The sequence below is a fragment of the Panicum virgatum genome, chromosome 3K (assembly GCF_016808335.1).
Source record: "Panicum virgatum strain AP13 chromosome 3K, P.virgatum_v5, whole genome shotgun sequence".
NCBI classification, from domain to species: Eukaryota; Viridiplantae; Streptophyta; class Magnoliopsida; order Poales; family Poaceae; genus Panicum; species Panicum virgatum.
The window spans coordinates 10,093,246-10,146,358 of NC_053138.1; the positions used below are offsets into that span (position 1 = coordinate 10,093,246).

Consider the following 53,113-nt stretch of genomic DNA (forward strand, 5'->3'; position numbering starts at 1 on the left):
CCTACATCAAATAATGTTTGTGATTACAAATTGTGCTATACACTGCTCCTGAATGCTAGAGTATATCATTCTCTACATAAATACTCTGTCTTTAATCGATATCAGCTTGAATGCTTCATTAATCATTACAGCAAGTCACACACACACACACACACACATGTAATTATCTTCATTAATGGAGATAATGATAAAATTTATTGTTTTCTCCCTGTTGCAGATCTGATTCATGTCCTATCCTCTGTTCCAAGGGACCTTAACTTCATTGACCACACCAGTAACATTGGATCAAAAGAGTATGGGCCATCTGACCTTGAAAATAATATTAGCTATTAACAGCATTGTTACTGATAAAAGGCTATGTTGTTGTTGTTGTTGTTGTTGTATTAGCAGCATTGTTACTGATAAAAAATTCCTATGCAGACCTGAGAAAGTGGAACAAATTATAGTCGATGCTGGAATTTACTTGTCAGGAAGGACCAACTTCTTTCGAGGAACACAGAAACGACCAGCTCCTGTGGCTTTTAAGTTCTTCACAGGTATTTCTTGCTCTCTGCCTTTGGTTTATTTCCCTTGCTCTGAATAATTTCCTCACCATACATCTCCTTAATAGGTTCTCCATGGGTCATATTAAACCGTCAGTTTATAGAGTACTGCATTCTTGCTTGGGAGAATCTCCCTCGGATTCTTCTCATGTACTTCAATAACATAATACAACCCCAGGAAGGATATTTCCACTCAGTCATCTGCAACTCTCTGGAGTTCCGCAATTTCACTGTGAACAACGACTTGAGGTTTATTCCGCGGGAGGATCCAGCTCAGAAAGAGCCCCCTTTTCTGAGTCGAGAACATTACGGTCAGATGGTGGATAGTGGGGCGCCTTTTGCAAGGCCGTTTCGGGAGAATGATCCTCTGCTGGACCAGATTGATGGCAACATACTCAAGCGTTGGAGCCATGGACCAGTTCCTGGTGCTTGGTGCTCAGGGAGGAAGAGGTGGTTCAGTGATCCTTGTTCCCAGTGGGGCGACGTGAACATTGTGAGACCAGGCCCCCAAGTTGTGAAGTTGCACCAATACGTAAATCGGACTTTAGAAGAAGCAAAGTCTAGCAGCAACACATGCAGGCAGTAGCAACATTGACCCAGTGGCCTCATATCCCATGGTTGAAAGCTTTTGAGGTATTCCATTTATTCACCACAGGCTCTTCACTCTGCTGAATAAATAGCCGCCACCTGCCTGAATGGAAACAAGCATTCCTGGCACCTTGATAGTAACACACAGCCGTGGAGGACTGCTCTTTCCTGATCCTTTTTTTTTTTTTTTGCGTGTGTGTGGCAACTATCACAGTCACGGATCAGGAGTTCTAATATGTGGAATCCCCATATTCTGCACCTATGACACTGAAGGTAGATAGCTTAGAGCCGTTGAAAAGCAGTGGCTTATATTACTACTATAGTTTATATGCTGTAGTCATTTGTTGAACGGCTTGTGGTATATAGTGTTAGCAGATGAAGATGAGACCCTTTTGCTCTCAAGTTGTCAGGACCGGAGACAATGTAGAACAAGGAATCTTGTTTGTCAGGACCGGAGACAATGTAGAACAAGGAATCTTGTTAGTCTTACTGGATTACTGTTGTGCTTTGGGCTTACATATGCCTAGTCTTGTACCTAGAACAATTGTCCCATTTTTTCCTTTTTGAAGTATCTCTTTTCGTTGTCATTGTGCAAACACTATCTTTTTCCTTTTTAGAAATTTGCTATCTGCACTATACGGACTCTGTGCTAGATGGCCAATAGAACTCTGTGCTTGCTTCATGTTGATTCTGAGCTGGAACACTGATGGTCTACAAACTACTCACGGCACGGCTCAATTGTAGAGTCAGTTTGGTATGCAGAGGCTACGGAGAAATTTAACACCTAAATTTGTATGAAAGATCCTGCTCCATTGGAATTGAAAATTAATTCCGATGTGGACTTTCTATGCTTAAATGTCGATTATAAGAGCATCTCCAAGAGCTTCTTCAAATCATACTAGCTAAATTCCTATTTAGCTAATCATTTAACTAACTATTTAGCTTTTCAAAGGGTGAGAAACAGACTACTAAAATTTTTCTCTTCATATCCAACTCTCCTCTCTCCTCTCCTTTCTCCAACTCATTGGCGCGTAGGCTCTATACCAACATCAACTCCCCTCCTCGTGCTCCCCGTGGGGCGCCGCCGCCGTGGGCAGCCGCCGCCGTGAGCTTCCGCCGTCGAGGGGCCCCGCCGCCGAGCGGCACTCTCCTCTCTCCTCTCCTTTCTCCAACTCATTGGCGCGTAGGCTCTATACCAACATCAACTCCCCTCCTCCTCGTGCTCCCCGTGGGGCGTCGCCGCCGTGGGCAGCCGCCGCCGTGAGCTTCCGCCGTCGAGGGCCCCCGCCGCCGAGGGGCGCTGCCGCTGTGGGCCGCCACCGCGCAAGGCCGCCGTGGGGCGCAGCAGCCGTGGGCTGCCGCCGCCGACGGCCGCCACCGCCGAGGGGCGCTATCGCCGTGGGCCGCCGTCGAGGCGTAGCAGCCGAGGAGCGGCGGAGGGGGCGCGGAGGAAGCTCGGAGCGGTGGGAGGGAGCTCGTCGGCGGCGGCGGAGGGGAGGGGGCTCCGTCAGCGGCTGCGGAGGGGAGGGACGACGCGCCGAAGGGGGCGGGGACGGCGGCCCGCACTCCTGCAGCGGCGAGGGGGCCCGAGCGTAGGGATGGGAGGGTGGGATAGCGAACGGGACGAGACTCCAACAAACAATGAGAGGCAACGCTATTTTTCATCTCCATTTACACTGTGCATGGCGAAATCTGTCTCGAGCAGGCATTTTCCATCGCGAGGAGAGATGTGAGGTAAAAATGGATTCCCTCTCTCCTGCTAGCCAAATCCGTGCTGCAGCGGCGCGTGGCTGGGCGGAGGCGGAGCCAAGCGGCGGAGCACGGAGGCGGCAGCGAGCCGGAGCTGGAAGGAGGAGGATCGGCACGGTGGGGAAAGGGGAGGGAGGAGGGCCGCCGGGATTCGGCCGCCGGCGGCGCCATGGACCATCGTGGCCGACCCGTGCGAGCTGCACGCGCTCCTGCCGGCACGTGCGGACGGAGCAGAGGCCGCGGCCGCCGCGCGCGCAGGGGAGGGAGAAGGAGGCTACCTGTGCTCGCTCGATCCGCTCGCCGCTCGCGGTGGCGCGGAGCTCAGCCGCCCGCCCGCCCGCGGCGACGCGTGGATCCGCGGACGGAGGGCGCTGCGGAGGAAGGTGGCCGGCGGCGAAGGACAGAGGAGGAGGCACGACGAGGAGGCCGAGGCTGGAGGAGGAGGTGGCTGGTGGCGCCGGAGCTCGAGTGGGCGGGCCTCGCCCTCTCCCCGCGAGTTCGCCGGATCCAGGGCGGAGCGGTAGGGCGTGGCCCGGCAACGCGCTGGCCGGCGCGCGGCGGGACGGAGCCGCGGCACGCAGAGGACGTGCCGTGGAGGGGCGAAGCGGCGGCGGCGGCAGCGACGCGGCAATAGGAATGCAATATCTGTTGGAGACAGCACCAAATGCCTTATCTCTTCTACACTATTCACACGAGGCATCCATCTCTTTGCCTCTCAAAATTGCCTAGTCTTCGATCACTTATTTTTCTTTCCTCTCGAAGCGTCTCCAACTCTTGAGAGAGGCGACAACGGGCGTTCGGATCTCCGCCGGCGGGGCCGGTGGTCTCCCTCGCCTCCGATGGCCCTCTAGGCTTCGCGAGGCGGTGGAGACCGCTGCTCTCCCGCCGGTTGGAGATCGTCCTAGTAGGTCTAGGGGTTGTGTCCTAGCAGCGCGGTCGAGGCGGCGGCGGCGGCGGCGGCGCCTTCGTGGAATAAGGTCCTCCCTGGATCGTCCTCGCCACGTTGGTGCTCTACTCCGGCGCCGACGACGAGCCTGTGGAGGTAGGTCTCCCTCTGTGGGAGATTTGTACAGGAGTCGGTCGGCGGCGGCGCGTCGTCCTCGGTGGTGGCGGCTGGAGTCGATCTCGTATTCTCAGGGTGCGGTGGAGGCTACAGGTGCTGCGGATGTCAGGAGGATGGATCGAGCTAGAGCGTCCCGTGGCGGCGGTCGTCGTCACCGGCGAGCTTGGATCCATGGCCGAGGGTGCTCGGGGTGTGTCCCCGACCCATGGACGATCAGCGTTGGCTTCTGCTCGGCCCTGCTGGCGAGTGTCTTCTGCGGTTTGTCAAAGCCTGTGTGCGAGGAGCTCTCTTAGGTCTCGGGGTCGGTGGCTACGTATGGCGCCGGCGTGGTTTCCTTCTTCCGCCTGGAAAGGGTCCAGGGATCTTGTTGTAGTTTTTATTTTTCTAGTGGGCCTTTCTGTTAGTAGGATGGGGCGTTTTCCTTATCTCTAAATACAGGTACGCTTGATTACAAAAAAAATTGCTAGTCTTGTTGGAGTCAATCTGAGAGAGAGGTACTTTTAGCTCCCGAGGTTCCTGGAATACATAGTCAGATACATTAGCTAGGTTGATAGCTAGTCTGTTGGATGCGGTTTTTAGAGATTTTTTTATTTTTTTACCTAACCAAATCCATTTAGCTAACTTGTTGGAGATGCTCTAACTTTGTTCCAGCCGGCTGTGTGTTTGCGCTATTGCACGGCAGTCTAACTTTGCCATCCATTCGATGCACAGTGTTTACGCTCATCAAGAGTGGCCCATGCAAGCAATTTCAAAACATAAAAAGTTTGTATTGTAGTTTTTAAACCATTCATCAAATTTAAAGTCCGATTGCACAACTGTATCTCTTTTGAAGTGACCTTCGAAACAAGACCCCACTTGTACATGTTTCGACGATATTTTTTAAAGTCACATAATTGCTTGATGTGTAATGGAAAAATACCAAAGTAAATTAGTTAAAGTGCTCAATTGATATGCTAAAGTTGTCTATTATTGATCATGCAACAAACAGTCACCTACCCAACAAATTGACAAAGTTGTTTACCCTCATCCACTAATCACACCAAACAATCTATCTTCACGACATGAACATCGATATCCACTTAACTAAACTCAGACATGTGAAGCAACCTTCTGTAAAGTCATAAGTAATTTTTACAAACATCATAAGCAAATTAGAATACAATAGAAAATATTTTCTCTCAGAAAAAAATATTATTAAAACATAGCGGTGTGAGATCTTTATATTGAAGCAAATACAACTGTATAATTAGATTTTAATTTTGATCAATTTTTAAACTACATTCCATTTGTTTTGAGACCATGTGCATGCACATGGCTATCTATTCCATCATTCCAGGTGGAGCTCGGCATCAGTTGCAAAATCCTACAGGATGACAAAGCGGATATCAGCTTGAGCGAAAGTGGGGCGTTATCGTTTCAGAACTTGCGTATTCAGAGGTTGGAGTTGTGTTCTGAGGTAGAGGAAGAGGGAGGCGGGGAGCGCGTGAGGCGTCTGGCGGCGGCTGGTCCCCTCCGAGTCCTGGCCTCATGGGGCGACGATTTCATGAGATCGGCTAATTGTTCGATGAAACGGGCCAAGCGAGAGAAGGCAGCGAAGGAGGCGGCTTCTCAGGGAAGCGATGGCGCCAACAAGAATGAGAGGGTTCCTCCGGTTCGCAGCCGGTGAGTGCGGCGGCGGCGGGGGCGGAGGCGGTGGCGTACGTGGCGGCGGAGGATGCCGACGCCCTCGAGTGCCGTGTGTGCTTCCACCCGCTCAAGCCCCCCATTTTCCAGGTAAACCCTATACCCTACACGCAGTCAGCATTCAGTTTATTCATGGAACCACAAGTCCTGCAACTGCAACCAGCCAACCACTACAGCTAGCCCTATTATGAGGATCGAGCAGCCTGATTTCGACCTATCCATTTTGAACGGGACATTTTTGCCCCTCCAGGGATGCACCCACCAACTGAAACCATAGGACATGAGCTGCAGACTGGTGACATTGTAAATTTAGTATTCTTGGCTCATGGACCTCGTCGTATAATCCAGCAAAGCCAAAGCATCATTTCTATCCCTACAAATTGTATAATGGCAATTTTGTCATTAGTGTACAAAATTACAAGGAGGTTGCTTTATCAGCCCCAATTGATATAAACACACCCACCCTTTTCTGGCTACAGCAGCACAGTCAATTCTTTCGTGAACAGAAAGATGATCTGAAGGTTAATTTTGTTGCAAAAAATGCATTTACTATCCCAATGCAGATTATTTAAAAAAATCCCAATGTAAGCTGGTTAAAAAGAACCCACTTAATATGGCAATCAGAGTAGAAGCACCGCCGGTGGGGGTGGGGGCTTTGAAACAGATTATTTAGTAGGCCCAGCCAATTCTTCCTCAAACAGAAAAATGGTGGGGGTTTATATGTTGACGGAGATAGTAATAATATAATTTTGATGTTTTAGTTTGCCTTCAGCTATTGCATCCTTTTACTTGCTGATGGTATAATCTTATACGCAGTTATCCTTTTTTGTTAGCTGATCCCTTGATAATTGCAGTAGAAATACAATTCAAAGTGATGATTGATGTGATGGCAGAGTCTGTGAACAACTGGGCGGCAGTAGCCATGGCACACGATTTTGACCACTCTGAATTGATCCAAACAATCTTGGCCAGAAGCACTTCATCGGTCAGAAGCAGCCCTCAGAAAGGCTGAACTGCTTGCTCTGGTACGCACGGCGCTTCTACAGTTCTACGAGGCTACGACGATGGCAAGTGTTTGGGCAGCAACCATCAGCAAACGGAGATCAACGTAGAATGCACAGAAGATCTCTCCAACAGTCCAACGGGTGGCCCAATCCCGACGACTGCATCCAGCCTATGGTTCCAGATTTCCTTCTTGCAGAAGAGGGCAACGAGGATGCTATCCAGGTCAAAGTCTGAATTACAATCACCTGCCTGGAGTAGTTTTATTTTTTCCCGTCGATTGATGCAGCTCAATTGTTGGGACATCTTGTATCTCGATTTGTACGGAAGCGCCTGTCATCTAGACACTTTTCCAAGGCCGTTGTACTCCAAATTTAATGTGGCTGAAGTTACAGTTTCTCTAGTCTTTTTTTTATAGAAAAGTCTATATTGCCTCCATGAACTTGTCAACAACTTTTTAAAAAAACCTCTTAACTCCAAAACCGGACATTCTAGGTCATAGGGAAATTATTTTAACTATTGCTTTAGTTGGAATACAAACATTTTGAAATATAAATATTTGAATATGGGTGAAATTTAAATTTCATTGAATATTTAGGGTATCAAAACGTGCTCCAAAATTTACCAAATTTGAAACCTAAGGTATATTTTCAATTTAGTTTATCATGTTAACTTTGTTTCATTGACATTCCATAGCAATATTTTAAGTTTATTTGTAAAGGAAAAAATTGTACCAAATTTGATAATTTTAATAAAATTTTGAAAATTTCTTGCAAGAACGGAGGTTTCTCTTGTTAATGGTGTGAAGTGTGAACAATGATGGGACATTGATTGTCCGAGTTCCGATTAGAATTCGTATTGATTTGTTCGGACTCCGATTATGATTATGATTGACAAACTGAGCATCTCCAAGAGTACCCTATTTCTCTTCCTCATCCTTGTTTTTTTAAAAAAGGTAAAAAATACTCTCCAATAGTTTCCTATCCTAATTATCTATCTCCTAACAATTGGCAAATTGGGTTCTCTTGTGCGTAAAAATATGCACGCCTCCATGGATCCAGTCCATTCTTTTGGTTTTTTTTCATGTTCTAGGATTTAGGGTTTAGTTTCTGTGGCCGCCGCCACCGCCGTTGCCTACCCGCCATGGACTGCGCCTGCCGCCACTTCTTCCCACACCGATTCCAGCCGCTACGGTGCGTCACCGGCATAAGATGTAAAACGGAACCCTCTCGTCGTCCTCTTTCTTTTTTCCCAAATTTTAAGCCCTCTCGTGCACTAAATCACCGGCAATCTGACTTGCAAGAAGCTCCTGTTTGCCAGCCATGAAAGTTTCTCCTAAAATTTGGATTAAAAATAGGAAACTATTGGAGATGGACTCTTTTTTTTTCTTCCCATACCTATTTGGGGAGTTAGCAAATAATAAGTTTTGGAGAGAAAATATTAGTAACTCTTGGAGATGCTCTAGAAAATATTAATTGCTTACTTTAAAAATAGTATATAGATATACATAGATTAATTTGTATATGTATATACAATTGTATATATAATAATTCCTTTTACATGTATATATATAGATTTATTACTATATTTCCTAATATTTCTCTTGGGCTGTAATTGTTTCCTTATTCGAAGGATGGAATATAATAATCCCACGAGATTACCGATGCGGCTAGATTAATTAAACGAAACAAGCAGCAAGCAAGATCTAATCTAAAGGTGCCCGTTGCCATTCTCCTCCGCCCACGGGCATCGACCCGACGATCGACCTAACACACAGGGGTTACTATGAAATTAGTAAAACCTAAACATGCTCAACCCAAAACTAATTAGCTTAGACTGTCTGCTGCTCTTCGTCGCCGTGGTCAAGTTGGCCACGAACGCCGCCCGCACGCGTTGCGCGCGACGTGTGTCCCGTGCCCATGCCGTGCCCATCCCGCCGCGCCCTTATCCCTTCGCCCAGGTGCCTCACTCCCTCCTCTCCTTCCCAGACCACACCGGCCTCTCTTGCTCGTGCCCGAGCTCCACCATCGGCTGCCATGGCCACCGAGATCCACTTGGCGGTGAAATCCCACTTCCGGTCATCATCTTCGACAACCAAAGGCTAGAATCGACTTCCCTCGACTCGCTGAAGCTCATGCTCTCCTCGTTCCATCGCGTTCCACGAGTTTCCGCGCTCGTTCCCGAGCCATGCCGCCGCCGGCATGCTGCTGCTCGCCGCGAGCCACGTGCACGCGCCCCTGCGCTAGGCCGCCGAGCGCCCCCACTCCGCCTGGCCTTGCTGAATCCTTCCATGGCCGCCCCATCGTCCTCCCTCGCTGGAGCGCCACTGCACGCCGCCATCACCGCCGCCGAGGTGCTGCTACCACCGCCGGCGCCTCTCCGGTCGCCCCAACCCCAACCAAGCCAACCTACAGGTAGTCCTCGTCGCCCTCATGCTCCTCCACCCCTCCCTTGCCGCCAGCAAGCCCTCCCAAGGCCGGAATCGCCGTTCCCCTTTCTCCCCTGCTTCAAAATCGCGACCAGGGACCTTGTGCGACAATTGAAACAAGTTCAGGGGCATATCTGCACAACCGTAGACTCATATGAATAGTGATGCGAAGGGTTATTTTGCAATAAATTGGCTGAAAATTTGAAAAATCATAGTAAATCATAGAAAAATCATAAAAATAAAAACTAAAATTTGTTGGATTCCTTGTTCTAAGATCTACAACTTTTCTTACAGGTTGATCTTCAGTTTCTAAATAGTTTTTGCTCTAGTTTAAATATTAGTTTAAGTGGCTGTAAATTTTGAAAATGCATAGTAAATCATGGAAAAATCATAAAATAGAAAATAAAGATGTTTTGGAATCCTTGTGATTAGATCTATGCAATGAATGAATAATATGACATATGTTGGTATAAAAATATTGTCCTAGAATTTTATTCATGCTTGTTAGGGATAAAATCATGTATGTAGTTATGTTGCTCCTTTTTGCTGTGAAAATTTTATGGTAGATTAGTCATGTGATTTATGTGATGTGGTAAAAGTTTCAGATTTATTAGTGCACGTGTGCATGAGTTATTGATTTAACTTGGTTAGTGTTTAATAAATAGTTTATGAGTAATAGGAATATGCATAAATAATTATGCTTGCTGATAAATCATGAAAACTTCATGCTAGGGTTGTTTTCTATTGTTTTATCACTAGTAAATATTTTATATTCGGAACATATACGTTGCTAATCAAAAATAATTTTTATTAGTAGTTAGGCCTGTTCTATTAGAAATAATAGTTTCTTTACATATAAGATCATGATAAATTTATGTAAAATACTTTGTTAAGTATAATTACAGGATATAATCAGTAAGAATTAGTTGGTGCTATTAAATTGTACTCGTGCAATTTATTTTGTTCCTAGCATGTGTAATTTATCTTGTTTTGTGCCATACAAATATGACATTAGGTGTCACACTTAAATACACATCACCTTGGTTCTTTAGGTAGTTACTAATGCTTGGTTCTCTGTAAACGAGTGTCCAATGAGATAAGTTCAGAAGAGAGTAATTATCATGTTAAGTATTACTTTTACCACCTAATAAATTTCACCTATGTTACTGTAGTTTGAGTCTTACATGTTTGTAACTAAAGGTACTTAATGTATATAGATGATGCAATTAACATGTGGTAGACTTCTTATTCTTGTGACGATATCCATGATGCCTTGTTAGCTTTAATCACTAGGGCAAGTAACTTCATAAGGCAAATATCAAGGATGAACTAGTCCTTCAGGTGAGGATGAGTATCAACCTTAGTACGATTTGTACCTTACTTCTTTACGACAACGTACCACACATTACTTTCTGGTCGTCCTTAGAATATGTGCTTATGCCTCTTTTGTGCATGCATGTGCATCTATGCATATCATTTAGGTATGAGGGTAGATCAGTTGAAGGACGATTGGAACATAAAGATGGAGAAAACTCCAAAAGATGGTGTGTTAGTTTCTATCCAAAAGGTGGTGGATTATCTATCATGAAGCTCCAACCTACTAACTTATAGTGATACTTTACTCCCAGGCAAGCCCCGGTGCACATCCTATTATTTGAAATTATGACACATATATATGTATTTATTACTTGTGCATTACGTTTCAGGAGTTGATTGGAACCCTAGTTGCATGATCCCTAGGTTTCCCTGAATTATACTAGCATGTATAGGACGATAGAAATGCTATGCTTAATACTTCTCGATAGAAGTTGAGTGACTTTTTGCACTAGCAAGATATAGGATACTTAGAAGTCGAGTAATTTCCGGTTACTCGCGAGATATAGGTTATATACTTATATACAGTACCTGAGTTGTTGAAATTGACATGGAAATATGAGACCGGGCGGGGAATGATGATGATGTATAGGTATGACAGCAGGACAGGGTTCCTGGGTGTCTTAGCCCCGTCCGAGTCGATTGAGGACCGTACCGTTGTTGGCCCTGCTAATCATGTTTGAATTGTACTAACCGCATACCGGGAGTAGGAGGTAATCGAAACCGGTAAGCCGAGTACTGCTTTGCTTCGAAAGTACAGGAACCCGCACCCAACTCCTAGGGCGAGTCGAGTGGCCGCGGAGAAAGGGGTCGCACATGTTTACTTTTGGTGGTCTCACGTAGGGCTCAGCTGACTATATGTCGTTGGGCTGGTTCCTGTAGTTCGAGATGGGGAGGGGAAAGGTTGGTGCATGGGTCCGACGGGGCTTTTGCGTGCCGTGTTGGTTGGGTCCACCTTGCAAGGTTAAATCGGATCGATTCGCCATCAGTCGCTCTCGGATATTAGCACCTTGATCGCAGCACCGCATCGTAGTAATGAGATGAAATATTAATGTATATGTTGAAGGAAATGTTGAGATTATTAATTGATCTTCTATTATGTTTGTTTTAGAAAGGGTTCTGCAAATGCCTAGAGGATATTAATTTATATAGAATGTGAGCTAAAATATTGAAAGTAAGGATCCACCCTTAGACGCTTTTCTACAAATAATCCACAGCCAGAAAGCCTTGCATGTCTAGATAATGGGCTAAGTATACCCTTAGTCGGGTAAGTCTTGCTGAGTATTAGTATACTCAGGATTTGTTGTTTATCCTGTTTTAGATATAGGAGCTAACCCGGATTTACATCGGTGGGCTCGATGTGACGTCCTCACGTCTCCGTGGTTATCGTTTTATTTCAATTTATTTCAGTTGGTTTCTAATGAAAATCTTCCTTAGGTTAGACTCTCTCTACCGGTATTATCTATTATGTGAACTTTAATTTGTAAAAGTCATTTTGTAAATACCTTAATATTGTTTACTATTTTGTAAAATTGTATCATGCTGGTACCGTCTGCGCTCGCCGTCGCGCGAGACTTCTGGTGTGTTTCGATCGGCCTGTGGGTTGAAAACGGACTGTCAAGTTACACTTAATTAAACTAATGCGCCTGATGCGTTCAAATGATGGTTATTACGCTTAATTAAGCCTTTTAACTTGGCGGTTCTGTCACACTCCTCCTGCCCCAGCCATGGACAGGCACCGATCCGAGACGTCGTCGAGGCTCGTGACGATGAGCGCCCAGGCCACCCACAATTTCGAGGTGACCGATTTCTCGCTGCTCGAGGGCATGGGCGTCGGGAGGTATGTCAACTCGAGGACCTTCACCGCCGGCGGCCGTGACTGGAACATCAGGCTCTACCCCGACGGGTGGAAAGAGGAGGACAAAGCCGCCTATGCGTCTGTCTTCCTGTGTCTCATCGGCGGCGCGAATGGCGCCAGGACGAAGTACGCTCTAGAGTTACTGGAGAAAGACGGCGAGGTTTCCGATCTCCAGTACTCCACCACCATGATATCACATACATTTGGTGAGCCTGATGCTTTCTGGGGTTTTGGCAAGTTCTTAGAGAAATCCAAGCTGAAATCGCCGCTGCGCCCCAAAGGCGACGAGGGCTTCACTATCAGGTGCGTTCTCACCGTCATTGGAGAATCTGAATCTGAGGACGTAGGCACCATTGCCGTTCCGCCATCACACATGCACCGGCACTTCGAGCACATGTTGAAGGATGGGAGAGGCGCGGACGTGGCGTTCGACGTCGATGGCTAGTTGTTCCTGTTGGGATGATGAAGGATGGGAGAGGCGCGGACGTGACGTTCGACGTCGATGGCCAGTTGTTCCTATTGGGATGATGATCTGTGAGCTTAAACAGTAAGCTCATTAAATGAATAAGCAGTAAAATGATAAGGTAAACTAATAAAATAAAAAAAAATCAAAGAACGTGAACGAATGTTCCCGTGCCGTCCTGATCAGGGACAGCAAACCCCAACTATATCGGTATCCCCGGTGTGCAACGGGTATAAATAACGGGGTGAGAACCCTGTTCAGGAGCTGATCACCTGGACGTTGCGAACACCGGGGTAAAAACAAAACCAAGACACACACACACATACACAAAAGAACACACACAGAGGAAAGTGATGGGAGGCCCTAATGACCAAGGTATGTGCATTTCATATCGTTCTTGTGGTTCAATTTGAGCTATAGATCCTAGAACCTCTAACAATGGCATCAAGAGCGTGGCTAGTTTCAAATTCGAACCCTATAAGTGCTCTGTTCATGCTAAAATGTCTTTGCAAGTTCAATTAAGTACACAAATCATGCTTAATCTAAGTGTTCTTGTGCATCCTTTATGTGTTTATGCCTCTGTTGTGAAGTTTTGGCCCAAATCATGCAAGCCGAATCCCTAACCCTGCAAAAACCCTAAAGAAATCATGAATAAACCCTAACACTAGAAGGCGGTGGGGCTTACCTAAGGGCCACGGTGGCCGTCGCCGTCGCCATGGCCATCGCTAACGGCGAGCGCGCGCTTGGGACTTGGTCCCAAGCGGCCTCGCGGGCCCCCTGCACCGGCTGGACTCCCATCGTGCATGACTAGGCGTTGGCCGGATCTGCTGGTGCGCCGCCGCCGCAACCGCCGCCGCCGGCGGACAACGCGCGTGGCCGGCGGGAGCCCTTAGGGCACCGTCGAGCAACGCTCGACGAAGCTGTGCGCGCGCGTTCGCGGCACGCAGTTCCGGCGAGCGGAGCTCGGCGGTGCCGCCTCCTTTCCTCGCGCCAGCGAGCGCTCTGCGCCGCCGCCATCCTCCGCTCGCCCGCCGCCGCCGTGGAGAAGAAAGAGAAGGGGAGGGAGAAAAATAACCTAGGGTTTTGGGGGTGCGGCTGAGCCGCCCTTTTATGCGGCGGGGGAGAGGCGCTGGCCGTCGGATTTGATCCGACGACTGGCGCGCGTCGGCCGCAGCACGGGCCGAACGGACCGGCGGGGGAACCGCTTTCCCGGCCCAGGCCTAGGTTTTTGGGCCTGGAGCCCATGAGGGAGGCGGCACCGGCTAAATAGGCCAGGCCGGAATCGGCCCAGCTCGGAAAGATTAAAATGGGCCGAATTCGATTCTTATTTTCTGAAAATAAGAAGTAGATATTGGGCTGCATAGTAATGGGCCAAAAGAGCTTTTGGGCTAGAATAATACTGAATTTTAAGTTATAAACATTGTTTTATCATTAAGTATTATGATTATAATTGTTATTTCATGTTTAAATTTTAAAGATGTTTTATTTTGTTTTAGCAAATAATGATTAGAATAATAAATAGACTTATTGTGTAATGAAATTTTTCTCATGTTCATTTAATTTTTATAATATTTATATTAGTTTTGTTACTTGAAGTTATCATTTTATGTGTTATTATTTAGTTATTATTTATTTCCACTGTAAATAATTACTCTGATTAAGTGTGACAAATAATTGTCATTCTGACCAAAGCTGATTGACACTTATTTGATCACAAAATTTTATTAATTCAACTAAATTCTGGCCAAAGCTGTTTTGGTTGAATTAATAAAAGAAGTTTATGAAATTTAATGAAGTGTGATTTATATTTATTATTCTGGCCAAAGCTGATTAATAAATACTTATTCACAAAAAAATTATTGCTCTTATTCGTTTCTGGCCAAAGCTATTTTGGATTTGATCAATAAAAGAAGATGCTTACTAAAGTTGTTGATTTTCACTTATGCACCATCTTATGCCTCACAAATTGCTGGTATCATGGGCAATGTTGAACAACTTAATGAAAGCAATTATGCCTCATGGAAGAAAAAGCTGGAGATTACTCTAGCTCTGTTGGATATTGACTTTGCCCTCCATAATGATGCTCCAGTTGAGCCTAAACCAGAAAATAAAAATTATGAAGCTCTTAAGAAGGAATAAGATGAAGCAAAGGCAAAATGGGATATTTCAAATCGAAAATGCCTTATGATCATCAGAAGCTCCATCATTGACACCATAAGGGGTGCAATTTCAGATATCAGACTGCTAGAGAATATCTTGCTAAGATTGAGGAGCAATTCATGGGCTCCTCTAAAGCTTATGCCACCACCCTTATCAAAAGGTTAGTTGGAGAGAGATATGATGCCACTGGAAGTCTGAGGGAGCATATAATGAAGAAATGTCACATGGCTTCAAAGCTTAAGTCAATGGAGATGGAAATCTCAGATGGTTTTCTTGTCTATTTTATCATGTCATCACTACCCCAGGAGTTTTCTCTATTTGTGATCAACTATAATTCTATGAAAATAAAATAGGGTATTGATGAGTTAATTGCCATGTGCGTGCAAGAAGAAGAAAGGCTTAAGGCAGAAAGGATTGATCATGCTAATCAATTCAAGCATTCTGAAAAGAAAAGATATAAGAAATCTAAGAAGGAATACTTGAAGCCTAAGCCTGGTCAATTCAAAGAAAAGGGGCAATCTTCTAAGCAAGGCCAGCAGAATAAGCCTGCAGGTGGCTCCAATGCAGAGGATAAAGGAAAAGATCCCGAAGGGTGTCATTTTTGTGGAAAAAGTGGACACCGCCAAAAGGACTTCATTGGCTTTATGAGATGGCTCAATAAGAAAGGTACTGATGTTATTACTTTTATTGATGAATCTTTGTATATTGATTATGCCACCAATTCTTGGTGGATTGACTCAGGTGCAACAATTCATGTTGCAAACTCTTTACAGGGATTTGCTACGAGGAGGACCCTAAGAAGAGGGGAAAGAAGAATTAGAGTTGCTAATGGAGTTGAAGCTGAAGTCAAGGCCATTGGAGACTTCACTCTTACTCTTCATACTAGCTTTAGACTTCAGCTAAATGACGTTCTTTATGTACCCTCTATGAAAAGAAACTTAGTTTCTATTTCATGTTTGGATGATGGTGGTTATCGTTGTACTTTTGGAGACCATAGATGTATAATTATGTGTGGTAATAAAAATGTTGGTCTCGCCGTTAGACGTGAATAACTTTATAAAATATCCTTATGTGACACCATTTATCATGTTGATTCCTCCTCAAATACAAACATCAGTACTAAACGAAAATATAATAATAATGAGACTTCTTCGAAATTATGGCACTATCGTTTAGGCCATATTTCGAGGGGGAGAATTGAGCATCTCATTGAAGAAAATATCCTCTGTCCTTTGGATTTCTCGGATGCAAATATTGAACATTGCATTGATTGCATCAAAGGAAAATATGCAAAGAAAATCAAGAAAGGTGCAAATTGAAGTACGGGAGTTTTGGAAATAATCCACACTGATATTTGTGGTCCTTTTAATGTAAAAATCAGTGGATGGTTTTGATTCTTTCATCACCTTCACCGATGACTACTCCCGATATGGATATATTTATCTAATCAAAGAAAGATCCGAGGCATTAGATAAATTCAAAATTTTCAAAGCAGAAGTTGAGAATCAACATGATCGAAAAATCAAAATTGTAAGGTCCGATCATGGTGGTGAATACTATGGAAGGCATATACCTTATGGCCAAACTCCTAAACCTTTTGCAAGATTTTTGGAAGAAAATGGCATAAAAGCCCAGTATTCTGTACCGGGCGAACCTCAGCAAAATGGAGTGGCGGAAAGGCGTGATCGCACTCTAATGGATATGGTACGAAGTTTGTTAAGTCACTCCACTTTGCCTGTGAATTTATGGATGGAAGCTCTAAAGACAGCTGCACACATTCTTAATAGAGTTCCCAGCAAATCAGTTCCTAAGACGCCTTTTGAATTATGGACTGGGATGAAACCGACTCTAAATTATTTACATGTGTGGGGCCGCCCTGCTGAAGCTCGAGTTTTCAATCCAAATATGGGAAAGTTAGACCCCAAGACAATCAGTTGTTATTTTATTGGTTATCCTGATAAGTCAAAGGCATATCGGTTTTATTGCCCTAATCAGTTTACTAAGTTTTTGAAACAAGACACGCTGTGTTCTTGGAAGATGAAGTGATCAGGGGGAGCATCACTCCCAGGGAAATTAATTTAGAAGAAAAACGGGAATATGTTCCAATGCCCATGATTCAAGATCCTATTTTCCCTGTGCATGCTGATGTTGTACCTCAAGCCCAAGGGACTGTTGATACAACACCTGTTGAAACTTCTGGAACCACTCCAAGTGTTGCACCTAATGATGAGCCTAATGAGGATATTCAACAGCCTCCAGTTTTAATGGATGAGCAAAATAATGAGCAACCACTCAGAAGGTCACAACGAGAAAAAAGATCAGCTATTCCTAGTGATTATGTCACTTATATGAGTGAAGATATGAATGAGCTAATGTTAGACAGTGATCCCACGTCATTTAAGGAGGCCATGAATAATGAACATTCATCTGAATGGCTCGATGCTATGAAAGGTGAAATGGAATCTATGAGTGCTAGTGAAGTATGGGACTTAGTAGAAATTCCTAAAGGAGCCAAAATTGTAGGCTGCAAATGGGTCTACAAAACTAAACGTGACTCCAAGGATAATATCGAAAGGTTCAAAGCAAGACTCGTGGCAAAAGGTTTTACACAGAGAGAAGGCATTGATTACAATGAAAATTTCTTCCCTGTTTCTTCTAAAGACTCATTCAGAATTGTTATGGCACTTGTGGCTCATTATGATTTGGAGTTGCATCAAATGGATGTTAAAACGCCATAACTAAATGGTGACTTGTATGAGGATGTATACATGGCTCAACCTGAGGGTTTTGTTGTGGAAGGAAATGAACATTTGGGATGTCGATTGAAGAAATCAATTTCTGGTCTGAAACAAGCGTCAAGACAGTGGTACCTAAAATTTGATCAAATTATCAGGAAATTTGATTTTGAAGAAAATAAAAGGGATAACTGCATTTATATTAAGTTCAAGGGGAGTAAATTCATCTTTTTGATCTTATATGTGGATGATATACTCTTGGCCAGCAGTGATAAGAATCTATTGCTGGAAACAAAGAGATTTCTTGCCTCGAAGTTTGAGATGAAAGATATCGGTGAAGCCGCCTATGTTCTGGGCATAGAAATTCACCGAAATAGATCCAAAGGGATCTTGGGGCTATCTCAGAAGACATATATAGAAAAGGTGCTGAAAAAGTACAATATGCATAAGTGTTCAGCCTCGCCTGCTCCTATAGTTAAGGGCGATAAATTTGGAAAGTTCCAATGCCCAAAGAATGAATATGAAGCTGCGCAGATGAAGTCAATTCCATATGCTTCAGCTGTCGGAAGCATAATGTATGCACAAGTGTGCACTCGCCCTGATTTGGCATTCGTAACCGGGTTGCTTGGCAGATTTCAGTCAAATCCAGAACCAGAACACTGGAAGTTAGCCAAAAAGACCTTTCGCTATTTGCAAGGCACTAAAGATCTCATGCTCACATATAAGAAGTTTGATAACCTTGAAGTCATAAGTTACTCAGACGCTGATTTTGCGGGATGGTTGACACTAAGAAATCCACGTCAGGTTATATCTTCACACTCGCAGGAGGAGTTATATCGTGGAAAAGCTCTAAACAAAGTGTTACTGCATCGTCGACAATGCAGGCTGAGTATGTGGCATGTTATGAGGCTACCGGACAGGCAGTATGGCTGAAGAATTTTATCCCAGGACTTAGAGTGGTTGACAACATTTCAAAGCCACTCACATTATACTGCGATAATCAACCAGCAGTAATCTATTCGAGTAACAACAAGTCAATGAGTGGTGCCAAGCACATTGACATTAAGTACCATGTTGTGAAAGAAAGGATCCAGGATCAGACAATAAGTATCAAGTATATAAACACTAAGTCCATGTTGGCGGATCCACTCACAAAGGGCCTACCACCCAATGTATTCAAAGATCACGTTACCGGTATGGATCTGGTAGATAAGCCCTTAATCCTGGATTAAGTTGGAACCAAATGTGACATCGTCTCCCCATAATCCTAATGTGGACTTTGTCTGAGATCGTTCAGAAACCATAGTCACTTAGTTCAGTAGTACTTAATTGACTATTGTAACTTAGTGTCTTGGTGTACTGTCTGTCAAAGAGTGAGTCCGTAAGTTTGTATAAGTCTAACGTAATAAGTTTATGGAGCTCCTAAGTTAAAAAGTTTGTTTCGAAATAAAGTAGTATGTTATAGTTACTGGGTTCAGTGGTGCATGTTACTAGCCATTGTAATCCTTTTGTCTTGATGTACTATTTTATTAAGAAATAAATTTATAAGTTTAAGCCATACGATCAAGAGGAAGAATGTTGGGATGATGATCTGTGAGCTTAAACAGTAACCTCATTAAATGAATAAACAGTAAAATGATAAGGTAAACTAATAAAATAAAAAATCAAAGAACGGGGACGAATGTTCCCGTGCCGTCCTGATCAGGGACAGCAAACCCCAACTATGTCGGTATCCCCGATGTGCAACGGGTATAAATAACGGGGTGAGAACCCCGTTCAGGAGCTGATCACTGGACGTTGCCAACACCGGGGTAAAAACACAACCAACACACGCACACACATACACAAAAGAACACACACAGAGGAAAGAAGTGATGGGAGGCCCTAATGACCAAAGTATGTGCATTTGATGTCGTTCTTGTGGTTCAATTTGAGCTATAGATCCTAGAACCTCTAACAGTTCCGTGCCCACAGATGCGTGGTCGCCGCGCGATCTCCAGTCTTGGCGGCGGAGCTCTTCGGCCCGATGAAGGAGAAGGATACGGCGGAGCCTATCAAGGTCGGCGACATGGAGCCCTGCGTCTTCGAGGAGCTGCTTCTCTTCATGTACACCGATCGGATCTCCGACGACAAGCGTGGCGCCGACAAGAATGCGGTGATGCAGCACCTGCTGGTCGCCGCGGATCGGTACGGGCTCGGCAGGCTCAGACTGATGTGCGAAGTCGAGCTGTGCCGTGGCATCGACGCGCCAAGGGTCGCCACCACTCTTGCTCTAGCGGAGCAGCACCGCTGCGCGCACCTCAAAGATGCTTGCCTCACGTATGTTGCCTCGCAGGATGTGCTTGGTGCTGTCATGGAAACTGATGGATTCAAGCATCTCGCCGCGAGTTGCCCTTTAGTTTTGGTGGAGATTCTGGACAAGATCGTCAAAGGCAAGAGGCTGTAGTGTTTGTTAAGTTTGTAAGTTCAGCTGAATTGATGATACTGAATTGCCGTTGGGTTTCTCTAGTTGGGCTCTGTCATTGTTCTATCTTCTTTGCCTGAATGGTGAATGCATTCCATGTATCGGCTTATTGTCAGACCATGACATTATCAGTGCGTTACTATCCTGGTAGAATCTCTATTCAACATGTGTGTACAGTGTACTGGTCTAGTGGCACTACAATAATTCTAAACAGTGCACAGTATCCGTACGTTGCTACCGATAATATAAATTTTACCCAGACCTATATGAGACCGTCAATTTTTTGCTCTTTCACTCCGTGCACAAAACGTGCCGTGACCACGTGAGATATTGTTTGTCCGGTTCGGATTGGTATTTTGATTGATTTGTTTGGTTCCGATTAGGATTGCGATTGATTTGTCCAGGATCGCCTGAGATATTGTTTGTCCGGTTTCGATTGAGATTTTGATTGATTTGTTTGGTTCCGATTAGGATTGCGATTGATTTGTCCAGGTTCTGATTAGAATTCCAATTGACTGATCAAGAAATCATTGTTTGCTTAGAAATATGCCTATACGTGCTATGGACAAAGTTGCTATATATATCGGATACGTATAGTTGTCCATACGTTAATCATAGAGATTTATATGATCGAGGACTCATATATGTATGAACTAAGGCTCATATGTCAATAACACAAGACGAATCATATAAAAAGTGTAGATAAAAACTCAACTTACTTTAGCAATATATTGGTATATAGATATACTTCCCCGCTGTCCTTTACTTTTCTCCTTTGATACAAGGACCCTATATATTCTTATTAAAAAAGGACCTATATATTTTCTTTCATGAAGCAAAATGTGCCACTCACAATTTTATGCACCCTGACGGACAATGGAGGACGCTGGGCCCTGGTTGGGCCATAAGCCCGATGAGCTGAGCTGTGGAAGATGTGAGTTAGAGGCTTAGAGCCCTGTGTTATATATTTATAGGCCCAGATCGGCCCGAGAGTACCTAGAATCTCTGCATTTTCTGTTAAAACCTTTTCCGAATAACTGTCCAAAATCTCTATTTCTATTCCTCAATTTTTTTTAGCAACAGAAGCAGGTGCTCTGCCTTTCATTACAGTAGAAAAGCAAGTTGTATGTACAGGGTGCTACAAACATGAGGGAAAAAAACTATAGATAACTAAGTTACAGAAGGGTGTGGGGGTCGTGATTCAAGCGACCAAAGCAATGTAATCTGTACCAGGAACCCAGAATGTTAGCACTTCGTTCTCAAAGGCAAGAGGTTTTGCCACAAAAAGCAAAAAGTCTGAGACTGAGACTGAACCCATAGGACAAGCTCACAAGAACTCTCAACACGCACAAGATAAAGACAAGTATATTTTGGAATAGAATCTTTCTAGCTCATGGAGTGCGAGTGCTTTGATCAATCCCAAAGGCGGACATCAGTGCTACAGTGCCCTGATCTGAATTCACCAAAGGCTCAGAGCATGCTTATTCAGCAACTGAATAACTGATGTCAAGCCGGACAGTGCAGAGTGTTTCTTCACTGATGTGGCCCACGCGGCACCTGGATTGGAGGCGAACATGGCGGCTGCGGCAGCTGCATACGACGGCGCCATCATCGCCACCGCCCGACTTTGTTACTGCCTGCCTGTGGCGTCCACCATCGGCTAGTCCTCGCCGTGCGACCTCGATCTGTTTCCGCAACCAGCGTCCGCGTCTTCAACAGGCCGGGCACAGAGCCGCGTCGCGCCCCTGGCCGCGCGCGCGGCGAGGACTCCGAGAGGGAGAGCCGCGACGGAGGCCAGCGATGGTTGATTGGTCGTCACTCGTCAAACGGCCGCCGACGCCGACGTCCCGACAGAGCACTGTCCGCGCCCGTGTCCTCCACATGACGTCCCGCCGCGCCCGGCCAGCATCCCCGTCGGTCCCCTTCGCCTCCATGCCTGGTCAGATGCAAGATGGAAAGGAAAGGCTCCCGAGTGCCAACGAGGAAGGGCCGAAGGGGGTGGAGGCTAGGGACAGCCTGAGTTCGGCCGGCGGCGCCCCGGCTCGCCGTGGGACGGCAAGATACCAGGCGCTGACGGTGTTTGTCTATTTGAGATGCCGACGGGCGGACGGTATTTCAAATACCGTCCACCCCTGTTTACTAAACGCCGTCCGATTGGACATGTGCGGTCCAGATTGGCGGATTAGAGGACATCCCATCACAAAAGCGTCTGCCCCGCAGGCGCGCGGCCCGGCAGCCGGTGCCCGCGGCGGTGGTCCGGTGGCTCGGCCGCTCGGGAGAAGCGGCAACTTGCTTGCTTCGATTCGCCGGCGACGGCGGCCAGTGGAGGCGCGATCGCTGCAATGCAAGCAACGCCGCCAGCCATACCACGCAACTCTCATGTCCATGCAGCTGCAACTCTGGTCTCCCGCGCACCTGTGCCAGCGCCGTAGCTGCTCCCGCGGCACGCTGCGGCTCGCCGGAGAACCGTCGCGTTCCGGCGATCCACGTCTGCAGTTTCGCGAACTCTGCATCCCTCGCCTCGCCGCATGCGTTGGCCTGGTGAATTGGTTGGTTGGTTCTGCCTCTGAATTTCGCTGGACAGGCCATCAGAGGCCAATCCAATCAACAATCCAGCGATCGCTTAACTGAACATAGCAAAGATCAGTGCTGCACTGAACTGGACCTGCCATATGGTTAGGAATTCTACTTTCCTGTTGACTAACAGACGGCATGAAAAATCAGTTCGGGTATTCATCAGAAAGAAAAATCAGTTCAGAATTCAGACCAATATAATCGTAGCAGGGATGACAGTAATCATGATCCCAGGAATGGTCTGATGCTAGCCTTGGCTTGCCATTGCACCTGCAAAATCAGCTGATTGATGTTCCCTCAAGTATGGACACTTGAAGAAGTCTCGACCGATATCTTGCACAATAAAGCATGAGAAATATAGACTGATGTATGTAACCACACAAGCATGGAGTCTGGAATCTGGATGGGGCGGCGTCCAGGGCACGGCGTGGGCGGCCTCGGTGCAGCCGCACCATGTCTCCAGTCTGCACAAGCGCGCGTCTCGGGTCGCGCCGCTCGCCGACGGCCATGGGACCCAGCCCGCGCATCCAACCCTCCTCTTCAGAGTTCTGAGACGGCAGCAGCCAGCCCACCACGCATGGCTTCCGGCGGCTGCTGATGCCAGCCCACCTAGCTGGCAAAGCAAGCAAGTCTTCAGCCGGCGCCCAGCAGAGCACCACGGCCTTGGGTCGGTGAGCCAGACGAGGCCACGAGGAAGGGAGACTCCTTCCGTACGCCGATCTGGGCCGCACAATATCGATCCAGCGGACGGTAGATACCCAGGGGTGGACGGTATTTCAAATACCGTCCACCCTTGGGGTCCAACGAAACGCCCGCGCGCCTCGACGCCGCGGCTCGCCGGAGCGGCGCAGCACTCTGCAGGTCTCCTTAGCTTCTATCCCTAATCCCCTCCGGTTCCGACTTCCGACACCTCGGAGTCATGGCCGTCTTCGCATCTAGCCAGTGACATGCTAAGGGATCGACGGGGTGGGGGTGCTGGACGGACGCATCTAGCCAGCGGACGCATGGCGCTCGGACCAAGCTGCGGCGACTCGCCGGCGGTCGCCTCCTCCACGTCGCCGAGCCCCGCCGGAGAGAGTCACAGCCGTCTGAACATCTGGGCTGAGCTGGCCGCCGACGCCGGCGTCTCGGCAGAGCATTGCCGGCGCCCTGTGTCTGGCACATGCCTGCTCCATAGCGCCCGTCCAGGCGGTCAGCATCCCCGTCGGCCCCCTCGCCTCCATGGCTGGTCAGATGCAAGATGGAAAGCCGCCCAGGTGCCTACGAGGTAGGGGGTGGAGGCTACGGACAGCCTGAGTTCGGCGGCGCCACGGCTCGCCGTGGGACGGCAGGACCCCAAGCGCGGACGGTATTTGAGATGCCGATCGGGTGGACGGTATTTGAAATACCGTCGACCCCTGGGTGCTTAAAAGCCGTCCGATTGGACATGTGCGGTCTGGATCTGCGGATTAGGGGCCATCTCAAGAGCGTCTTCCCCGCAGGCGCACGCGGCCCGGCAGCCGGTGCCCGCGGCGGTGGTCCGGTGGCTCGGCCGCTCGGGAGAAGCGGAAACTTGCTCACTTCGCCGGCGACGACGGCGTTCAGCGGTGGCGCCATCGCGATCATACGGGTCCGTGATTCCGGGGGCATGCTGCACCAGCTCGGGGTTCCGGCGACGGCGAGGCTCGCTCGTCCCGGTGCCGCGCGCACTGGACGAGCGGATGCCGGGACTGGAGGAGACCGGCAGCTGCGCGCGCTGGAACTGGCGCGCCAACAGCGAAGAACACGTCCAGAACGCGTCCCGGCGGCGGTGCTCCTGCGACTGCGAGGCAGGACGTTGTCGCGGAGGAGACGAATGCGGGCGTCGTCTGGTTGTCTGTTCTTGTCAGGTTCTTGGAAGCCAGCAGCAGCCTCTTGCTGGTTAGTGTGTACAAATTTCATAACGCTAGTGATTTGTTGTAACACTGAATCTAACAATCATGCTGTAGCAGATGAAAATGTTACAGATTCGTTGCTAATAAAGAAAAAGAATCTGAGAACAAAAATTAATCTAGGTTGCACTGAAGACACAAACGAGCCATTATTCTGAAGTGGATGTGATCAATATTGAGAGGACCTTTGAACAGCTAGTTCCTCCACACAACCAGGAAGGATTAAATATTCTTGGATTCTTTGGTTCGATGTATCCTGCCTGGCTTGGTGCTACTACTTGTTTGTATGTATTCGGTGAAATACTTGAACCTCATAAATTGCAAAATCATGTGTGCATTACCTGGGCTACTTGAATCCGTCATATTTGTGATGAGGTTTATTTCATGCTGCTTGCCTTGCTCCTAGTTTATGAAGAATTGGTTAGTAGTATGAAGAACTGCATGCAGCAGCTGTTTCCTGATCTGCACCGTAAGACATTTTTCGTTACAGTAAGACATTTTTCTGTACAAAACTAGATAAACACCGTCTTCTCATTGTGGGAGATGTACTCTGTTGTGCCAAATGTTCAGTGAGTTTGATGTGAGGCTTCTTGTGTCATCTCCGGCATATCTTCATTTCTTGCTGCAACGAAATGACCTGCATGCAGCAACTGATGACCAGCAGGCACACGCATGCCAATTGCCATCCTCTGCTCGGAAACAGATGGAACAGAGGAATCAACTGTGGCTGGCTCCTCGTATTCCTCTGCTCTGGCTCTTCGTCTTCCTCTACTCGTAATGCTTCAGTGAGCTGATTTTGCAGTAGGAACGACATCCTTGTTCGTTAGCTGCGACTGCAACAGTCCTTCCCGATGAGCACACACGAGGCCACGACGAGAGGGTCCTCGAAGATCATCGACCATGAGTAACGGCATCGGCATCGAAGCAGTCACCGCGCACTCACCTCCGACGAGACCGCCCTGTGCGCTCACGCCGCCGGCGTCATGGACAGCCCGACCACCTGCTGGACGACGGCGCCGGCCGTCAGGCCTAAGATGCGCGCTTGGTGGAGCCGCAGGCGGCGTGCCGGAATACGGAGGAGCGGCTAGAATGCCGGCGCCGGGAATCAAGGGACGGCCTGGGTGCTCTGCCGCGCGCTCCGGCGAGCCGCGGCGTTGAAGCGAGCAGCGCCAGCGCGGAATTGGACCCCAAGGGTGGACGGTGTTTCAAATACCGTCCACCCCTTGGTGGTTGCAAGCCGTGCGATCGGGATTCGGCGGCCCAGATTAGGCCGACCGCGGAGAGCGTCTTCCTCGTCAGGCGCGAGCACGACTTGCGGACAACGGAAGCGCTTCGCCCAATTCGCCATCCCGGGGCTCCGGCGAGGCTTGTCCCTGCCCCCGCTGCGGCTGCAACGGTGCCGGCCAACGTCCCGAGCGGTGCTCATGGCGGGTGTTCGGATTCATCCAGGGCTCTAGCCTCCAGACATAAAAGCTGCCAGCAATGAGCTCCGGAATTATTCGGATGGCCAACTCCGGCCATGTCAACTCCTGCCTCAAATGCGATTTACCCGGTTGTCGCTACATCATCTGTCAGACTAGTTCAGCATGCAAACTCGGCATGCAGGTTATGAAAAATCTTCTCCATACTAACGACGGCGCCATCGGCCATCCTCGCCGCCCACCAAAATGGCGGAGACCTCGCGTCCACCATCGTTCTCGCCATGCTCACACGAGCTCTGCTGCAACTTGCTTCTGCGTCTTCAGCAAGGCCGCGTCAGAGCCGCTTGTCGCGTCACGCGCGCGGCGGGGACTCCGAGATGAAGAGCAGGGGGCGCAGTAAGGCCAGCGACAGTGAGGCGGACCGCGGAAGTGACTCTCTCCGGCGTGGCATAGGATCGACGGAAGCCGAGCAGCCGGCCGCCGCCGTCCAAGCGGAGCTTTGTGTGCGCACCGTGCCACCCGTCACGCCCAGCGCAGCCCGTCGGTCTGAGTTCGGCGTCGTGGTGGCTGGGCATGCCGCAGGCTTCCAACGCTGGACGCTGGACGGTATGTCAGATAACGACGGGGTGGACGGTATACCGTCCACCCCAAGGTGCCTACTGGCCGTCCGGTCCATAATGGGGGCATCTCATGAGCGTCTTCTTCGCCCGGCACGCGCGGCGCGGCAGTCAGTGGCCGCGGTGGCTGAGGAGAAGTGGCGAGCCGGCCACTTGCTCACTTGGCCGGCGACGGTGGCCAGCTGTGGCGACTGGCGAGATCACGGACGGATGTGCTCGTCGAGGTGCTGCGTCCGCTTCGGCTTCCGGCGAGGCGGCTCTACTCCCGGCGCCGCGCGCACTGGACGCGCTGCCAGGACCGACCATGGTGATTAGAAGCTGCTCGCGCTTGTTGGAGGGAACACTCGCGGCCTGCCGGAATACCGACAGTGAATCAAGCGTAGATATCGCCGGCATCGGAAGCTATGGACGGCCTGGGTGCTCTTCCGCTCCGGCAAGCCGCGGCGTGAAACCGCGCGGGCGCGGAGTTGGACCCCAGGGCTGGACGGTATTTGAAATACCGTCCACCCCTGTGTGGCTATAGGCTGTGCGATCGGGATTCGGCTGTCCAGATTAGGCGCACCGTAGAGCACGTCTTCCTCGTCAGGCGCAAAGATGGTGACCAGCCGTGGCGCCGCCGCGCCGACATGACCAGACGACGTGGTTGCGGAAGCGCCTCGCCCGCTTAGGCATCTGGGGCTCTGGCGAGGCTTGTCCCGGCGCCGATTGGAGACCTTCTTGCGCTTGAATTCGGTGCGGCAGGCACCAGCCATGACGGTGTCCGGAACGCGCGGTAGGGGCGGGGATCCTGTGAGCCAGCGCCGGCAACCAACCTCCGCGCCACACTGCGGCATCAGCAGCCAGAGCCCGGAGGCCATGGTGGGCTGCCGCACGGCTTGTAAGACGATGAGGATTGGATGGTCTTGGTCATCGCTTCGCTCCCTGTCGCGGCGCACGGCGAGGACTCCGGGAGGAAGAGCAGGCAATGCGACAAAGTAAAGCTAGCGGCGGTGAGGCGGATGCGACTCTCTCCGGCATGGCCGCCGTCTCGGCAGAGCTCTGTGTGTGTGCTCTCCGTATCCACCGCCCGCCGCGCCCAGCACAGCCCGAGTTCGGCGTCGCGACCAGCGCGCAGTGGCCGGCGGCGACCCAAGGGTATAGATGGCCAACCGGGCCGCACGGCACGGCACGGGCCCGGGCACGCCGGAGCACGGCACGGCGAGGCATGGCCCGGCGGGGCATGGCGGCGCGGCTGTGCTGTGCCGCGTAGTGCCGCCGTGCCGGCATCCCGGCCCAGGCACGGCCCGACGCCGGCGCCGGTGTGCCGTGCCGTGCCCTTGGGCACGACAGCACGACGGGCCCGGAGCGGCGCCCGGAGGGGCGGCAGATGGCAGCGGCGGCGGCGGCCGGCGGCGACGACGGCGGACGCGCGGCGGCGGCCGGGGGTGGCGACGGGGACGACGGGCCCGGAGCGGCGGCCGGAGGGGCGGCAGATGGCAGCGGTGGCGGCGGCCGGGGGCGACGACGATGGACGCGCGGCGGCGGCCGGGGGTGGCGACGGGGACGGCGGACACGCATCGGCGGCGACGGCCGCGGGGGACGACGGCGCGGGCGGCGGCAGCGGGGGACGACGGCGCGGGCGGCGGCCGGGGGTGGCGACGGGGACGGCGGACACGCATCGGCGGCGACGGCCGCGGGGGACGACGGCGCGGGCGGCGGCCGCGGGGGACGACGGCGCGGGCGGCGGCCGCGGGCGGCGACGGCGCGGGCGGCGGCCGCGGGGGACGACGGCGCGGGCGGCGGCCGCGGGCGGCGACGGCGCGGGCGGCGGCCGCGGGGGACAACGGCGCGGGCGGCGGCCACGGGCGACAACGGCGCGCCGGGGCGGCGACGACGCTGGCGGCGGCCACGAGCGCCGAGAGGAGCTGCAGACGGCTGCGCGTGAGGGAGATGAGTAGATTAGGGTTTGGGTTTCCAAATTTACATGGGCTGAAGCTGTTAAATGGGCTTTTCCCGTGCTAGGCCTTTAACCGGGCCGTGCCCGTGCTAGTGCCGCGGGCCGAGATTGCGGCCTAGGCACGGCCCGAGGCCTGGCACGGGCACGGCACTGGCCCGGTCGGTCACGGGCCGGACCGGACGGTCCGGCCCGTGCTTTTTTGGGCCGGGCTCGTGCCAGCCCGTCGGGCTCGGCCCAGTTGGCCAACTATACCCAAGGGTGGACCCTGGACGGATACCGACCGGGTTGGACGGTATTTCAAATACCGTCCATCCCTGGGGTGCCTACAGGCCGTCCGATCCGAACTTTGCGGTCCAGATTGGGGCAGCTGGAGTGCGTCTTCCTCGCCAGGCCCGCGCGGCGCGGCAGGCCGGCAAAGCCGGTGACCGAGGTGGCTCTGGAGACTTCGCCGGTGACTGTGTGCGGCGGTGGCGTGATAGTGATCGGACGTGTTCGTCGAGGTGATGCGTCCGCTCCGGCTTCCGGCGAGGCTACTTCGAGCGCGCACCGCGCGCACTGGACGCGCGGCCACGACCGGCCATGGCGATTACATGGCAGAAGCTGCTCGCGCTGGAATTGGCAGTCACCGACCTTGGCGCCGCACCAGCAAAGAGCGCGTCGCGAACGAGACGAGCGCGGGCGTCTGGTCGTCGGTTCTTTTCAGGGCCGGCGCTCCGAAGACGGAGGAGGGGTGGTGACCGCGTTGGGTGTCCGTGGCACACTGCTGCAGCAAGCCAGTAGCAGGCTGATGCCATGGTAGTCCGCCGGTTACGAAGTGGGTTTGGAATTGAATGACCGATTGGTCTCGCTCACTTCCCGTCGGCCATCGAAGAGCATGCGAGCTCGGCATCTTATCAGAAACCTGCAGTTGAAAAGTATCCTGCCTGGCTTGGTGGCTTGGACGCTTGGTGCTACTACCTACCTGCCTGCCTTGAGTGAAATTCCTGAACCTCAGTAGCTCATGAATTGCAAATCACCTCCAAACGTGCAGTTCTCCAACCCGAAATACCTGCAAATCAATTTGAAGTGTGAAGAACTGTATGCTGATGCTGTTGGCTCCTGATCTGCACGCATGTAACAGCAGCAAGGTACATTTGTCCATGTGTTTGTTACAGTAAAACTATATGTCTTTTTCTTCTGCACAGCAGCAGATAGCCACGCATGTAACAATTGGAGTACTCTGTTGTGCCGTTGGTGTTTGTCGATTTCATGTGCTCAGTGAGTTGTGATGTGAGGCTACTTGTAGAGAACCTCCTGCACTGACTTGTCCTCCTGCAATGCAAAGCCCTGCTTTGCAGCAACTGATGACCAGCATGCCATCCTCTGCTCGTTATGGCGGTCTGTTGTTTTTAGTGTGCCCGCCCCCTGTGAGTGATGATGGAGCAGAGGAATCAACTCGGGCTGGCCTGGCTCCTCGTCTTCCTCTGAACACTCGCTCGTTGATCAACGCCTGCCTTTTGTGTGAGGAGGCCGAATTAGTTCTACTTCCTAGAGTTTGAATCCGACTCGTCCCACGCTCGGATCCGCCGCCGCCGCCGTCTATATGAGCTCCCTTACCAGAATGGGGTTTTATTTACCGATCACGTGGAGAGATGGAGGCCTCGACACCGACACCGGCGGCGCACGGGGACCCTAGCAGGAAGAAGAGAGCGCTGGAGCTGGGCCGGCCGGCGTTCGTTGCGAGGGAGGACGGCGCCTACCACGACGTGGAGATGCCTAAGAAGCACAGGTGCGGCTACAACGGCGTGGCAGCGAACCCGCGCTACTGTGCCCGCTTGCACCTCTTGACTGATGACGGCGGCGGCACGGCGGGGAATAAGAGGGGGCTGGGGCCCGACAAGCCGGAGTTCTTCGCGGCGGAGGAGAGTGGCGGTGCCTACCAACATGCCCAAGAAGTACAAGTGCGAGTACATGGCGGACCCGGAGCGCTCGGTCTCGCCCCGCACGAACGCTCTCGACGCTGACGAGGCAGGCTGGCTCGCCATGCTATTCCGCATATTGAGGCCTTGAGGGTCTCCGGCAAACCATGGCCGCTGCCCGTCGCAACTGATCATATTCAGATCATGCATGGATCAACTGTCGATTTCATCTGAACTTGTACTGTGAATATTTTAATTGTTTATTGATACAATTATGTTTTCTCTCTGCATTCTCATCAACTATTTTCTTTATTAATTGTAGATAAAATTGTGGTCAATTAATATATTTGTGAAACCTTAAAGGTGACTGTGGTAAGATTTTTGTTGAAAATAATAGTGCATACTTGAAAAGATTCTAGAAGAATTTGGAAATCATAGGAGTGAGAAGTTGTCATGCTTTATGGAAAGGTAGGAATTTTATTGAATGAGTTATTTGGCATGGACGCATGGTTGGATAAGGATGAGTGAAAATTCTAGAGTTAGATATTTTGTAAAGAAGAGTGTGGAAGTTGCCACATGGTAACACCACAATAAACATGAGCACCTATATAGAGATGCTCTCCTCCCCTCTTGTCCAGATGCGAGTGTCTATCCCTCCCGAGAGTGAAATAACACCTCTTCTCACTCGATTTTTTGGACCCTTGGATTATAATCCAACAACTCTCCTTCATCTTCTACCTCCCGCCACAACCCCTCCCCACCTTCTTCTTCCTTGCGCCGGCCACCACCGCCGCCCTAGCCCGCCCACGTCGGCCACTGCACCAGCCTCTCCCGCCTCTTCCCGCCACCGCCACCCCCCCCCCCCCCGCGGCACAGCCCAACCGCCGTCCTCCACCGCCCGGCGCCCACCACCACCGCCGGGCCGCCTGCCGCCGCCAGCCCTCCTTCTAAGGCTGGCGGTGAGCAGCAGCCCCCCAGCAACCCAGAACCCGAACCCTAACCTCGGCGGCGATGCTCGCCGGAGTTGGAGAAGGAGGTGTAGATGGGGAAGAAGAAAATTCGAGTGAGGAGAGCCTCCAAATCACTCGGGTGAGGTTTAGCTTTCCCCTAATGGGGAATATGCTAAGTACAATGATGGATATTTTGATTGGTGAAAGAGAAATGAAAAGGAGGATTAGTATCTTTAGAGAGATTATATGATTGTGTAAATATCAGTGTCCTAAAGGCTCCTTTGGGGATCATAACTTCATGAAGAAGATCAAGATGGAGAACGCTGAGCAGTATGATGTTGAAACGATAACTTAGTTGGATGGGAATCCTAGAATTTCATAGTTATTTAAAAAAAACGATGACGATGGCACGACGGGTAATAAGAGGGAGCTGGAGCTTGACAAGCCGGAGTTCTTCGTGGCGGAGGAGAGCGGCGGTGCCTACCACGTCATGGACATGCCCAAGAAGTACAAGTGCGAGTAAATGGCGGACCCGGAGCGCTCCAGCTCGCCCTTCATCAATGTTCTCGACGCCGATGATGCGCGCTCGTTCGTCATGATGTTCCGCATGTTGAGCGTGTCCAGCAAGTATCTGCGGACACTCAAAGCCAAGACTGTCGCCACACGTTGCAACTGATCAGATTCAGATCATGCATGGGTCAACAGTTGATCCATCTGATCTTGTAGCGAGATGTTTTTATTGTCCTCGGGCACTTCAGCACCCTGCAGGACCTCGCGCCGGCACCCACGACGGTGCCGGCGAGATCGTCCTCGAGCACACATCGCCCTAGTTCGTATCAGCATTGTCGACCTCCTTGGCCTCGGCGTCGGCGCCGTCACCACCCTGGTCCGGGTTGGGCTCGTCCTCGTCGACGATGTCACCGCCCTGGTCTGCATCAGCGCTCGTGGCCATGTCGTCCACACCAGCTGTGTCGCCATCGCTGTCGTTACCGTGGGCTTCGTTCACAATGACGAGCAGGGGCAACATCTTCACACCGCCACCCCTCCCGACAAGCAAGGCGAGTGCGGTCAGCTCATGTGGGAGCAGACCACCTCTGAGCGCATCCTTGAGCGCGCGCTCGTCGCCCACAGAAGCTATCCGCTTCCGTCCAGCACCTCGACCAGGCCGAGGATGGAGCCAACGCCGATGTAGCCGATGAATCTGTTTCACTTGCCGAGCACCGATAGCATGGCGGCGCTAACACTCTCCGTTGCCAATCTTGGGACCCGGATGGGGACAATCTCCGTCGGCAGAAGCTGCGGTTGCGAACCCCTTCAGATTTAGGGAGAGATTGCACCGAGGAAAACCCAGAGTAACATCATGCCCAGGGGAAAGATTGAATCGCTAGCTGCAAGAAACCCAGCCCTGACCAAGGTAGCGTGAGGGAGGTAGGAAAGGATGCAGAACTCACCTGAGTCAGGTGTACAGGCGGCGCCGGGTTGAGGGGAAGGGCTGCCTCAATGAACCAGTGCGCCATCGGGCCCTTCTTGCAGTCAGCGGCGACGTCATTGTGTCCCGAGCGGTGCCAGCCCGCGGGCCGGAGGTTTTGGTTGAAGTGCATGTTCCGCAGGAAGACGAGACCGCCGCCACAACCCACGCTGAACGCTTTCGCGCGAGGTAGTGTCCGGAGGTGGCGCTGTGGAGAAGGACGTTGTCGGCTCTGTCGTGCTAGACCTGCTGCACCTCCCACTCCGCGTTCGCGGATGCGCAGTGAGGCCGAAGGAAGATGCCGATGCCGTCCTCATCGGCGTGGAGATATGATGTCTCCCGCGCGCGGCTCTGGAGCCGCACGAGCAGGCTGTCGGGAGGAACTCCATTCTAGACGCCGGCCCGTGTGGTTCCTTGCGGTTACGGAGCAAGATTGCCGGCCGCTACATTCGCCGGGGACTCGAGGAGGGGAAGGAAGGGGAGGAAGGAGATGGAGAAGTTGGTGTTCGTTAGCGAGACGATTACCAGACACAGGCGGCGCGGCAGGGCTCTTCAAGTCGGGGGACAGTAGGGCCAAATGAGTCGGTGGATGTGCGAACTCCTAATGGGGTGGTGCGGGTCGGCTCGTCGGTTCAGCGAACCGGCCCACGAAATTGACCTTAATGGGCCCCTTTTGGAGACCGTTCATCTCTAAAACAATCAAGTTCCGAATGCAAGTTTATACATGGAGTAAAATTTCTGATTATTAGATGAATCACTCAATGTCTGATCTTTTCTAAATATTAGTTATTCTCGAATAGCATTGTTGTTACTTTTTTTCGAAAAAAAATGAATTAGTGTTGTTGCATTATTTCTTTTATTCTGTATTGCTTTACCAATACATGTTCTTCAAGAATGATTTAAACTTGACTATGTTTGCATAAATTTTTTTGAATAGGATAAGTGGTCAAACTTGATGTAAAAAAAGTCAAACAATCTATAATTTGAAACAGAGGGAGTAACTTTTAGTATCTCCCTAACATAAGATTTATAGCAACAAAAAAGCTAGCCATATGAAAGTTGTAGATTTAAACATAAGATCAAATGATAGTATTTTTCACTACAAAGTTTCAAAAAAATGTACATAATTGATTACAGGTTACGATTTTTAAAGCTTGAACCTCAAAGTACGTGTGTGTTTTGTATTATGGATGGAGTATGATGCAGTGCCGTCATTACCGTAGTGACGAGCGTTTTGTATTATGTGTTTTGTACAGTACTTGCACAAATTTGCATCATGCCGGTTTGGCTCCGGATTAGGTAACCGTGATCGTGAGACTGACGTGGTGGGCCCGATCTAGCAGGCCCCCGCTCAGGACAAAACCCACGTGCAGTGCATGGAGACGATGGCGTCAGCACAACTGCACAAGGCAAAAAAAAAAGGCGGCCGTGTCGTCCTCCGTAGTCCGTACGGGTACGGTGGAGCTGACCTGAGCCTCGATCTAGTAGTCTGACACATGAGGACCCACCGGGAGACGAGCTGGCACATGAGTCAACACCAGCTGCCTTTGCATGAGGAGGCCGGCTGGCGAGGGAGGACGGCGCCTACCACGTCCCCCTGGAGATGCCCAAGAAGCACACAGGTGCGGCTGCCTACGACGTGCCGATGACCCGCGCCGCCGCGCCCGCGCGCAACTCTTGATTGACGGCGGCGGCAGCAGGGCGGGTGGAGAGAAGAACTAGTGAAGATGTTTCATTTATACGGGAATGTATATTTATGAAAATGGTATGTACGTTTTTTTATAAGATCTAGCGGGGAAAAGAGAAACAGGAAGATCGGAGTTAAAGTTAAAGGGTTAGAAAATTTAATTTTTTTTCAGATGTAATCAAATAAGATCGTAACGGCCCCGTTTTATGCAAAACAGCCTAGGTAGCAGATGTAGCCCAAGTATTAAGGAGTACATGTATGATAGTATAAGCTGTTCGGTGAGCGCAAGAAGCATTTTTGGTCATTAAAGAGTTAGATGATTACCTTTTTTGTTTCAGAAAGAGCGATGACTGTTTGATTAAAGATGTAGTAGAGTTATCATTGTCATAATATGGGTAAAGTAACTAAATGGTCCATACAGATTAGCATTCCAATAGTTCGAGGATAATTTTGCTGAAATAGCCAGGTCAGTCACATTTGGGTAAGGTAGCAAGATGCTAAATATTTACAATGGCAATTGTCTAGTTGGCCATACAGACATACGGCATTGGATTGTTTTCAAAATGCTGCGCAAAATTAAACAAGCAGTTCTATTATGGAACAAAGAACTTAATATGCATTAGCTAGAGGTTTAGTTCTCAGAACTATTAGTTCTTACTAAGGCACTCCTAGTGCTATTGGTGATCCTTAATCATGGCTTGTCACAGCTAGTGCTGTTTTTGTACAAACTGTTGCTTTATGCATTCTTCAATAGGTAGTGAAGCTACAAGGCTCAGTGCAGAACCAAGCATAGGGACTGACCAGTTATCATGTACTGAGCCTCTGGTGCTTGGCATATATTTCCGAAATATCAATATCCAAATTAACATACCTGAAGTGACTGTCATGATGTTCTACTTTAAAACTGCTAGTAAAGCCATTTACAATTAAAAATGGTAAAATGGTTTCATTTCTTCCTGCCTTTTATATACACTAGCCAACGTAACATGGAGAAAACAACTATACTTATTCATTGATCGAAATGTGACCATGAAGAAAACAAAATGTACTTGCTCTTGTCCTATAAAGGTCCAATCTATGTATAAACACAAGGAAAAAATTAATTTCCAGATTCACAAGCTCCAGGATGGACACATGGCCAAGCAGTCTTCTTCCTTTGTCAGATCGACATGTTCATTAAATTTAGTCTATAATCTTGTTTATTATGCAAGAGCTCCAGATCAGTTCAGACTTCAGAGACAATGTGGCTGCCCGCATTGTATTACAAATTTAATGAAATGTGAAGTTAACACAAAAAATAACAAGATTGACTGGGCACACTATTTATTACAGTTATTGGATATGTCATCTCTTTTACCGAGACTGACTAATTATTCTGCAATTACCAATGCTAATATTCAATTATGATGTTTTGGACGCGAACAACAAACTTAACACCAAAGAATCAAGGTTAACTGACCACTTATCATTGTTGATTGATCGGCACCTGTTGCCCTTGATAGCCGGCGGCAAAAACTCATTTCTAGTATGCGATTGAGCAGAGCTATTTCCCCATCGTTGATGCTGCTCATCGTCTCTACCTTCTACAGAAAGGCAACAACCCAAATCAAGCAGCAATTAACCACTGGCACTGGCACGAAGGATCAAAGCAAAGCAAGAGGACTTTCTTTGAAAAGTTGTGCATCCCAAAGAGAATACTATATTTAAGCAATAAACAACTCACCGAGCAAGTTCAGGTTGACTTTGATGGACAACCACATCATTCCCTCGCTCCAGCTGTGCGCTTGCCGTCCCACGCTGCCCAGGCCAGCGCGTAGCGACATCTCGAGTTGGCTTGGAGTCTAGGAGGAAGAGACGACTCATTTTCCTATTTGGAAAATCAAATCAGGTATCAACGATATCGAAGAAAAAGTAATTGAATTTTTTTATGGAAGTAATTGAAAATTTGAACAAAATTGCTCTTTGTCTCTCCATTTTTGCAAACTGTCTCCTCCATTCTGCTCTTTCTCCCGCACGCACATCTTTCTGGTCTCTGTTCCCACTCCCACGGGCAAGCACCAAAAAAAAAAAAATTGGGCCGCCCCATTAAGGCCCACTTTGGCCCATCGCGCCGGCATATAAGTGACGCGGGCGTGACCCCCTCCAGAACCCTCACGCCTGCTCCGCCCTTGCCCCTTCCCCTGCCTGGTCCGCCGCCACCGCGCCCCGACCGGCGCGCACCACCGTCCAGGCGCCCGTGTTTCGCGGCTAACCGGTCAGAAGCACCGGTATACCGGCCGGGCGCCGGATCTTCTGGGCCGCGCCGGTTTGGCGGCTCCCGCGCCCGGTATACCGGCCAGGAGCACCGGTAAGCCTGCCCGGGCGGCGGTCAGCCGCCGGAAGGTAAGTTTTTTTTCCCCTTAGGAGTTGACTTAGAATATATATGATTTGTTTTAGTGTTTAGGTAAGATTTAGGTGTATGACTTAGGTGTAGTTAGGATTTAGGTAAGATTTAGGTGTATGATTTAGGTGTGTATATGACTTAGCCACTTAGGTAGGTTTGATTTAGGTGTATATTTGATTTATGTAGATTTTATTTTTATGATTGATATGTTTTTGATTTACGTAGATTTTATTTATGTCAATGATATATTTTTGTTGTCCATTTATGCAGATAGACAATGTCAGCCAGAGATAAAGATGTTGTATGGGAACATGGTGAAAATCTTTATTCCGGATGGCGATGCAACTATTGTCATGCGCAGAAAGCAGGAGGTGGTGCGACTAGATTGAAACAACATTTGGCTGGGCGCGGGGCGGAGGTGGTCCATTGCAGGAATGTGCCACCAAATGTGCGGGAGTACTTTCAGCATGAGATTGAGAGGGCTAAAAAGGCAACTGCTGACCGGGCTCGAGAGAGGTTGAGACGGAAGGAGGCTGCAGCGGAGGGAAACTATCACAGTGAAGAAGAAGATGAGGAGTCTCAACTGCAGCATGTCATGGATCTATCGAGAGCGGAAGCTGAGTACCGACGGGGGGTGGAACAGAGAGGAGGTGCATATGAGCATGGAGGGGGTAGTGGTTCGACCAGAGGAAATCCTATGCAGAGAATGTTTCGAAGGGCAACTTCGCAGAGGGAGAGTCCTGCGGTGGAGGACTACAACTTGGCATCCGATGGGAGAAGAGGAATGACGCAACCAAGGATTGATACAGGCTCCTGGACGCAGAAGGGTAGGAATGCAAAGGAAGCTATTGGTAAAGCTTGGTCAAAGTTTTTTCATATTGCGGGAGTACCTGAAAGACAGGCTGACAATCCATACTTTGTCAGCGCGGTCAGGGAGACACAGAAGTGGGGTAAATTTTCTTTCATTAGAATGACACTAATGAGCTTACATTCTTGTATCTCATGATTTCCATATGGTTACAGGTGAAGGTATCGCATCACCCACTGGATGAGATATTGATGGCAAGTACCTTGATCAGAACGAACAAGACTAGAAGACGAGGTACGTAAAGTTTCAGAAATACTGGCCCTTATTTGGCGTCACATTAATGTGTGATTCATGGACTGGCCCGACGAGGATGAGTGTCATCAACTTTTTGATATATTGCAATGGGGTCATGTGGTTCCACAAGTCTATTGATGCGAGTGGAAGAACTCAAGATGCCGCATATTTGATGAAGATAGCCCCTAAATATGATCCATTGACATTGAGTATGTTTTGAAGGTTACTAAAGTTTTTGTCTATTTCAATAGGAGATTCGAAAGGTGGTGGACGAGATTGGACCAGAGCATGTCATGCATATAGTCACCGACAACGGCTCGAACTACAAGAAAGCATGCAAGGCACTAGGAGAGGTGTATGAACACATTGTTTGGACATCTTGTCTAGCACACACCGTCAATTTGATGTTGAAGGATATAGCTCAAAGGCCCGAACATGCTGGTACGATCAAGCATTGCAAGGTAATTTCAAATTGGTTACACAATCATGGTAAGTTGAATGCAATGATGAGGAATGCAATCGGTGGTGAGTTGGTCAAGTGGAATGCTACTAGATTTGGAACCAACTACATGTTTCTAGAGAGCATCTATCGAAAATGTGATCGTTTCATGCAATGGATGGCATCTACTGAGTTTTTACAAAGCAAATGGGCGGATACCGAAGATGGTAGATTTACTCATGTCAGGTTTTCAAGTATGGAGTGGTGGGAGGGACTGAAATATATCATCGACACAGTTCAACCAATATACAAGTTCCTTCGCTTCGCAGATCATGACAAGCGGCCCAATATGTGTGAAGTCGTAATGGCCTGCCAGAATATGAGACAGGAGCTGGCGTCTTTCTTTGGAAACAATGTTTCCACTCGGATGGAGTATCTTAGTGTTGTGGACGGTAGGATGCGTGATGTGTTCATAGGCACGTATGTGGGTCCAGGTACGACTATACGATGCATCTATTTTGAAGCTCTATTGACCTTATGCTTATTTAAAGTGATTTATATTTTGCAACTGCTGTCCTAAATCCGAGGTATTCATATACGATGGATCCAACTCAAGAAATGTTTCGTGGACTCAAGGATACATTTCAGCGCATGACGGATGTCTAGAGCGCCGTGTAGGCATTGCAGGAGTTTGAGGTGTTTCGGACGAAGGTTGGCGAGTTCGGCAGTGAAATGGCAATAAAAATGGTGATGGACCTAAAGACATCCCCATGTAAGAGTTATTCCGTACGACATTGTTGTTTTCTCTATTCGAATATATTGCTTACATACTTGGTTCCACATGCAGCGTCCTGGTGGATGATGTTCGGATCAAGCACTCCAAAAGCTGCAGTATCTTGCCATGCGGCTTGTTTCACAATGTTGTTCGTCCAGTGGATGTGAGCGGAACTGGAGTACTTTTACCTTGCTGCATACAAAGGTTCGCAATCGGTTGTCGCATAAGAAACTTAACAAGCTTGTCTATGTCAACTACAACCGTCGTCTGCGACTTAAGGAGGTCTCCGGCCCACCGATGCGTGAAGAAGGTGATTTCATTGATCAGCTCGTCCATCTTTCATTTTATGATGAGAATAATCCGGTGCGAGAATGGATGGAATATGGTAGATCTAACCGGGCTCCAGTTCTGGACGAGGATGATGATGACGAAGACGTCCCTCTCCCATCCCATATTGTGACGGATCAAATAAACCTCTCAGATCTACGTGAGACTACGGGGGATGATTGCATCATCGATTGGGCACGTAAGCATGTGGGTGACACTCACCTTGGGAAGAGGAAGTTCCAGAAGGGGGCTACGAAGGGTGACCCGAAGCGTCAAAAAACGAAAAGACAAAGCAGCAGCAAAACCGGTGAGTAGCGACACCTCCACTAATGATGGCGATGGTGAGCGTAGTCCACCGTATCAGAAAACTGGGGATAGAAGCTCGACTGATGATGCTGATGATAGTGACGATGCTGATGCTGCTGCTGGTGGTGGTAGTGGTGGTGGTGGTGCTGGTGGTAGTGGTGGTGGTGGTGTTCGTTTCACAGGTATACATTATACTTACATATGCACACATGTTTCTGACTACGAGTACTAATTATGATATATGGTTGATTGTAGGGGAGACTCAGTTTACATATGTTACTCAGGACCACGACCATGGAGCACTGCAATCGCAGAGGAGAACGGTTGAACCGACGAACTACGACACTCCACAGTACTCTTCTTCGTCCTACAGTGATACCTCACAGTCATTTCACTATCTCATACCTGACATCAGCATGCAGCCACCTACGAGATGGGTATATAAATGGGAAGACCCCTATTTTTACGTTATGTTAGTTCAGGAATGGGAGACAACAAGCGGCGTGGACAGGGCAATCTTGGCAAGACTATAAGGCTGAGCTGATTAAAGTGCGAGGTTTGAATGTGATGTCCACCACCGAATACCAAATGGCGTCCCAAATGGGGGTCTTCCCATTCTTACGTTGAACTTTTAGTGATGTGTATGTTTATCAGTGTATGCACGATTACGATTATTGTATGCACGGTTATTACTATTGTATTCGTATGCATGATTATAAATTGTTGCTTTGGTGTGATCTTTGACATTAATATGTGCATAACTCATGACAAAATTTTCATTTATTTCGCACCGGGGAACCAATTTTAAACGGGCGGTTTTTTTGTTCATTCCACCGGTAACCGGTCAAACCGGACCGGTATACCGGTTGAACTGCGCATTTGAATTTAAATTTTGAATTTGACCGGTAACCTCCGGTTCGGTCCAAACGGTCGGTTAGGAAACCCTGACAGCGACTCGGTAGGGAGGGGACGCGGCAGACTTTTCGGGGTCTGCGCTGCGAAGCGGCCGCGGAGCCGAGCTGTGGCTTGGCCGGAGTAAGAAGGCACACCGCGAACTGCGAAGCGGCCACGGACCCAAGCTGTAGCTTGGCCAGAGTAAGAAGGCACACCACGAGCATCGACGGCCTAAAGAAATGGAGATTGCTGGATGATGATAATAATGGAAACAAATTGAGAAAATGATTTTGCTATACTCACCCGCCGAAAATCTGACGCCAGAAGCGAGCTCCACGATCGACATCGCAGCAGCACGGGAGCGCCACGGTCGTAGCAGCGGGCGGGGAGTGATGGCCGTCGCCTGGCCTTCCGCAAGCGAGGAGCCTAGACGCAGGGCAGGCAGCGCCGGACCGGCCGTGGGTGAGGAGCGGCGAAGCCGTGGGCGGGAGCGAAGGCCGCCGCCTGGCCAGCCGCGAGCAAGGAGCCGGAGCGAAGGGCTGGCCACGGGCAGGAAGCATCGACGCCGGACCGGCCGTGGGCGAGGAGCGGCGAAGCCACGGGCGGGGAGCGACAGTCGCCACTGGCCGGTCGCGAGCGACGAGCCAAGGCGCAAGGCAGGCTACGCGCAGGGAGCGGCGGCCCCGGACTAGCCGTGGGCGAGGAGCGGCGAAGCCGGCCCGGCCGCGCGCGTTCGCCTGGCCGGACCATCCGCGGTCGGGGAGCAGCAAAAGGCAGGCGGCCTCGGGGTACCCGAGCAGCGGTATCGCGGCGCGACGACGGCGACAGCGACAGCGACATAGCAGCTGTGGAGATGAGACGCGCTCCTCGCCTGCGCGTCAGAGCGGCAACATGGAAAAGAGGATGTTGGGAAATTTCGTGGAAGGAACGGAACCAGTAACTTTACGCGTGATGCAGAGAGCACAGCATGTGAATCTTGGACTTCGGAGGACTGGACCAAGATACAGTGTGTGAACTTGAGGTGGTGTTTGGTTTCTCGGAAAATTTTTTAGTCTGTCACATAATTTTTTTTACTATTTTCGAGTATCAAATAAAATCTATTTATAAATGTTTTTTGACAGCTGAGTGCTAATTCGCAAGACGAATCTAATGAGCCTACTTAATCCATAATTTGTTACAGTGATGCTCCAGTAACTATCCACTAATTGTGAATTAATATATCTCATTATATTCGTCTCGCAGTTTAGCCCCAGGGTTCTACAGTTAGTTTTATAATTAACTTTTATTCAATACTTTTAAATACTAATTTTTTTTTATGTGACATAGACTAAAGTTTAGCCCCTCAAACCAAACAACCCCTCAGATCAGAGCCGCACAAAGCAAATCCAAAGGACCACATTTTTTAGGACGACGTGGTCATGCTGAGAGGCCACGGAGCCGTGGGGGAATAACATATAGAAATAAGAAGAAGAGGGAGCTGGAGCCCGCCGAGTCAGAGTTGGTGGCGGCGTAGGAGAGCGGCCGGCGGCGCCTACGCAGGCCTGACCCTGAGATTTTAGGGGCCCGGAGCGAGATTTATATTAGGAAGCCCTTTAATAACAATAATAATATTATTATTATATTAATAATAATATATACTAATAAATAATATATGAACAAATAGTACCACCAAACACTTAAATTGTATAAAGAATATTGACATCAAACAATCTATATATTACCTTAAAAATTTCTTCTAATATTTTTAGATGCGAAGTTGGTGACCATAGTATCAATATTGATTTCATCCAATAATTTCTTCCCGATGTATAAAATTGTCAAACCATTTAACCTTTTTTGAGACATTGTGGACCTCAAATAATTCCTCAATAGCTTCAGCTTTGAAAATGACCTTTCAGCTGATGCTACAGTGACTGGCACGGAAAATAAGATCCGATAAGCAATAAAAATATTAGGACAGTCCACTTCTCTAACATACTCAAAAATCTCCATAGCAGTCATTGGATTATCTGTTAAACTCAACTGAAGAACACATAGTTCTGAAATTAGATCATTTAAATCAACATCACATGAACCCTCAAAAGAGAAAGTGCTTGCAAAAGTAGTGCAACACTCTCTTAGCTTAATACTATCCAATGATTTTAAGGTAGCCGAACTCATCAAAAACCCAAATATACTTTTAAATGATTGTAGTTCTTCAAATCTGGATTCCAGTGAGCTAATTGTCATATCAACCATAACTAAAAAATAATTGACTTCCAAAGCTTTCTGGGCTTCTAGAATTACTTTCTCACAATCAGTTTCATCATATTGTTTCTTTCTAGAAGCACGTCGCTTTATTGGGAATGATGGCTGCATACCCATTTTTGATGCAATTTATTTAGCAGTGACCAAACTAGAAGCAAAGCCTTCATTTCTATAGTTTTCAAAGAAATTCACGGTACCTTCTATGTGTTGTAAGGTAGCACCAATGCACATGGATGGTGACTTCAACTTCTTGCTTACACTGTTCACTGTAAATAAAATGTCATGCCAAATAACCATACCAAGTATGAACTCAAAAGTACCAAGCACATTAAATAAATTCTTTGCATCACTCCTATCCTTTGCCTCAACATCCTTATCTTTACTTAAGTGAAGCAAAGCAGATCTTAACTCAGGTGCTTGAAATCTAATTGCTTTGACACTTTTGATCCGACTCTCCCAACGAGTATTGCACAATGATTTCACAGTTAAACTTTCAACATATTCAAGCAAAACATTCCATCTCTTGGTAGAAGTGGAAAACAGTACATATATCCGTTGAACAATTCCAAAAAAATGAAACAGCTTTACTGCAAGATTTAGCCATATCACAAAGAGTCAAATTAAGACTATAGCAAGCACATGGCATGTACATAGCTCTTGAATTTATATCAAGCAATCGTCTTTGCACTCCCTTATGGGCTCCCTTCATGTTGGAGCCATTATCATAACCTTGACCCCTGATATCATCAACATCGAGACCAAAGGACTTAATGGAATCAACCATTGAATTGAAAAGCTCCTTACCAGATCTGTCATCTACCTTCAAGAAACCCAAAAAATACTCCTCACTTTTTCCAGTAGACATATTAACACATCGAACCAATAAACTCATTTATTCTTGATGACTGACATCTAGGGTACAATCAAGAATAACAGAAAAATATTTGGCCTCTTTAACAATCTTTATGATTGAACTCGTAATCTCGGAAGCCAAAAGAGAAATCAACTCATTCTGAATTTTATGACTGAGATAATGATACTGGATCTCCTTCCTTTGAATACATCTAAGGTGGTCTTACATTACCAAATCAAATTCTCTAATCATCTTGTAGAATAATAGGATTGGTGTAATTGATGGATTGTTGTATTGCATTGAGGCTTCGGCCGGTATATATATATATATATATATATATATATATATATATATATATATATATATATATATATATATATATATATATATAAGAGTACATGACTTGGGAGGCAAGACTCCCCGAGATATATGGCAGTCTACGATACATATATCTACAACTACCAAATATACTCTAATACTCCCCCGCAGTCACAGCGGGAGCACCGCAAATGGTGAGACTGGAGAAGAAGCCAAAAGCAGTAGCCAACGGACTAACATCCCCCCGCATTCATAACGTCGGTTTGGTGCGGATTCTGCGACTGGAGAGAAAACCGGCAAGTAACTCATGCGGATGGTAGCCCTTTGTGCCGATGTCGAGGTAGCCGAGTTGGAGGGCGAGGAGCCATGATTGAAGATGCCGTGCATAGGATAGCCGTGGTCGACGTAGAGCTGTCGAGGTTGCCGAAGACGAGGTAGCCGCACATGAAGCCGCGGGCGCACGAGGAGGTGCCATGGTGGTGGCGTAATGGAGAAAACGCCGGAGAGGAAGATGGCGACGCGTCGAGGCAGTCGTAGAGGGAGCGATGCCGAAGTCGATGCAGTCAGGCCATCGGGCGACACATACCCGAGTTTGCCAGGCTCGGGAACGCATCGGGGACGATGGGCATGCACCGGTGTTGCCAATACCGGACGTGCAAGGGAGGATGCACAACCAGATGCCGTCGCCGGGGGGACCAGCAGAGAAGGTCTCCATGGCGGTCGCGGGCACAGAAGAAGGCGAGGTAGAAGGTGCCAACGCCTGCTGTTGCTGGAGTAGACGAAGTAGTCGGGGACGAGATGGCGATGCTGGCGACGTGGTTGTGCCAGACGAAGCGATGAGGGGAATCCAGACTTTCTAGCACAAGGCCGAGTGATCCGGATGACACGGCGGCGGTGCTCGAAGGAGACGGCGAAGAACTCGTACAGCTTGACGAAGACCATGCGTGAAGCGCGCAGCGACGAGTCGACGATGAGGTCGTGGACGTGGTTGGCGGCGGTGTAGATGCAACGACGGAGGAGACCACGTGTGGAACCGCTGCTGCTCGAAGAGACGACACAGCGGCAGCCCTCCATGCTCGGGGAAGATGCACGCGTACTGAGAACACCCGTCCCAGATCCGTGCGTGTATGCTGATCGGCTGATCAGACCGAGGGTGCACACACGAGACGACGGACGACAATGCTGCGCAGATCAAAAACATGGCGGAGAAGTCGGGGATGATTGGCTTGGAGACCGTGTCGCGGAGGGGCATGGCGGCGCTGCAGGTGGTGCACCGACACTCACCACACGCCAGCCCGGGCGACACGGGTGTTAAAGAAGAACGGCCGGTGACGATGTCGAAGAAGAGGCATGTGGTCGACGGGCGTTGGGCGACGCAATCTCGATCAGTGATCGAGTAAAAATTCAGAGAAATTACCAAAAAGAAATCAGCTGCAACATCTCGTGTAGGACCTCCGGGTGCGCGTAGCACAGGCACCTCACCCCTCCTATCTCTGTCCTTCTCTCACCCGTCGGTCAGAGGGACCGAAATAGAGGAGAGAAGGCAGAGGCTCGCTGGGTAGGCGCCCAGCGACGATGATGGATTGGGCGGCGGGGATCTGCAACGGGGCGGCGGAGGTGTCTAGCGGTCGGGGTCGCGGGTCCCGGCCGGCGACGGTGGCGGGCGGCGCGGTGCCCGACGGGTGCAAGCGGAGTCCGCTAGGTTGGTGCCGGGTGGCTCCACGGCCGCGGATGCGGAGGCGGGCGGATCCCCGCCGTGATCGACGAGATGGAGGGTCGGCGCTGCCATGGGACCTGTCGATGACTGGTGGTGGGCGCGCGCGGAAGCCCGATCTGCCACCACGGCAGTGCAAGGAAGGACGCGTGCGCCGCGGTTGACCGCAGCTACCACCACGGCAGCGCTGGTCGAGGTCGCCGTCGACGGTTTCCACGGCGGATGGAGAGGTACGTGACGATGTACTGCTACCGGAGGCTCTAAAGGCGGCGCATTAACTCGATCCGCCGCGATGGAGGGCGCTGCCCCTGGTGGAGGTCATGGGCGACCTCCCGGGGGGGCGCTAGAAGGCAGGCGAGGGGGCGCCCTGGAGGGGCGCCGTGGGAAACAGGGGGAAGGCAGCGGCGCGAGAGGAGGGGCGCTGGCAGCACTAGGGTTAGGGCAGCGGAAGGTTGCCTAGGATCTGAAACCCTAAACTCGTGATACCATATAGGAGAATGGAATTGGTGTAGTGTTGTGGATTGTATTAGCCTGAGCCTTGGGGCTGAATATATAGGGGTACATGACTTGGAGGGCAAGGAGCCTCTCCTACAGATCTGGTAGGATACGGATACAATCCTAATCTACCTAATATAGAGATATCCCTAATATACTCTAACATCCCCCCACAGTCACAACGGGAGCATCGCAGACGGTGAGACGGGAGAGAAGTCGGTAAACTGACATCCCCCGCAGTCACAACGGTCAGGGCGCTGCAGATGCTCTGATACCATGTAGAATAATAGAATTGGTGTAATTGATGGATTGTTGTATTGCATTGAGGCTTCGGCCGGTATATATAAGAGTACATGACTTGGGGGGCAAGACTCCCCGGGATACATATGGCAGTCTATGATACATATATCTACAACTACCAAATATACTCTAATACATCTCAACACAAGCTAAGAAATTACCAGTCTGGTCATCGTAAAGTTGCTCCTTTGATCCTCTAAAAGCCAAATTCCGTTTACCAAGGAATTTCACAACAGCTATTATTCTAAATAAAACTTGCCTAATACGCTCTTTCTCCTGTGCGATTTGATGCTGCAATTCTTTGTCAATTGTTTCATTCTTGCTGAGTCTAGCCCTCAATTCATTCCAAGAGTTCATGTTGGTAATATGCTCGATACTACCTTCATGTTCTTGTAGCCTCTCGTTGATGTGCCTCCAATCTTTGAACCCATCATGTGCCAATGAACTCTTGCAGTTTTCTGAATTGAAAAGTTTACAACAAAAGCAAAACACTTTACCAATATATTTTGAATAGACTAACCACTTTCTATCACGAATCTCCCCATTGCGTATTTTTTCAGAGTAATGAGTGTATGAAAAATGTCTCCCATTGGCATCCAAAGGAAACACAACATTTTCTTCTCTTATAGGCCCCTTCTCTACTATTATATTCCTTGCCTTGCTATCAATATTATTCCAATTTACTGGATCATAGATATCTTCAGTAAAAACCGGTTCATCATCAAGATTAGCACCCTCTGTAGGAGATGAATTAAATATTGGCTCATGATCATTCACAATGTCATCATCTGTGTTGATATCAATATTTTCTTCCGGTGTAGGGCTCTGATGATCTCCTAGATCAATGTTTGGATGTTCCTCCACAGGGACTATAGCCAAAGCCAACTCATCCGGATTTCTTGAAGTGCTTGCATTAGTTCTAAAAAATTTATCAAGAGCCCCTCTCTGTGTTTCAAGAAACACATCAGCTTGTTTCCTCTTCCTTTTCTCGCTGCCGGATGGATATTTTCTAGATGATATGATAGTACTTTGTGCTGAAATTAAAGTTAAAATAAGTTAGGAGAGAGATGGTTAATTTAAATGGTTATGAATAGATGTCAATGAATACGTGACTTGCCTTGCGTGCTGACGTGCTGCGTGCATCAGCAGTAAGCACACATGCGTGATGTCGTGATGCGCCCAGCTAGCCCTCGCCGATTGCTTGATTTGCTTCTGGCTTGCCGTCGAGGCGTCGGGCTGCTCAGGCATTCGGGTCTCGGGCGTGGGGCGCAGGGCGCCGTCGGCGATCGGCCGCCGGGCGGGCGGCGTCCGGCCCTCCGGGCTCCGGCGCGGAACTGCGCTGCGGCTGCGGAAAGCGAAGCAAAAAAAACGTCTATTGAATTCTGCTAGTCTAATACAGTAATACGTTTGATTACAAATGCTAAACAAATCCCAAAACTGCACAGCTAAAGGGGCAGTTCCAAACCAAGTATCTTCCCAGAATCTAATTTTCCTACCATCGCCAACTTTCCATCTATAACCGAATTTTAGAGCTTGGGCAGCCCATAAAACCCCCTTCCAAAAGGTTGAGGGTTGGGAGTGGGGGGGGGGGCAAAAGTTATTATGGGCATCCCTCTCATACTTCCTCTAAATGATTTGGGGCAACGTATCAGATGCAAACTAACTTCTCCGTGCAAACTATGAAAACTTCAATCTAAGTCCTTGGATCAACATCCAAGGGGTATGGCGGATTGGATAATTTTACAATCTGGACCCGCCCTTGAATTGGATAATCACACTTTTACAAATTCCCCCTCCCACCTCTCTGCGCCCCTCCCCTTGGATGTTGATCTGATGGCCCAGATTGAAGTTTCCATAGTTTGCACGAAGAGATTGGTTTGCACTTGATATGTTCCCATGATTTGGTGCCAAAGTTTCCCTTCATCTAGAATGAACCTCTTAACCCAAGATCCCAACAGGACCAAATTGAGGTCTTTCAAATCAGGCACACCCAAACCACCATAATCTTTTTTCATGTTAACTAGTTTCCAGTTTGCTAAGTGCAGTTTTCCATGTTCCTCGAAATTGTTCCAGAGGCAATGGGCCATAAGAGAGTTAATAAGATCTAGGGCCCAATTAGGAAATTTGAAAAAGGACATCAAATAGATAGGTATACTAGTCAAACATGTTTTGATCAAGACTAACCTACCAGCATAGGACAGGAGTTTCCCCCTCCAACCAGCTATTCTCTTGACAATTTTATCCACTAGAGGTTGGAGGTCCTCTCTTTTTAATTTCTCAAAATGGAGGGGGATACCCAGATATTTGATGGGAAAAGGCCCCACAGGGCAACCAAAAATCTCCACAAGACTAAGCTTAACTTGATCCCCTAGATTTAATGGAATGATCTCACTTTTGGTATAGTTTATTCTCATACGATATTATCAAAACAAGCTAAAATGTACTTCATGTTTCTAGCTTTTTCGACATTGTCAGAAAGGAAGAGGATAGTATCATCTGCATATTGCAGACTGATAACCCCTTGAGGAATTAGCTCACACCCAAGGCCTTTAATTAATTCATGATCTTGGGCTTTTTGGAACATCCTGGTAAGTACATCTACCACCAAGTTGAAAAGGATGGGAGACAGAGGATCACCTTGTCTCAAACCTTTACCAGTTTCAAAGAAGTTCCCTACCTTTTCATTCACTTGGACTCCTACAGAGCCATTATAAAGATGCTGCTTAATCCAGCCTATCCATCTATCACCAAAATTTCTCTTAGAAAGGATTTCTAAAAGAAACTCCTGATTTACTTTATCATAAGCCTTCTCATAGTCCAACTTCAGTATACCACCAGCTCCTTCAGATTGGTGTACACTGTGGATTGACAACACTTTCAAGAATGTATCTGCCCTTTATGAAAGCAGTTTGATTACCACTAGTAAGCCTATCTGCAACTAAATTGATCCTATTAGTAAGCACCTTAGTAAAGATCTTATAGCTACAATTCAGCAGGCTAATGGGTCTAAACTTGTTCATGGTACAAGCATTGGGTTCTTTTGGGATAAGTGTGATATTAGCAAAATTGACCCTAAAAATATCTAGCTCCCCATCATAAAAGCTTTGGAACAGCTTTAGCAAGTCTTCTTTAATGATATGCACACGCAACATGTGAGACACAGGGGGTGTTTGGTTCATGGCCACCACCAGCCACGCCAAACTGCGGCAGACTGTGGCAGAGGTGGAGACAGCGCGAACATGAGAGTGGTCGCCACGCCAAACTGTGGCAGAGTGTGGCGGAGGCGGAGAAAAACAACGCCACAGTGTTGGCGTGATTTTGTACTGGGTGTGGCGTGATTTTGTACTGGATTCCCTGTGGCTGCCGCAGTCTAGTCAGAGACCAAACGTTGGCCAATGCTGCGGTGGCGAGCCAAACCTTAGGTGTGGCTCGTGTGTCATAGACCAAACGCTGGCCAGTGCTGCTGTGGCGAGCCGCACGTTAGGCGTGGCAAGTTGTGGCTACAATCCAAACACCCCCACAGTCGCCCGAGCTCCTCCTTCACCACCTGCACTGCATTGCATGCTTGCCCTGTCTTCGAAATTCAGGACCCTAGCACGTCACCGGAAGTGATCCACAAAACCCATGTCAAAGCGAAAGTCAAATTGGTTTTCCGAAAATCGAATCGATTCCCATTTCATTCAATTCAAAACTGACACTCCCCAAGAACGGAGAGGGCGTCGGCGGGGCGTTGCTAGTTCGCGCGCGCCCTAGGACGGGAAGTAGCAAACGATTTCCGACAACATTGACATATTCCATTTCCGTCTTCAGGGTCATTTTCTTTCCTTTTTGGGCCGCCCCCGCACTACATGACGGCCCGCGAGCTTAGGGGACATTTTCTTTTTTTTTTTAGGCCGCCCACACTAAATGCCGATATGGCCCGACGGAAAGAATCATGTCAGGTGGGCTTGTTTTTGAAATATCACCGAAATAATTCTATTTCAGAACGCATATATTTTTTTTTGGGACCGTTAGGGATGTAGGGAGTATATCGGGTGGGGGAAGTCAAATAAAAGTTACATTCAGAAGCACAAAAAATGAAAAAAAGATAAAAATATAAATATATGCACATGTCACTTAATGCATAATTTATGTGGTGGTCCTTGGCTTATTTATAAGTTTTATAACTTATGATGCACAAGTTGTCGAGCGAAAAAACTTTATAACTTAATTTATGTCATACTACATATCATATAACTTGTGAAGCACAAGTTGTGGTCTGGAAAAAAAAATTATTGAAAACTTGTATGACATATTGCTTATGCCTAACTTATTACGTGAACCTGAACTTGATGCCGTGCGTTCATAACTTATATCCGCATAACTTGTTTCTAAATTGTATAACTTATGATGCATAACTTGTGATACACAACTTATGATGCATAACTTGTGATGCCGGACTTATGATGCATAACTTGTGGAACTTATGATGCATAACTTGTGATAGGCAACTTTTGATGCGCGATTTGTCTGGAACCTTATGTATATAATTTATGTCATCATACATAACTTATTTAAAAGTTGTATGACAAAGTTTTGAACTACAAAAAAACTGTATGACTTATAAAGCTCAAATTGTATGGTGAGAAAAAAAATAGTGCTAGAAAAAAATAATTACCTTATGATGTTGCTAACAAGTTGAACACCTTGAAAAATTACCTGGTGATGTTTGCAATCATGAATGTTAATATTATATTATAATATTACTTTGTGATGTTGCTAAAAATCACAAATTTTTAGCAAAAAGGAAAAAACGAAAAAGGCAAGATGATAAAGAGGAGAGGGGGACGGGGATTTTTCAAATTCCAAGGCGCACCGCGGTGGTGGATTGGGGCGCTTGATATTTGTGGGCTCTACATATTTACAATTTCTAAAAAATATCCTTCAAATTTTGTGGCGTTCGTGTTGACTATGTGGGCCTACGATAAAACTCCGCGCGGGCCCCCAGTAAACGGGCCGCCCTAACGAGAAGGCCCGGTGCCGCGCAATAATGGGCAAAGAGAATATAAAGAGAAGGAAAGGCCCACGTGCAACTTGTCGGATCGATTGCTAGCAACATAAGTAGCGCGCGATGGCGCGATTGGATTCCGCGCGGCGGCGGCAGGTGTCATCGTGGCGATGGTGGACACGGATGCCCTCGACTGCGGTGTCTGCTATCTTCCGCTCAAGCCCCCCCCCCCCTCTTCCAGGTATGCTTACGTTGTCTATAGGTTGTAGGAATCCTAATCGATTGAATCCATAGATCGTTGCTTATTCTCCTTAGATCATCAAGGATCGAACAAATCTAATTTTTCCAACCTAGCTCTGAACAATCTTTGCACATATACAAAAACGATCCATTAATTTCCTAAATAGTTGATCGGATCCTGGGCGAATGTTGATGATCCCTTCCTGCCTGCATGCAGTGTGACGTGGGGCATGTACTGTGCTCGCCGTGCCGTGACAGGCTCAAGGACAAGCGCAGGTGCCATGTGTGCCGTGGCCGCACCACCGGTGGCTTCCGCCGGTGCCACGCCATGGAAAGCGTGGTGGAGTCCGCCCGCGTCGCGTGCCCGAACGCGGCCTGGCGGAGCCCCGGCGACGCCTGCAGTTTCGTCGTCGGCCGGATGGAGGTGCTCCTGGTCCACCTCGCCGACGCCGGCGTCCACGGGTGGCCGTGCTCCGCCAGGGTCAGGACCTGCGAGATGTCGAGCCGCATCCGCCTCAAGGACGGCTTCAACTTGGTCCGCGCGCCTCGACAACGACCATGGCAGGGCCGACAGGCAGTGCCTGTTCCTGATGGACGTGGTGCGCCAGCCGCAGAGCCGCGCCGTCTCCGTGCTCCTCCACCCCCGCGCCGCCGCCGTCGACGACCAGCGCCCGTGCTGCTTGAAGAAGATGACTTGCGAGCTCATCACCAACTCTATGGACGACTGGCTGCAGACCAAGTTCGTGGTAACGTGCGCGGATCTCTCCGGCGGGCGGCGGCACAACCCGGACGAGCGGTTCCAGGTCGTCGTGCCGGATTGCGTTCTTGATAACGGCGAGAATGCTCCTATCAGCGTTGAGTTCTGCATTCAAAGATTCCCTTGACTTGGTGATCGAGGCATTTAATTTTGCTATTTTCTAGTGCTTGGATGTTTGCTGTGGGAGTTGATCAAACTGTGGACTTAAAACATGCCTAATTTCAAAGGCTAATCCCAGTGCAAGATTTTATGTTGATGTTTCCAAGATAGCCACGTAAGCAAGAAGACTATGAAAAAATAGTTGAAACTAAAACTCCCAATGCATAGTTTCATGTTGTGGTTTCCTAGGGTCTATGTTGCGTTTAATTTCAAGACTCATAGAGTATTGGTATTTATGTAGAGAGAG

General features: G+C 48.8%; 3 protein-coding genes and 1 long non-coding RNA gene across 4 annotated transcripts in view; 3 read left to right on the forward strand and 1 right to left on the reverse strand.

The window, feature by feature from the left end:
- Positions 1–1,812, forward strand: part of LOC120697462 (beta-glucuronosyltransferase GlcAT14A-like) — a 3,129-nt gene extending 1,317 nt beyond the window's left edge. The window contains exons 2-4 of the mRNA XM_039980705.1: positions 218–293; positions 421–536; positions 611–1,812. Of these exons, the coding sequence (XP_039836639.1) occupies positions 218–293; positions 421–536; positions 611–1,128 (710 nt within the window). The 3' untranslated portion in view covers positions 1,129–1,812. The remainder of the gene's footprint in view (positions 1–217; positions 294–420; positions 537–610) is intronic.
- A 10,335-nt stretch (positions 1,813–12,147) lies between these two features.
- LOC120700582 (BTB/POZ and MATH domain-containing protein 2-like) lies at positions 12,148–20,268 on the forward strand. Its single transcript, XM_039984834.1, has 5 exons — positions 12,148–12,731; positions 12,860–12,871; positions 14,984–15,070; positions 16,928–17,390; positions 19,606–20,268. The coding sequence occupies exons 1-5, from the start codon at positions 12,157–12,159 to the stop codon at positions 20,089–20,091; spliced, it is 1,623 nt and encodes a 540-aa protein (XP_039840768.1). The 5' UTR covers positions 12,148–12,156; the 3' UTR covers positions 20,092–20,268.
- Positions 20,269–35,624: 15,356 nt separating this feature from the next.
- LOC120697463 lies at positions 35,625–41,657 on the reverse strand. The gene is made up of 3 exons (XR_005684477.1): positions 41,100–41,657; positions 36,294–36,437; positions 35,625–36,153 (listed from the first exon to the last, which is right to left on the reverse strand). It is a non-coding gene; the product is annotated as an uncharacterized LOC120697463 (long non-coding RNA).
- Positions 41,658–52,161: 10,504 nt separating this feature from the next.
- On the forward strand, positions 52,162–52,834 carry LOC120700583. Its single transcript, XM_039984836.1, has 2 exons — positions 52,162–52,485; positions 52,565–52,834. The coding sequence occupies exons 1-2, from the start codon at positions 52,162–52,164 to the stop codon at positions 52,832–52,834; spliced, it is 594 nt and encodes a 197-aa protein (XP_039840770.1).
- Positions 52,835–53,113: the final 279 nt, after the last annotated feature.

Coding starts and splice junctions, on each gene's coding strand:
- LOC120700582 (XM_039984834.1), top strand. CDS start 12,157: ATGGACAGGCACCGATCCGAGACGTCGTCGAGGCTCGTGACGATGAGC. Junction 15,071..16,927: donor GCCACCACCCTTATCAAAAG/GTTAGTTGGAGA, acceptor TTTTGAAACAAG/ACACGCTGTGTTCTTGGAAG. Junction 17,391..19,605: donor AATCTATGAGTGCTAGTGAA/GTATGGGACTTA, acceptor AACCTCTAACAG/TTCCGTGCCCACAGATGCGT.
- LOC120700583 (XM_039984836.1), top strand. CDS start 52,162: ATGCAGTGTGACGTGGGGCATGTACTGTGCTCGCCGTGCCGTGACAGG. Junction 52,486..52,564: donor TCAAGGACGGCTTCAACTTG/GTCCGCGCGCCT, acceptor CGCCAGCCGCAG/AGCCGCGCCGTCTCCGTGCT.